General features: G+C 40.8%; 4 protein-coding genes across 11 annotated transcripts; all 4 read left to right on the forward strand.

The window, feature by feature from the left end:
* The first annotated feature begins 34238 nt into the window (after positions 1-34238).
* LOC6497038 (adenylyl cyclase X E) lies at positions 34239-38714 on the forward strand. Of its 4 annotated transcripts, XM_001962833.4 has the most exons (12): positions 34239-34508; positions 34566-34706; positions 34771-34930; positions 35020-35794; positions 35867-35967; positions 36021-36363; positions 36433-36874; positions 37064-37425; positions 37504-37598; positions 37657-37808; positions 37869-38004; positions 38101-38714. In XM_001962833.4, exons 1-12 carry the CDS (start codon positions 34413-34415, stop codon positions 38655-38657), a joined length of 3360 nt encoding a protein of 1119 aa, XP_001962869.1. In that variant the 5' UTR covers positions 34239-34412; the 3' UTR covers positions 38658-38714. The 4 variants fall into 4 exon arrangements, with proteins under 4 accessions (XP_001962869.1, XP_014761503.1, XP_014761504.1 ...); XM_014906017.3 differs by lacking the exons at positions 37504-37598; positions 37657-37808; positions 37869-38004; positions 38101-38714 and having other exon boundaries at positions 37064-37232; positions 37306-37403; XM_014906018.3 differs by lacking the exons at positions 37504-37598; positions 37657-37808; positions 37869-38004; positions 38101-38714 and having other exon boundaries at positions 36949-37067.
* A 292-nt stretch (positions 38715-39006) lies between these two features.
* On the forward strand, positions 39007-43293 carry LOC26515549 (adenylyl cyclase X E). The gene is made up of 12 exons (XM_014906959.3): positions 39007-39248; positions 39298-39438; positions 39494-39653; positions 39730-40492; positions 40551-40651; positions 40751-41096; positions 41241-41685; positions 41747-42108; positions 42160-42254; positions 42317-42468; positions 42527-42647; positions 42711-43293. The coding sequence occupies exons 1-12, from the start codon at positions 39132-39134 to the stop codon at positions 43235-43237; spliced, it is 3330 nt and encodes a 1109-aa protein (XP_014762445.1). The 5' UTR covers positions 39007-39131; the 3' UTR covers positions 43238-43293.
* A 179-nt stretch (positions 43294-43472) lies between these two features.
* LOC6497039 (adenylyl cyclase X E) lies at positions 43473-47700 on the forward strand. 3 transcript variants are annotated; one of them, XM_001962832.4, is made up of 12 exons: positions 43475-43669; positions 43731-43871; positions 43928-44087; positions 44139-44910; positions 44973-45073; positions 45150-45492; positions 45556-46006; positions 46069-46430; positions 46496-46590; positions 46685-46836; positions 46918-47041; positions 47107-47700. In XM_001962832.4, the coding sequence occupies exons 1-12, from the start codon at positions 43559-43561 to the stop codon at positions 47640-47642; spliced, it is 3348 nt and encodes a 1115-aa protein (XP_001962868.2). In that variant the 5' UTR covers positions 43475-43558; the 3' UTR covers positions 47643-47700. The 3 variants fall into 3 exon arrangements, 2 of the variants coding, with proteins under 2 accessions (XP_001962868.2, XP_032311153.1); XR_006507392.1 differs by lacking the exons at positions 46918-47041; positions 47107-47700 and having other exon boundaries at positions 43473-43669; positions 46069-46254; positions 46311-46430; positions 46685-46703; XM_032455262.2 differs by lacking the exons at positions 43475-43669; positions 43731-43871; positions 43928-44087 and having other exon boundaries at positions 44850-44905.
* Positions 47701-47705: 5 nt separating this feature from the next.
* LOC6497040 (adenylyl cyclase X E) lies at positions 47706-54152 on the forward strand. Of its 3 annotated transcripts, none has more exons than XM_032455261.2 (12): positions 47706-47929; positions 47992-48132; positions 48186-48345; positions 48413-49178; positions 49331-49431; positions 49482-49836; positions 49982-50441; positions 52612-52973; positions 53025-53119; positions 53182-53333; positions 53397-53511; positions 53565-54152. In XM_032455261.2, exons 1-12 carry the CDS (start codon positions 47864-47866, stop codon positions 54137-54139), a joined length of 3348 nt encoding a protein of 1115 aa, XP_032311152.1. In that variant the 5' UTR covers positions 47706-47863; the 3' UTR covers positions 54140-54152. The 3 variants fall into 3 exon arrangements, with proteins under 3 accessions (XP_032311152.1, XP_001962867.2, XP_044572037.1); XM_001962831.4 differs by having other exon boundaries at positions 47741-47929; positions 53382-53511; XM_044716102.1 differs by lacking the exons at positions 47706-47929; positions 47992-48132; positions 48186-48345 and having other exon boundaries at positions 49111-49178; positions 49312-49431; positions 53382-53511.
* Positions 54153-66282: the final 12130 nt, after the last annotated feature.

The raw sequence follows: 66282 nt of genomic DNA on the forward strand, positions 1-66282 counted from the left end.
TGGGCTTGTCCTTCTGGTGACAGCACATTCCCCGTCATCCACACACCCCAGAGGTCCCCTATTCGTTGTCGAGCCAAAAAGGCGAAAAATAAATAAAATAGAATGCTAAAAATTCAATTTGCAAAACGTTATCCATGGGATTTACATAAAGCAGTCATTTTGAAGTTATACGCAGCCCCGAAACTTTTCCTCTTCTCGGGCCTCCTTCACACTCTGCTCCATTTTAGAGGATTCCTTATATATCTGAGTATTTATATGGTATTTTTGTAAGCGAATACACAGGAATAAGGATGGGTGGACATATTTCCACACAAATTCACAAATGTATACTTTATTTAAAAATATTAAAAACTTCTAAAAAGAAGACTTTGAATTATTTTATTTCTCAAAAAACTACTTTATTTTTATGCTTTTATTGGTAATTGTTTTCTGTGTAATTTTGCGCGTTTGGAGGGCAAATTTTTGTAGAGAGTGTTACCCTCTTTGGGGGTAAAGCCGCTGCCATGTCAATAACTTGGCTTGTATTAGTCATTTGAGCGCTTTCCCAATTTTACTCATCCAGCTTTCCAGCATCTCGCCGCCCCCCTCCGTAAGTCCTACGTAATTCGAATTTTTTACAGCGAATAGACGATTGAGCTTGGGTTGCAAATGGAAAACCATCAAATTTATTGAAATCACTTGCTTCTGCTTCTGAGACTCTGGCCGGTCTTAAATGTTCTGGCTGGCGTCTGGGGCCATATCAGTCGCATCCTTTGCTATTGTAAACATCAAATCACAGACAGTAAAACCTCAATACACAAACAAACCCACGCACACACAGGAAACACGTTTCAGCTCCAGGACACCGCACACACGCACACTCGCATATAAACATAAACGTAAACATAACATAAACAGAAAAGAGGCGCTGAGCGAGGGTCCTTTCTGGTCATGCGGGTAGTTCACTTCATCCCATATCCTTCAACGGCCCTCCCCCCCAAATCGCACCCGCCCGATACTCAGATTATTTCATTCGTCAATCCCCCGCCAGCGGTTGTCGATGCGCTGTAAATTCTCTTCAATTTTCTAAAAAGTTTTCGCCGAAATTGACTTCGGTTGTTATCCGAGAGAGCAAAGCGGAAAAGAAATAGAAAAAAGTTTCGAGTACAATAAATTACAAGTGGAACGGAGGACTTTTCAGTTTAAAAATCGAATTTATGCTACCCTTTTGATTTATAAACGAAAAACATATAATGATTAGGTAACTATTCAAAAGGCATAAGATAAAATAGTAAAATAAGTAGTACCATGAACAAATTTAAATAGATAATTTAACTCTTAGCTGAAGATGCTGGACAAGTCCATAAATGTTCATCAAAGAATAATAATAAACTCATGAGTAGCTAATAATAGGCTAATATTTGAATATTTTTAAAAATGTGGTCTTAAATTTTTAGAAATAAGCTGTGACTATGAGGTCCACTCTACTTGAAAGAGCAGAAAACCTCCAACAACTGTTCAAACGCTCCATCTTCAGTCGCCATCTTCGCTTCCCCGACTATTTTCCGTGTGCCATTTAGCAAATGTTGTCGGCCAAAGTATCTGACAGGACATCAGGACAGGACTTCCGAGGCATGTGGGTAGGAAATCAATAAACTTGGCCAGCGGTTGGCTGAAATCTTCAATACAAATATTTTACAATGTTTACAATGTTTGCAGTCGGGTTGACGCCTCCTTGGGATCTCCTTCACCTGGCGCTTGCCTTTATCTTGCAATAAAAATTCAATCACACACTTTCCACTGCCGGGGAGTACAAAAGCAATGATAGTTATGTAGATACAGGCGATCCCCAGCCGAGGGTCCCGGCGCAGTGCTTAAATATTCACATATCGCAAATTCAATTGAACGCAACACAGGACCCAGGACATGGCCCGACGCAGTGTGCCAAGGATAAAACGGTGTTGACAACAACTATGGGAATTCCAGCACACCGACGCATAAGTACGGGGCGAGGTGCGGTGTCGTCCCAGGCAGTCGTAGCTACATCTACGAGGAGCGTAACTTTTTATATGTTAAAAAGGATTTGCGGTTAAGCCAAATGGACAATGCCAAGGATCCACATACACACGGACACACACATATACTAATGCACACAATCCTACAAACTGCGAAAAGTCTGGCAACTGGTTGCATTCCCGTCTCGGAGGTCCTGGCAGATAGCATCTGCACATATCCCCGGGACTTTGTGCCGGACGGGAGGGCTGTTCGAGTTGAGCCTCAAATTGTTTGTGCCTCTAATAGGGATCAACATTGGTCAGCCTCTTGAGACATCCTTTCCACAAGCCAGGTACTCGCACTCGCCAGCCACTCCCCCAGTTTATCCTTGTTATCCACCTTGGGTTTTCCCCTACGCATGCCACTGAACGTTTTGCGGCAAAAACGAGTATGTTATTTTTGCTCCACGAGGAAAACCAATTTCTGGGAAACGAAATGATCTACCTTGGGAAGACATAAAATATTTATGTATAAAATTTCATGCCAATTTACTACTTTATTTTATAAAATTGTCTTGCCTTGCAAGTGAGGTACCTCCTCAGTGTATCTTAAAGTCGAACGTCCTTGTTAATTTTCTAAATTATCATTTCAGACAGGAGGTTGTGCCTTCTCTAGAGCCGGCTAATGGAAAAAAGTTATTACGCATACGCCGTGCATTGTAATTATTTTATAATAGTAAAATAATCGCATCAAAGTGAATTAAATTAAAAGTTTCCTGGCGATGCGTAAATCAAACCGGAAGGGAAAATAATGTGGGGATACGGGGATAGGTGGTAAGTGCGTAAGCTGCACATGCTGAAATTCACTTACGGATTCGCCTGCGAGGCTCGTAAAAAGCTGAAATCAAATGGAAAACTTTTTCGTCGGTAAAAAATTTGCTGCGAACGTGCCGTAGGAAAAAGTCGAAGTACGCCAGAGAAGTAGACACTAGTACGACGGCCAAAGTGATTTTAACGCAATGCAAATGCCAGAAATTCTTTGGGGCGGGAACGCGAAGGAAAGGGTGGTAAATTAATGGCGCTTAATTTCATGTTTACAAGACGAATGTGCCGAGGAGCAGATCGAAATCCAGGGAGATTCCCAGACACACACGTGCTAGTGCAGACAAGTCCTTCTTCCTTCCGGCGGAGTCCTCAAAGGCTCCAGGCTCGTGACTGATGCCCGTATGCAAATTTTCTGGTTACAGCCATCACAGGCAGGGATTTGCCGACGCCGATGAACAAGTGTGCGACACAGATCCGATTAAAAGTTGCCATGACAGCGCCGTCACATCCCATCGCACCGCGTCGCTTCACATCAGCCATCAGCAAATCCCATATGCTTCGCTCATTTGGGGCACTTCTGTTTTAATAAGTTTTGTATTGCTACTACTATACTTCGCTAAGAAACTGCATCAACCAACCAATATTTTAAATTTAATTATCATAGGAAACCCTTATACAATACTCCCACTTCTGTGCCTTCTTTGAACTCATTTACATAGAATTAAATTGTTCAAATCAGCTTTCAACCCAATCAAGAACACTTTCTTGCGCAACCCCCACACATTTTACTTCAACTTTTGCACCCTTAACCCCACCACTTGTTCTTTTTCTGAAACTTTGCAAGCAGCCATTAAAATAAGTGCAATAATTATATCACTAATGTGCACTTACAATTGTTGACTTTTCTTCTTAATAGCGCGACTACACCCCTCTGACATCACGTCCCGAGGGCAAGCAACTTCGATATGTTGTCCCAAGTTACCAGGGGGCTGGAAGGTGCACCTTTGAGATTCCGTTCGGACGGCGCGCCGGAAGGTGAAATGCGTTATTTGAAAATTTATCGACGCTCTGGGAGTGTTATTATGGTAAAATCAATAACAAATATTGACTGGGCCGAATGTTGAGGTCAGGGCTGGTCTGAAGGGCGACAGGGACAGCCAGTCACTCCTCCACTCCTCTGTGTCAGCGGAAACTCTAAACAATATTATCGCGATGCTTGATGAAAGGCACGTGACATTTAAATTTTTTATGTAGCTGCTAGACATATGGAGTGGGATTCAGTGGTGCGCCGATTGAGTGGCCCTGGGTGGTTGGGTGGCCTCGATGGATAGGTAGCTTTGGTACGAGGGAAAAACAAATCAGAAGCGAAATGCCCTCGATACGCAGAAATTTATATAGAAAAGTCATTGAAGCGACTTCAATGAAGATGGCAATGATGATGATGACGATGAAGCTGATGATGATGGTGGTGGTAGTGGTGGTGCTGGCATGGGAGGGGAGGTGCTGGCCGAATTGGGGCGTGGCGCGACCATGACTGATGGCAAAAGCTACAGTTAGGATAGACAAATACAATGGGGGTTTGGGGCTGGCTGTGTAGATAGCGTATAACAAGCTCAATCAAAGATAAAAAGCAAAAAGAGAAAAGAAACATCAAATCAGCACACACACACACACATACACATAAAGAGCGGGGGTGAAGGACGCACTACGATTGGATTTGTATTGATATAAATTGCTGGAGCGTCTAACGCGAATTACAGCAGCGAGAACAGGGCTCTCGATTCGGAAAAGGGCGACATCGACGGCAAATAGAAACAAGGACGCCGACCAGGACCAGACCAGAGTTCGAGGACATCAACAATTATGGCCAGCGAAATGAAAATAAAGAAATAATCAAATCAAGAAGCATATTGATTGATTATGCACCATAAATAATGAATAAGTATGAGCTGGAACCGAAGCAACATAAATAAGAAGCTGTTAAGTACCGTCACACCAAAAAAAGGAGTATGTTCTCTGGGTCGAGGCGTTTACATTTTTTCTTTGCTCAAAGGCCTGTCAGGGAGCATCTGTATCTTAAATACCTTGAAACAGAAATAGTAATTTATTTGACATTACGTATACGCCATGTGTCTCAAGTCAAATGAGTGGAAACGGAGTCGGAGTTGCTTTAACGTCATGATTAATTGTCTTATTTCAAAAGGATCTGCTTAGGGTTGGGGATGCAGGAGCAACTTCCGTCTTATTTATTTTAAACAAAATAAATGTGTATGAAAAGCAGTGCCAAACAAAGTCTTCACAATTAATCCAATATTTTCAAGCTTACTCGGAAATGTATGGAGTATATACACATCAAGTAAAACACTTATACAGTTTGGCTGTTAGTTACTGAATAAATTCAACAATAAGCCCAAGAAAATTTAATTGTATATCTTAATAGGCTGTATCTTGAACAATTTCTATCAGATTCTTGAGTGAAATACCTTAAACGATTTGGAGATAGATTATCCATCATTCTGCATCAAAAACTAAAAACAAAATTTTTTGTAGATTTTGTGTTAAATTTTGTGGGGGGTCCCTGCAAAAATCTGAAAAGTGTTTGCAAGGACATTATGGCCCACAGTGATGGCTGTATCTTGACCAATTCCCATCAGATTCTTGAGCGGAATACCTCAGACGGTTCGTAGATGGATTCTCCGTCATTCTGCATCAAAATCGAGAAACAAAATATTTTTTAGATTTTATGTTAAATTTTGTGGGGGGTCCCCAGCAAAAATCTGAAAAGCGCTTGGAAGGACATTATGGCCCACAGTGATGGCTGTATCTTGACCAATTCCCATCAGATTCTTAAGCGGAATACCTCAAACGGTTCGTAGATGGATTCTCCATCATTCTGTATCAAAATCTAGGAACAAAATATTTTTAAGATTTTTTGTTAAATTTGGTGGGGGGTCCCTGAAAAAATCTGAAAAGTGCTTGCAAGGACATTATGGCCCACAGCGATGGCTGTATCTTCAACAATTTCTATCAGATTCTTAAGCGCAATACCTTAAACGATTTGGAGATGGATTCTCCATCATTCTGCATCAAAATCTAGAAACAAAATATTTTTTAGATTTTATTTTAAATTTTGTGGGGGGTCCCCAGCAAAAATCTGAAAAGCGCTTGGAAGGACATTATGGCCCACAGTGATGGCTGTATCTTGACCAATTCCCATCAGATTCTTGAGCGGAATACCTCAGACGGTTCGTAGATGGATTCTCCATCATTCTGTATCAAAATCTAGGAACAAAATTTTTTTTAGATTTTATGTTAAATTTTGTGGGGGGTCCCCAGCAAAAATCTGAAAAGTGATTGCAAGGACATTATGGTCCACAGCGATGGCTGTATCTTCTGTATCTGAGCGGAATTCCTTAAATGATTCGTAGATGTATTCTCCATTATTCTGCATCAAAATCTGGAAACAAAATATTTTTTAGATTTTTTGTTAAGTTTTGTGGGGGGTCCCCTGCAAAAATCTGAAAAGTGCTTGCAAGGACATTATGGCCCACAGCGATGGCTGTATCTTGACCAATTTCCCTCAGATTCTTGAGCGGAATACCTCAGACGGTTCGTAGATGGATTCTCCATCATTCTGTATCAAAATCTAGGAACAAAATTTTTTTTAGATTTTATGTTAAATTTTGTGGGGGGTCCCCAGCAAAAATCTGAAAAGTGATTGCAAGGACATTATGGTCCACAGCGATGGCTGTATCTTCTGTATCTGAGCGGAATTCCTTAAATGATTCGTAGATGTATTCTCCATTATTCTGCATCAAAATCTGGAAACAAAATATTTTTTAGATTTTTTGTTAAGTTTTGTGGGGGGTCCCCTGCAAAAATCTGAAAAGTGCTTGCAAGGACATTATGGCCCACAGCGATGGCTGTATCTTGACCAATTTCCCTCAGATTCTTGAGCGGAATACCTTAAACGATTCGTAGATGGATTCTCCATCATTCTGCATCAAAATCTAGATACAAAATATTTTTTAGATTTTTTGTTAAATTTTGTGGGGGGTCCCACAAAAAAAATCTGAAAAGTGATTGCAAGGACATTATGGCCCAGAGCGATGGCTGTATCTTGAACAATTTCAGATTCTTGAGTGGAGTACCTTGACCGATTATTAGACGATTTGATTTATAGTATTTGAGGATATATCTTCAACTTCTCTTAAATTGTAAAAAATGCATGCGAAAGTTAAATGTTATATATTTTGTTGTCCTTCTTTTATGTTTATTTAAAATTGTATCATTTATAGGTGGAAAGATAAATATTTCAGTTGAAAACTTTTGCTTTGTATCTGATTTTGTACCATGTAATCCAAAATATTAGTTATTTGTGTACATAGGTGATGAGCCCCAAAGCGAGGATTATGTATTTATAAGCTTTCTTCTATACTGTGCACTGTGGATCCTGTCTAATGAAAATGAAAACGGCGTAAAAAATAAAGCTGGACTGAAACATGAAATTCGCTAAAAGTTTCCAGTCCGAAATTTGATGTTTTTTCCTTTTGTTGTTCTTGTTTTTTTTCCATTGGATCGTTTATGGATGGTGTACTCGACTGGCGAGTGTTTGTGTGTGTGTTTGGAATGCGGCAAATTGCTCTGGCCAGGCGAACGTGAAAACAACTGAAATAGTGGTGAAAGGAGAAAAGTGGAAGAAGCACCGGGAGCGAACAGCGTTGTTCCCAGCGGACTGCAAGTTGGGTTTGTTGAAAATTAAATACCAATTTCTGGTACATGGCGATGGCTCTTTGTTGTTCCAGCCACTGTACCTCTCCCGACTGGTTGCAACATTTCAAATAACATTTCAACTTTTCAGCACTCGCCATCGTCAGCAGACAAAATTCTGCTTCGCTTGCCCCAGCGTCGCTCTCTCCATGCCCTGGACCTTCATCCTTCGGCAGCAGCATTTATTTATTTGTATTTGTGCGCGCAGCTCAATTACGTTTAACGCTTTTGACGTTTCACAACATGGCCAACATACATACGCACTCCTGCCGGCCCACACTCGCCCATATTCAGGGAGCGGGTTCGGTTGAGTCGCTGATTGCGGCGGACAGGACAGAGCAGGGACTCTACGTCTCCCCCAGCACCACCTTTGCCACTCCTTTTCCATTCTTCGCTGCCTCCCCACTGCCCCTTATTTTCGGCGCAAACCTTTTTGGAAATTGTTGAAATTTTTCAACCTTGTTTCGTATGTTCAATACACTTTCCAATAAATGTCCAATATTTTACACATACTTAAACTATAATAAAGTAATTACATTTTTTATTTGCGATTTAACCTTAAACTTAAGTAACAGAGTTTACTCTTTAAATTTTTAAAGCTTGTAATAAATTATAATATAAAGATCCCAACATATATGCTCCCAACTATGCCGGTGTTTATTTTAGTCATTTGTGTAACACTTCAATAAAGTCTAAATAATATAATATATGATATTTATCAGTAAACCCAGAATTACAGTAACTATCCGATATGGCAAAGGATTGGCCAGGGCTAGGAATTTCTCTCAGTGTGTCTGGTTGCGCTTAATTGGTTCTGTCAGCAGCAGTCACGGTGGCAGGACCAGCAGGGGCAGATTAAAAAAGTTCTCCTAAAATAACATTAGCAGCATGCCGAATGCGAGGAAAATGGTCAGGGGATGAATGGACGACCAGAGAAGGTATTGAGGGGTAAAAGGGAAGAAGTAGCCATCGGACAGGGCCAGAAAAGAGTGGAATTTAAAGCATGTGGCCTGGATGGAAGATCTGAGCAAACAATTTGCTTAGTTATTGATATGAACAGCACAAGAAATGGAGGAAGCGAGATGACCGGAAGAAGGAGAAGAGACGACGCTGCGGCACTTCATTTCCGGGCTTCCGTTTTTCTAATAATGAGAGTTTGCCGTAATCTCGCGAAATGTACAATCCGATTGTGGCACTAGGTCCTGGCAAGCAAGGGTCCTGGACCAGCAGAAACTGGCACGTGAACAATGTGAGTATTTCGATTGGAAAAGTTGGGCAAGGAGACCGGGACGGAAACGAATGCCGAGACGGAGACGGAAGAGCAGCTCCTGGTCCTTCTGTCCTGTAAGTGTGCTCATTCGTATCAAAAAGAGTCACGTACAAATGGCAGCTACGGCAGCCAGAGCATCCGCTTTACAGTTTTGCACTCAATTGCTTATGAAATTAATAGGATATGTCAGTGGTTAGTATTGACCGGAAGTAATACAATTGATAAGGATTATGGATTGCCAACTGTGTGGTGGTGCTACTGTTCGGGCATGTGCGTGCCCGGATTTCTTAATATCCTTCCAACTCTCGCCCTGTCACTCATCATCGGTTTGGCTAACGGGGCGTATGAGTGTTATTGACGTGTGTGTCCGGACCTGTGCCGTTCTGTGGTTATTGGCTTAGCCACAAATTAGCATATATAATGCAGCTGGCAAGCTGCTGACCTCAGGACCTCACTCTACCTTCATTGCCCACAACCCACTCCGTCACTCGCCCATCTCTGCCATCGACACACGCTATTGTTTGGCTCGGCGTATGTGTGTGCAATTATTAATTCAGAATTTTCATTAGGCTCGTAGCTCGGCACGTTTATTGTGGGTCCCATAGCGGAGGATGTTGTTTTTATTTAAATAATTTAATTGCTTTTCGATTTGTTTACAAGTGGAAAATGCAAATTTGCTGCCTATGCCGCGGGCGGTAAATTGACTGCAATTTAAGTCTCGCGTTAATCCGTTTCCCAACGACCAGTGGCTACTATATGCTACTACAACTGAACAGTATTCTTAAATTTGACTTTTAATAATTACATAATAAGGATATATAGCTTTATAAAATCTTTAAATTGTTTTTACTCAAGGAATATAATACTTTTCTTATTTAAAAATATATCTGACCGTGAACTACTTCATCAATTACATCTGTTAATAGAACATTTGAATAAATAAGTGTGCTGTGTCCTGTTTACCTAAAGCAAACGTGTGTGCGCATAATTAAATTAACAATTTTGTCTATAAGTATGAATGGACAGCAGTCATATAGCTTTAATAAATAAATAATAATTGTTGCTTCTGAATTTGCGTGCAGTTCCGACAAACCATTTGATTGGGGAGCATCGATTTTTCGCCTCCCTCGAATGCGGTTATCTCTGGTCCAACAATATTTACATTGGCAATTTCCAGAGCCAGCCAGATTTCTGCTGGCTGCTTATATAACCACATTAGGCCAAAGGCAACCGGAGTGCTCTGAGAGCAAAGTCAAAAGCTGTGCGGCCAATTCAATTTGTTTGTCTCACTATCAGAAGAGCATCCGCTGGCGCCATCGTTTCCTTTTTCCCCTCCACCTCTACTGGCTACATCCTCGACTATTCCCAAGTTGCATTTGCAGCTTCTGCTCTTCATATTGCTAGTGCTGGTGCTGCTGCTGCTCTTCCTGCTGCCGGCTGCTTGCTGGAGGTGCTCTGGATGCCGGAAATTATTATTGGTTTGTTAGTGCGAGTTGCTGATCCAAAGATCCCAATGGTAAACCCTCGACGGCGCAATGATGAAGCTAACCAAAAAAGTTTTCTTCTCGCCGTCTCTCTCGTGGAAGCTAGTCATCTTCCGCACTCTCAAGGACCTGGATATTTTACGAGTTTAAATGAAGTACATTCATATAAATTCAAGAAAATATATATACTCCGAAGATATTGTATGGATAAATGAAATACTAACTTCAATTCACAAGAAAGATTAAAGAAATTTAAATATTTTTAAAAGATTAAGTTCCTTCAAGGGGTATTGGTAGTTCTTCCATTCTACTGCATTAAAATACATATAAAATTTTATACATGCCTCCGCCATGGCAGAGTTAACTTTTACCATTCCAACGCATTGCCCAACCATTGTCTCCGGCTCCAAAGGAAAAACTTTGCTCATGAACTTAATGCCAGAGGTGAGGGATGGTTCAGAGCGGCTCAAGGAAACGGGGGCAGCGAATGCATAATGCGTGCCAGATCCCCAAAGGGATGATAAGGATAGCACGAACACATCCTGATGACTTTGGGCATTATTCTTAAATCCGATCCAATTAAAATGTAGCCAAGTTGCATATGCAATGCAATTTAATTAACGTCGCTGGGAGATTTTTGTTTACTGCCCTTTTGCCACTGATCCACTCGTGCCTTTCGGAATTATGCTTCAGCTCCTTGCTCCTGCTCCTGCTCCCGCTACCGCTACCGCTCCTCTCTTCCGGTCAGCTTCGAAAAGCATATAAATATCCACTCAGACAGCCGTGTGTGTGTGCATACATCCGGTTGTGCATGGCCAGCATATCCTTCATATCCTCCAGTTCATTATGCAACAATTATGCAGAGCAAAGCATGCGTTTAATCTTTTACCCAACACACGTACGTATTACGTAGTCATCTATCTCCGTCTCCGTTGCACTCGCTGCCATCGCTCCCACCCCCACCCTCATGGCATTTTCTGTGCGATTTAATACGCATTTAAATGCAAATTTATATTCGAAATTATCTACGTGAAGAAATCTTCAGGTTTTAATAACATTTACGCGATTCGCCAACAATCGTTCAGCCATATTATTTTTACCGGCTTTTGTAATTTTCGGAGTCAGAGCTTCTCCTTTAATTGAAGAGTGAAGCTCTTGAGTTAAGGATGTGTCAAGGTTAAATTAAATCTTAATTAAAGAAAAAGATATACATTATTATTTATTTTCCTTGAAGTCGCTAAAAATGGTGACGCAAGGCAATTAAATTTACAGAAAAAGTCACCATAATTAAACGGAAAATAATGCCTTTGTCATAAACTCTTCCTCTAAACGGAGATGCAATAAAATTCATTACCCTGAACATAATTAAAATTGATAGACAACGGAGGCGGTCAGTTTATTAGTTTACAAAGCGTTAATTGCATTCGTCGACCCAGTTACACCCACTTTGCATTTGACGGCCTTATTTTCCCCAGCCTCCTTGCCCGCCCTTTCTTGGCCCAGAGAGAGTGAATCGCCCATCACGTCCCAAGGAAGAAGTAGAACAACAAAGACGTGAAGGAGATGAGACGGCCATAAATCGAAATCAAATCAAATGCCTGGCAATGTGGACTATAAAATACTTGGCAAGAGTTTTACTCTTGTTGTGACTCAGTTTCCCCCCTGGCCACACCCACATGACCAATGGTTTTGGTTCCCTACTGGTCGCCCTACAGACGCCTTTTATGAAATCGTCCAGAACTTTATTTGTTTTCAATGGCAATATTTTTGTAAGAATAAAATGTCTTTTTTTTCCCACTCTATGTGTTAGTAGAGTATGTTTCCTATTTTGGATAGATGGTTGTCTTTTCAACTTGGATTTATAAAACAGCCTAAAATATAAATATATAATCTATAAAAATATGAGTAGTTCATTAAAATAAGAAAGTATTATATTCCTATTACAAATTTAAATAATTCCTTCAATAACCCATTTATTACGAGGTAAAATACTAAATACAAACCATGTAATATAAAATAGTTGTAAGGAAGAGTACTATACGAGCCGGCCAAAAGTCCTTTAAATCATGTTTTTTTTGGCTGTTTTTTGCGTAATTCTGGGCAACTTAGAAAAATATTTCTGTGATACATTCCACTAAACTTGTCCGTCGTTGGACGTTATCCCTCACAGTGCTCCACTCCATCCTAAAAGTGAATCGCTTTTTATTAGTTGAGGCAGCTTGCGTTGAATTGATTTGTTGTTATCGCATTGTTTGTGGGCTGTGGCCAAGTAGCTAGACGAATAGATTCGGATACGGATAGCTAAAGTGGACGAAAGGATCTGGCCTGTTGTCGTCTCGTTTAGGGATGTGTCATGTGGCAATCAAAATTGAAAATAAAAGGCAACAGCTGCGTTGTCAACAAAATAAATCAGCGAAAGCAATTTCATTATTTGGCAGTAAACGCGATAAACTGTTTCGGCCAGCACTCGAAGCAGATGGTCGACTTCTTGTATATAGTTGTGGGTCGAAATTGTTGAAATTATTTTCGTTGCTAAATTATTTCCTCAACAGTTGTGCATACATGCACATTAGAGTAGGTATGAGGATGAGTGCGTATAAAATTAGCAGCTTCCTCTCGACTTATTTTATTAATTGAGCTGCAGAAAGTTTAACATCCTCTTTCACAACCTTACCCTTGACACCTTATTGCACTTGAAAAAAATTTTGGATGATAGATACTTTACACATTTTTAGTTTAATGATTAAATAGCGACCAAGATAAAAAATTTATTACAAAAACCCTCGATAAAACCATAAAGATAATAAACGAGGGGAAGCGGAATAGAAACCCTGCTTTTCTTTCCGTGTTTTGATTCCTGTTTCCGCATCCTGCATCTCCTGCGGCAAGGTGGCACCAGCAACAGGAAACTGAGTTCGCCAAATCAGGGAATCGGAGTCAGGAGCGCCGTTGAAGTCATGGCAACAACGTATGGAAATCCCCATGTGCGTGTGCACACAAAAGTTGCTCTGGGAATTGCTCGAGGAGAGTTCGTCGGTTGGTTGAATGCGGCCTAGGCGGCGGCAGTGGGTAATGGGAAGGTGGACGGGGTAACCCAACCACAGGAGCTGAGATTGGGGGACTCGGAGGCGAGTGCTACGAATAAAATTTCATTAAATACACCAACAACAGACAAGTGCACGCAATTATGGTGAGATAGTTAAGTTTTTGATTGTGGGAATCACGCATGAGTTCGCACACTCGCACCGACACACACATTTCTTAAGGTTTTCCCTCTCTCTTAAAAACTATTTCATTTTTATTTTTTTTTTTGTGGTAAAAACAATTTTCAACTCAAGTCGTGACGCAAAATTTTCGTACATTTTGTGCGAGAATTTCAGTTTTAACAATTGCCCCAATTTATGTCGGAAAAGTTTCCCATCTCGAATGTACAACTTCTGGCCCTGAAAAGGGAAAGGGAAGTGGGAGGTGGGGAAGTCAACTACGCGTGTAATAAATTTCAATGCGTTGTCGTTTAATTAATGATAACAAATTGGGGCGCAGGAGCAGAAACAGGAGCAGCCGACGACGCCAATGAATGCTCTGCCCCCAACAACTCTAACCAGTAACGACACACATCCAGACAAAGAACTTCACACTCGAATATAGAGACAGACATACATTTGGCGTTAATTCAATTTAACAAATATTGACATATGCTAATTCATACAAATGTTTGCCAGACCCTGCTTCGCCGTTCTAGTCGGGTCTGATGTCGGGGATAATTGATTATAAAAACTGGCAACTGAGCCACATTAAAGCCCAATTATTTGCAGAAGACTTTCGTCACGGTTGGATTAAAAGGAAGAAGGTTCATCGTTTATGGAAGAATTAGTATTGGTGGCGGGGCAGGAAAAGCTGTAATCTGAATTGGCATATTAATCGTGGAGCTTATGTGGCATTACAAGGAATATATATTTGTGAATATATTTCTTATGGTGCGGTTTCTTTTTTCTATATTTTCACATAAATTTCATAAAGAATTTTTCTTTAACAAAACTATGAAGACTAAGAGAATATTTATAATGCTTTTTCAAACGTTTTTAAGTATCAAGATTAAGATTTAAAGTATTTCAAAACTCACAAGAAAACTTTAACTGACTGTGAGTAACCTTCATTTTTAGCCCTTCCAGTGCTGTTTCCATTTCCATTAAGTTTTGTCCAGAAGTATCGAACAATAGCACCGCAATCAATGGGCCATACAGTGCGGACTTATCCTATAGTCGGACCTCGGGCTTTATGCCTCTAAACCAGAGTCCACCGCCCCATCATTGACGGCATCTGAAGTTGATGGCCAACACATAATGGCAGACTAATGACAATAATCGCCCTGCCCGAAGAGGGGCTTGTAGCGCTGAGCGCGGGGCAAAGAGCCATAAGCAGTTGGAAAATTTATGGCTAAGGGCAATGGCAAATGGCCATGTGAATGGGCCCAGCCAGCCTGGTTAAGTCTGCGAAAAGGTCTAGTGGCAGCAAAAGCACAGCAGGACATTCGATTTATAAATGATCCATACGCTCGCTCTGCTTATATGAAAAATATGTTAAATTAATGCCTCATAAAGCAAAATGTGTGCCAAACAAGGTGTCTTCATATTTTTAGTAGATGGTCTGGAACTAAAATACCCACATGCTATATTTTGAAGGACATTTCACGCTTCGAATCAGGTTGGTCTATGTGCTGTGGTGGCTAAATTAACTTATACCGCGGGCTTGGTCATTGGGTTTTAACTTGGCACTTCACAAGGTCGCAACTGGCGGAGCACTCTCTGGCAGACAGCGCAGTCGCTTTATTAAATTTAAAATCAACTTTGGTTGCGGTCGTGTCATGAGAGCGCTGCACCCTATTCATTCCCATGTGCAATCCCCCGTCCTTACATATCCCTGGGCTATGACCTCGTCTGGTTGGTTGTGCACACCCTGGTACACTCTCGCATCGCACATCGCACATGCACGGGCGTGGCCCTGGAGGCATGCACAGCCATTATTGCTCCATTAAATTTGTAAGTCAAGCATTTTAATATTTGGGCCAAACAATGCAAACGAGAGGCAAACCAAACCCGGTCCAAATAAGAAACGAAAAACAGAGAAAGCAAGGCAAATACGTTGCCCCACCACGTTGCACACGCGATCCCTGGAGGAGTCCTTCTAGCAGTCGCGGCAGAACTAGTAGGGACATGTTCGCATTTTTATAATAACAACAGCAGTCGCTGTGGCTCCAGAAGCAACAGAAGCAACACGGCGAAAACGAACACAATACTCAAAAAATCAAACAATAAATATTTATAAAACAATTCGGAATTTCACTTAAAAGCCATATGCCACCAAAAGTAGTCTTACCTGAAACTCCTAAATAGTAGTAGCAGTTTCTCACAGTGTGGAGGAGCACAGCAGCTGAAAAGCAGAGCAGTGGAGTAACTGAAATACAGAGGAAGCCGAAAGGAGCAACGACGACAAAGATATGCAATTTCGCATATGTACTTATATCCTAGCGACATGAAAAGGATCAATTGTGGCAAAACGAATTGCATACGAATGCGATGGCAGTGCCGCGTGCTACCGACTGGGGAATAGTAGTATCCCCCCGGGGTCGGGGTGCCGAAGGGTGGTGAAGGGTGGCGAACGACATTCTGCTCTCGAAAGCAAAACGACAAAGTAATCCCGGATTTGCATTTTATCGGAATGCGGCGACGGCAAATGGAGGGCAACGATATTCTTCTTGTTGGAGCTGCTTCTGCTTTCACAGAAGAGCAGCTTCTACGTTAAACATCCTTAAGAGTATGATAGTTTATAAAAAAATTCATTTAAAAACTAGCAACTAGCTATACATTTTTTTTATTTATAGTATTTTATAAAGATTATTCCAAAACTTTCCTAACGAAACACGATTATAAAAATATGATATATAAATATTGAATGTGATTTCAATCCTAGAAATAAAATATATTTTCCAAAAGGGTGTCATTATCCTTAAACCTAAATATGCTTAAACATATATCCTCCCATCTCACTCGCTCTCACTCTGGCCCAGATGCCATCCCTTTCCGGCAGTAAGTCAGTCATTTGCATGCGTCGCATATTTGTCGTTACAACAGCCAACTGTTTGTTATGCAATTGTAGTCGGGGAGTTTGTAGAATCGTCATCTCCGGCTCGGAGTCTTTATGCTCTTGGATGGATGTGTGATGTATGTATCCTGGCTGCAGCATCTATTTGTACTATGGTACGCTTGTAGAGGATATTATAATTTGTCCCCAAGTCCAGTAGCGAAGAGCCATATCCAGCCCGAAAAAGTATGCTATGCTTTCTTCGACTCTCTTTCCACGAAAAATAGGGTAACTCTAAAAACTAAAAAGATAATTCATTAAGTTTCGAAAACAATAAGTTATATATCTTTTCTAGTTATTATTTCAACATCCAAAAGAAAAGAATGTATTGGAAATTCCCTTTGCCAGTCGCCTATGAAGATCAGAGAATGGGAAATCCTGAATTTCCTCTTCCTAGTCACACTCACTCTAGGCAGCAAAGTGGAAAAAACAGCTGGAAGCGGAAAATACACAACACAGCGACCAGAAACCAGAAAAAAGTGTTGACATTTGTAATCAAATTTTTCGGCTGTAAATGCTGTTATCATCGGAGGAGAAGAAAAGCCCAAAAAGAGGTAACAGCTTGCCGGGCGGAAATTGCGGGGTGGTGTATTACGGGAAAAGCGTTGGATGCCATATGAGTTATATTTTTGACACGACCATACCCGACACACACTCGCACACACACGCCGAGAGAAGTTATAGAAAATGTGCGATTTGCCAACTACGTGACGCTTTTGTTGGATCTTTTCTTTGGGCAACAGTTGCCAGTTGAACTCAAATGGATAGAACCTTTACCCCCCCAGTATATACCCCAATACCCGTAACCCTCGCACACTTACACACACACATACAGCTTCGCAGTTAGACATCGCACACACACATTGCAAATGGCAGTTACTTTTGTTGTTGGCATTCCAAGTTGTGCCCACATTTTTTAACGTTTTGGCGAGAAAACGCATTAAAATTTGTTGCACGTCGCATAAATGCTGTGCGAGTGTGTGAGAGGGCTAAACGAGCTAAAAGAAGAGGGGTGCGCTGCGGCGCCAGGGCAAGGTGAGGGGATAGAGTTGGGTTAGCTGGCGAGAAAAGTTTACTACGCTTCTGCACTGCAGGCAAATAAATTTGCGGATACCGAAACCGAAAACAGCACATAAAATCACAGCCAAGCGAGAGATTTTGAGAAAGGTGAACGAGAAGCAGAAGAGAGGATAGCGAGACGAAGAAGTCGGATATCCTTGACTCGACATTGCCAGGATAATGCGACGAGGTCAGGGGATACAACTCATCTCAAGCTTTATCACCTCAAGATTCGTGTCAATAAGTTGAAAAACAAAAATAAAAACATTATATTATACTTCCTTTCTAAATTTTATTCAACAGTTAGTTAAAGTTTGTACAAACTAAAAAAAATCAATAGTTTCTTAATAATTATGTTTGTCCATCTAGATTCTGCACAATTTTGAATGCATTTTGAGCCTACAATTATCTCTTCCTATTCATCAGTAGTTTGGGTATCAAACCACAGTTTTCAATCTCCAACGCTTTTATCAGCCGAATGGAACGTTCTTCATTTCCGCATTATTGGTAACAGTCCATCATTAACCACAAGTTTGGCAGCAACCCCAAGTTTCCCTAAAAGGGGCAACTACACGGTGGCAACCGCACAATGCGTTTGCCATATCTTCCAAGTAAGTTATGGGCGACCAATCAACAATTTAGCATGCCAAATGTGCAATCTCGGACCACTAATTGCAACGCATTCATCAGACCCAAGTAGACAGACATTTAGCACACAAAATGATAGAGAGTCCCTCTATGGGCCGGCCACCGCTGCCATCTCGCCCCCTATCGCCACCCCTTCAACGCCAGCTGGCAATTGGTTTATTAGGCCCGAAGGATTCTCTGCTCGATTTGTGCTCTGCTGTTTTGTACTCCCGGCAAATGAAAGAAAATTGTAAATTGCTTTTAATTAAAAGGCACAAACATAAACACCTGCTGCCTGTCCTGGCCACACACAGACACAGAACATATGCATATATAAGCACACACTCACGCACACACGCACACTGTAGGCTCTCTGCAGGCGGAAATGAAATCGCAGCTAAGCTACGGCCAACAACAATTTCACAATTCCCATTCAAACGCAGCCAGCTGTTGGTGTCCTTTTGTCTATTGGCTGTGGGTGAGGACATTAATAAGCCCGACCGTCGGGGAAAATCGGGGAAAATATACCAACACGCATACCCACACATACACACACACACAGACACATGGGAAGGAACAAGGACAAGGAAATATGGCGGCATGTGTTGCGCGTTTGTTTATAAATCGCCACACCACACGGAAAAATGGAGGAGGGAATAGTGGTAAATGTAACTCATACGCCACGTGGTCCCGTGCTTTTTATCTTCTATTCCCACTTTACAATTAACCAGCTAACCTGATATAAGACAGAAGCATTATAAGATTTAAAAGGATAATTGCCTTCCAATGGTCCTACTGGTTCCTACGTTAAATTAAATAGTAAAATTTAGGCTTTAAGATTAATCTTATGACAATCAAAAGCTCAAGTCTTCCCATTATCCTGCTGCAGTATGTACAAAGTATCCATGAAATCCAGTCGGAATTTGTTCATTAGAGGCCACAAAAAGGCCCCATCCTGCCGTCCGATCGGCCCACTCAATTTGGGATGGAAATGCACGCAGCCCCACCCGACTTGTTGGTCGGGCCTTGCATTTGCATGCAACACTTTGTGAGGCGGGGCCAAAAGGATACGAGACCAGCCGGCTTGATTGTTTTCCTGCGGTTGCAAAACTGCAAAACTGTGAACATTTTCTGGGGAAACAGAAATTGAAAATACATCTTGCGGTGTCTGCGAGAGTCTGCAAACAGGGTCTGGAACTGAACCTAGGCGGGCCATAAATAATGCGGCATTATTTTCAAATAAACTCTACGAAAACAGGTCTCGACCCCTTTTTTGCCTTTTGCTAGGAAATTTTAGGGCTCTGCCGCCAAATGATTTTCACACATGAGAGACGTGAAAAACTGGCCATAAATCTTAGGTGGCTCTCAGTTTTCTTTCCCCTTTGGCACTTTTATTATTTCTTTCCTCTGTTTTTCGAAGGTGTTTCTATTTTTCGGGGGCTTGGTATCGTTTCGGTCTCTTTTTGGTTTTTTGTCGCCGCTTTCATTGATTCTGCAGTGCAGCAAATGAAACAAACGAATGCCACAACGCCGGGGCTGGCAGGGAGCTCCTCCGGTGGCATTGTCGTTTAGCCTTTTCTACATTTGCAAGTGAAATGTTTTGCGGCTTGTCAGGCCCAAAGAGGCCGAGGTGCAGCGCCAGCGGAGGGAGCCACTAACCAACCAATATGCAATTGTTGCCGGCAACGCCAAAACAGATGCCAATATACAGTTGGCCCCAGAAAGTAGGCGGGTAAAAGAAGGCCAACACTGCAAACAAAAAGGAAGGACTCTGTGTGTGGGAGGCAATGCCGAAATGAGCAATGACTGTATTGGCATATTCAATTTCGATGATACATTCGGCATACAGGCCAGGACATTTGGATCTCGGAAAACACTCGAAAGTCTGAGTTCCTAATAAAAATAGCTACAATATACAGTGAATAAAATTGACTAGAAAATCTACATTTAATAGAGGTCTCTGTGCTTTTGTAAAATTACAAACAGAATGCCTCCAACTTATTCCGCACATATCTCCCATCTAAAATGTATAATTCACCTTAGATCTCAATTACATTCCCCTGATTCACTTGAGATGGCATCCATTGTGGCCCAGATTTATAGCAAGTTAATATGCCCATTCCTAGCATTTCAGGGGCCAAGGAGGACCTCGAAAGATGAAGGGCATAAAAAGTTCCCGCTACTCGGAGCTGGCGCACGGCAAATTATTAGTTGAGCATGTGCCAAAAAAATATTGCAGAAGACGACGGCTGCCACTAGGCAGTGTTAGGCCCCTGCCTCCCGCCTTTTGGCCCAATGTCGCTTATGGCATTCCGCTTTTCTATATATATTTCTTAGTATGTGTGCAGGGCACCATACATACCTATAGATAGAGAGAGACTTGGCACTAGGTCGCAAAAATTTATGGCCGTTGTCTGTCGCGGACAAAGAACATCTTTGAATGTTGTATAACTTAAGTGCCAGTGCAAATTTTCTGCCACTTCATGGTCCACACATACCAACACCCACACATTGGGATGCACATGAAAATGCACTTTTCTTGGGGCACATGTGTGTGTGTTAATTTTTGATGCCATTTCCGCATTTATTTTCGGGACGGAATTCTTAACTTTATGAAAAGGCATTTGGCGCAGCCTACAATGCATCTTGAAATCCCCCTTGGCAGTTTGAATTGGAAATGAGCCTTGGAGCATTGAGCTTCAGGATAAGGCTAATTGAATCGGGATTAGATAAGCCCATTTCCGCTCTTAGTTGGGAAAGCCACGTTGATTGATTTATGGCAATTGTATAATTTATTTTTATAGTATTTTATTGTGACCTCGAGGTCACACATAGTTAAACTTTATTGATGCACATTAGCAGCAGAATATCTCAAAGACTGCCAGCTTGACTTTAGTTTTATCTACAGGCAATAGAATAATTAAATTAACTCAACTCATCCCCAATGAAAATAATTTTGAGCTTGTCTAAGCCCTAAATCAAAGAGGAATTTCAAACATATCCCTGGCTTGTCAATCATTATTTTCGAGCAACCTTCCCCACATCTCCGTACCGGCTATTTCGACAACCTCGGCAGCAGTCGGGTGCTCCTTGCGGAATTTTCCGTATTTTAGGGAGTAAATACGTTAATTAAGCCAAGCACTTAGCCACAGCAAACGAGTTGGATTGCGGACGGAGGAAATGGAAGCCCCATGAGGGTGGACTCTGTGGTCTCTCAATTTGCCAGGCAGTTAAGTGCGCCAACAACAACCATCCCAACAAAAACACCAGGAGGCAATGCAACACCAGGCAAGAACCATAAACAAAATGCAATAATGCTCGACATGACACCGAAAACCCGCAGAAGTCCGAGCGGACAGCAGGAATAAGCGGACAGGCGGCCAGACGGACAGACAGACACATGGACAGCCGCAGAGGAGAGGACAATTGGTACAACGATTATGGTCGGGACTATACATACGCATATACGAACATCCTTGTACGCTTAAACGTATACATAGGTGTGTGTCCTTATGTGTTTATGTATTGAATGGCCGATGGACATAAGCACCCTGATATTGGCTTAATTAAGCAGCAATAATTGCGCATAAATATAATGCATGGGAGCGCCATTCCGAATCGGGAGTTTGTAGTGTTTGCGGTCAGAACAATTGAAATGAGTTCGTGAAAGGTTGAACTAGCTTAGTGTCACGAATCTTTAAAATTAGTTCTAATTTAATTAAAAAGACTATGTTTCACAATCAATAAATATTTGAATAATAGATGGATATTCTTTTTTTAACATTTAAAATACTCCTGATCTTTTTTAAAAACCTCACGCTTTCATCTCTGATCCAAATCAATCCGAGTCAACAAGTCCAGATTTTCCTGCGGATTGAAATGCTCCGGAATGCATTAATTATTCACCCAACTCACCACTTCAACACAATCTTTAAAGCCGATTTTAAGGCAATTACAAAAAACGATTCCATACATTATTTCCAGCATTATTAAAATTATTATTGTTTTTATTGTTATAGGCAGTCTCGAACATATGTCGGACCATTTGTAGCAACATGAAAATTACACAAATCGTTTAATTTTTTGTGAAATTATTTTATTTTTGTTCTCTTTTTGCATTTTTGGTTCAGTGCGACTCTGCCCACCGAGAGTCATAAATTTTATTGTTCCCAACGACTCTGACATTTTTACCTGTGACATTTTCATTGTTGTTTCTGTTTCTGTTTTTATTTTTATTATATTTTTTTTTGTTTATTTGTCTGTCGTAATTGCGGCGAGACAAAACAAGCCAACAAAAATATACGAAAAGAGAAGCACTTTGGTCGCGCCTGAACAATGCAGAGCCATAAAAATTTAATGAAAATTAAAATGAAAATAATTTGTTTGCTTAATTTAATTTTATGGCGCCCCAAAGACTGCGGCGGAGTGGAATTGTGCGTGGAGGAGCCGCTGAGGCGGAAACCGCGACTGATAGATGCCCTGACAGTGAATCAATTGGGCCTAAAACTATGCAACACATCATAAATCATGAACATAAATTACAAAGCCCCGAGGCCGAGCAGTAAACATTCAAAGCTCCTTGAGGACAACAGCACCAGGAGCGACCAACATGAAAATGGAAAAACAATTCGCAAAAAAACGGCAGCGGCAGCGACGTCGAAGAACCAGCACCCACACAAACACTCACAAAACATGCCCCTAAATGGGAAAGAAAAGATAACAATAACAATAACGGTAACGGTAACAATAAAAGCAATGTTAACAATAACATTACTTCAAATTTAATTTAAATTATTGCCTCCACCTCCGGTGGGGCAAACAATTGCCGCGATGAGTATCTAGCTCAGATAACCTCTAATGTCGCGTGTATTAGCAATCCTACACATTGGAAGAAATATTGGAAACATCTCACAAACGAATCTCACAGTTTGTTGTTTTAATTTTAAAACGATGAGGAATATTTTTATATTTAATCCTTTAGTTATCTGTTTATCATGTACCTTTGTTATGATGTAATATTACTTTTTTTAAGTGTAGAACATCGAGCCATTTATCCAGAGCATCTATAACAACAAGGTGAGCATGTGGGTCCAAAATGAGAAGCTTAGGTTAACAATAGCGCCTGTAAAACGACCAACAATAGGCCACGTTGTCCGGATCGCTTTCAGATAAGCAGGCCAGTCCTAGCCCAGGATACCACCGCCATCTAATATGCCCTCAAAGTAGCGCCATTGTCGACAAAGAGGATTGCGACCAACAATTAGATGAGCCGGAAATGAAATAAGGTACAAGTTTCTATCTGGTCTGTTCATCCCAGAAAATTGAAAACATTTTTATTACAATTAACAGTATAGACGTTAGTGACTTTGAATCATGCCCTAGTCTAAGCCATTTAAGTTTAGGCATTAAAAGGCCCACATCAAATAAATTCTAATTCCAGACATTTTCTTCTTGGCCAATGGCTACATAACTAGAAAATAGAAACGTGTATCATATGTATATGTCCATCAATCAATCCGATTTTAAATCCGAATTCGTCCCTCACCATAATTGTTTTGCAGGTGATTTGATCGAACTCATTAAAATCAAATAACCAGGCAGCAGAAAATTAAATTGCCAAATCGCACGCCCCCACGCAGACACAATACCATATTCGGGACGGAATCACTAATTACAAAAACATAGCACCACCCGCATTGGCAGGCGCAATAAAAATATCACCAACAACAGCCACTGGGACCTGGCATGGTCAGGAGCCATACAAAACATTCATAAACTTGATTTCCAGCTGCATTTTCCATTTCCAACCGGATATGCATTAGCAATTCAAATTCAATGCCCGCCATTAAACTCATTAACTGCACACAGATGCCCGGAGGGAGCGGAGCTGAATAGAAGAGCACACAACAGGATGCTGCAGGACATCACTTCGGGGAGATTCCGATAGCCCGATAGCCCATCTAAAACAACATATACTCCTGTGGGGCTCCTGCCTGCACCGAACACCCACCTTTAATGACCATCGATCGACAAATTGAAGAACTGTCTTCATTAGGGACCAGGCTGGGAGTAGTAGGAGCTCCGAGAACTGGTTAAGTGTTTGCATTCGCTTTTGATTTCTTATTATTTTGCCCAGGACTTCTTTGTCCTGAGCCGAAAGGCTTCCGCTTAGGTAATTTGAATAAACATCCCAAGGGAGTGAAGAGACAAAGGCGAACAAGGTGAGCATTAATATTTAAGGCGACTTCAACACCCTGGGATTCCAGACTAAATAATTTTATTTTATTATTTGTAAAAAGTTTTTAGAAAATATAGAAACATCAGAATAGTATTTCGATTTAAAATAGCTATTATGTTATTTTAATCTCTTGTGTTTAAAAGTCAATAAAATCCTTTTTGAATCAATTTTAAAAAATATTTCACAAAACCAATATGTGTAGATTTATTTTAATATTTATTTAGCCAAAATTTATTTTATTGTACGATGACTTAATTTAAAGACTAACTAGTACAGAACACAAATTGTTTAGGAAAGTTTAAAGCAAGAGCTAGTCACACTAAATAATTAGTAATTGACTAATATGGCCGTTAACTTTGGCTAACACAATGTTTAGTCTTGGCAGAAACTATGAAATGGCATGCCAGGGTATGACTAAGACCTTAAAGCATAAAGTAGAGAGAAAAACCGGAGGCTTGGGTCGTTTGCATAGAAAAGCCATTTGCACGCCGTTGACTTCAACGGCGACGGGGCCGGAATAGTTGACTAGCTGCCAGTAGAGCCAGTAGAGCTGGGGCAGGGGAATCGCGGCGAGATGGCGAGTTCTCCTGGTCCTAGGTGGCAAAGGATAATTGACTTTCAAATCAGTTTGCTATAAATTTTTATCGGCACTTCTGATGCTGTTGCTGGCAGCTTTCAGTACCCACTCTCCTCGATAGGGCCGATGTGGAGGATTTCCTCGCGGCGACAAGGACTTGGGCATCGGCGTAGCATCGACAACGGCTGCAATCAATTGCCAAAGTCAACGGTGGCAAGACTGTGATAATTGCCAGGTCCGAGGAGGGCAGGCTATAGAGCCTGAGGTGCTGGTGGAGTGGTCCCGTGGTGCAGGGCGGCGACAAAAACGCCACTAATGAGTTTTATTGAGTACCAGTGAATGGGTGACCCGAAGGCCCCTGACTCACTGAAGTCAGCGACACTCCTCTGGCTAAAAATGGAATTTGATGACGCACGGAAGCAGTTAATCAAATCTGCGAACGGACCTCCAAAGGGTGACTGTAATTGCATTTACCTTCCCACACATGCCCCCCATCTCCGGCCCAAGAGGGTTCCGGCCAAAAATAGGAAAGCACTGCAACTGGAAGTGGGCTAAGGGAATAAGCACGAGAAATAAATTTGGCATAAGCACCTAAATTATGTGCTGCCAATTAGCAGGCCACAAAATCTGCACGCAATTCTTCTCTAGTCCTTTGGAGAAATCACAAAAGGAAATGAAAATGTGACCAAAAATACACGCGGCATAAAAAACAGAAAATACGGAATTGGAAAATCAAAGCAAAAACATCACACAGAGAAGTTGGGTTCGGTTGCAGGAGCTTAGGCTCTTTTTTCCTAGGCACCCCCATATATGACATAATGGGCACAACAAGAGGAAGGAAAAGCAGGAAATTGTGTTGGAGTGATTAGGATTTGAATAGTCGACCAGGAACAGAACTATGAACATAAGGGCTTAAAAAAATTAATTTAAGTCAGATTAGAAAACCATAATTATTAATTATAATGGGTGCGATAAAAACTTTAGTAAATATTAACATTTGTTTGTTAATATAGTAACAGTATGTATCTTAAATTTCATACATATCGGGGGTACAGATAAGAAAATATTTAATATTTATTTTCTCTCCTCCAAGAGACTCTTAACTTGTTCCTTTCAACGCAGCAATAAAACTTTTCCTGGATCTGAAAATATCTAAAGGGTATGTAAAAGGATAAAATGTATATGAAAATAATTTCGTCACGACATAAGTGGCATCATTAGAAGAAGTATGTCGGCAGCCACCCACGGGCAGCGTTGACTTCCACGGCAGCACCACCAGCACCACCCATTAGCCCCATGCCCCACCCCCATTTCCCACATCCGTCTCAAGTGCCTGACGCAAAAAAGTCAAACACCAAAATTGCCAAGCACCAACAACGCCATAGGGAGGCAAGAAAATGGTATATATATTCTTATACGGCGGCAAGTGCCGGGGACCAAGTGAAGGCCAGATTGTCAGATTGGGGGCGTGTTCCTGGCCCCAGAGGGCGACAAAAGGAGTACGAAAGGGCGGAGAGGGGCGACCGGACCACTGCGAATGAGTGCGAAGAAAACATGGTAATTTTTCATAAAAACCGCCAAATGCGCACACAACCCGAAACGCGCCGAAAGCAGGCGAAAAATAAAAGAAAATGTATTATTTTTTTCCTTATCCGCTCCGCTCCACTTTTGCCATTTTCCCCATTTTTTTTTCTGCTGTCCTGCGCGGTTTTTGTGGCGGCTGGAATTTGACTCAAAGACATGGGCGCTGCCTGAGCAGGGGGCGTGGCATGTCATGTTTATGCGACGTCTTTAGCCATTTAGGCATGCGAAATGCGTTTTGCCCCGAAATCCTTTCTACGTGAAACCCCAGGCCCAAGGATAAGACAGGAGCCGAGCTTGGGAATGGAAAAATCAGTGGCATGGGGAATAGGAAAGAGAAATGGGTGGCAAGTTTCGTTTATTTTTGTTTTTGTTGGAGGGACGACGGCCGGAAGTGGCAAACGGCGGCTACGGAAATGTCAACAAAACAGCAAAACGCTTTCCCACCCACAGCCGCATAAATCCCTGCTCCATCCCTCGGCCACTCGTAATCATTCCCTGGTGAAATATTATCAAATTGCGGCAATTGATTTAACTGCCGGCGGGCTTACGTGACGGAGAAGGACTAGGAATGAGCCGAATCGCGATTCAAGTTGCGGCAGTAAGCCATCAAAGTCGGCATCTCAAGTTTCGGATGGATAGTTTGCATTTTGGTTGGGGAGCATAAGCTGAATAGAATTGAGGGATTGCCTGCCAAGGGGTGAAAAATTTCATACCCTCAATAGGAAGCCCAATCTGGTCTGAGGCAGTCACAAATTTTCCAATTCAATTAAAGCTTCCCTTTGGCAAATTTGCAATTAAATAATAACAAAGTATTAAATAATAACAGTGGCATGACTCATTTCCTTTATGCCACTCAACACACCAATAAAATAATCAAATTTCTTCTCTAATTCCTTATTAAGTCTTTCACGTCGCCCACAATGCAATCCAAATGACAATTAATTGAAATATTTAATTATTTAATTACTACCTAAGACGCTGTAGGTAAAGGGCTAAAATATTGTTGAGCCTTCCATCCACTTCTGAGAATTTTCAGTTACTCTGGGAATTCTACGCCTCCAAGACGACAGCATTCAGTCTGCCTTGATTTATTTCCGTTGTGTAATTGAAACGCGTTGCCAGGACTCCGATTAAAATGTTGGGGCGTAATTGCTGCTTTTCTCAAAAATAGATCATAAATAATCGTTGCTTGCCTAAAGGATAGACACCCGGCCGGAGAAGGAGCCGCAACCAGTGTAAGGGGTATCTTGCATAAATTACTTAAATGTTTATTTTCCCTTGGACCCCGAGCCCTCAGCCCTATCTTGGCCTCACTCCCTTTGGCAACAGCCTCAGTAGCGGCAACGCGTCGTATGCGCAATTTTATTAAATTACATTCGTGTTTTGGCAAATTAATTACGAAATTATGTTGTCGTCTGGCGCCTAACGAGCTCTATCTTCAGCCCGCATCCCCTCCCCTGCTAGTTAATACATACATATGTATTCATCTAGCTGGCTGGAGGATTGTGGCAACGGGGAGTGGTGGCAGTACAATCGTTTCCTTGACAAAGCCTTTCGCCGCTGCTCGTCCTTGTGCCGAGTACGCCATGCATTTCACTTATCTTTGACTGTCAGAGTATCCCAGTCTCCCAACCCATTTCGCCCTGCTGATGGGCCATAGTTCATGCATATTAAAAGTAATTTCAGCTCATTTTTGGCATATTTCGTTGTCTACCATCTAGATTCTAGAAGGACACTGCGGCCCAAACAGATTACTCAGCATTTAAATGGACCTTGTCGTCTCGTTGCTTGGTTTGGCTTTGGTTTGGTTTGGTTTTGATTCCCATCCCGGCGCACAAATATTAAACGAAATCTGCGTCGCAATAAATTTGACTTTATGTTCATGCCTCGCTTACCAAATTGTGTTTACAAATCATACAAATCTCCACCGACCGCAGTCATGTTCCCCCTTTTTTTTTTTTGCTTATCTAATTAAAGCCCAACAAGGTCAAAGCTCAAACATTACTCATACGCCGCATTAGCCAGCTTTGCCCACATCATTGTCAAAATAAATTACAATAATTTGTTAAATCGCTGCCAGAGACGTTGGTATTTTTACCAAATTGAAAAATTGAGAAAGGCACACAGGTTGCCAGGGGAAGGTGGCCAAATGGAAATCAAATCAAATTGCGAGCAGCGCTTTAAGTTAAAAATCACATTTGCATATTTTCTGCATAACAATCAGAGAAGCAATGGCTTGTGACGTCATCGAAATTGGTGTGCGTCGACACCATCACACACACATGTGATGCCAAATGATACACAGAGAAAAATTTGGTTGGTATATGAAAAAAAGAGTCATAATTTTTTAACTGTTGGGGAGCATGTTGCTTCTGAATATGAGTCTAATGAGAACAAACAACCAACTTACATTTTCTATTAACTAAAAATGTAAGTCTTAAATTAATAAAAATATTAGTCATTATAATAATTATTAATCAAAATGTAAAGTTTAAGATTACAAGACTTAAGTTTAGATTTAAATAAATATTTAAAGTATTATTGTATCTTTTGTGATGTATTGTACCTGAGATGTCCCTGGGACGTCTTTCCGACTTTGCCAAATTGCTGGCAACCTGCAGCGACAGCACACATGAAGGAAAATTAAGGCAACACCCCGTCACCACCCCCTTTCCCATCAAGGTCCTGAAAACTCCGTTCAATCTACCCCATCCAACACCTAGCTCACCCTCTGCCATGAGAAGCGGATGTGTACGCTTCATTTATGCATTCATCAATCAGCTAACCAAGTGTAAATTTTGCATTTCCTTACGCGGTGAAATAAAACAGAGAATTTGAATTTGGCTTGCTCCCCCATCGCCTCCCGGCACTCTGGCCATTGAAGTCCTGTCGAAAATCCCAGTGCACCGCACCCTCGCAAAAGCTTTTGTCTTTTGGGCTTTTACCTCGCATCGAGTGGAGTGCTCCCTCGTTCGCCCTTCATTTATTTTATTCTGAAATATATAAATCGCACCTAAAAAGTATGCTACACTAAACTTTGATTCATGGCGTAAACTTTCCGTGTGCGCTGGAAAATTTCGCTTCTCCTTACGCACACACACACACACCCACCCACACACTTCTTTGCAGCTGTTGCCCACAACGTTTCGGTTCAACGCTTTTTACGTGCTCAGCTGCCACGCCCTCCACCTCCAGCCTTGAATTTAGCAAGAAGGCGAGTAGAAGCAGTAGCCGAAAAAACAAAAAATCAGCTCCGAAAAACGTAAAAAAATGAAGAGTCTAGGAAAGCCAGCGCCGAAAATTTTTGCAATTTTCCCTTGCGCCCATTTAGCACTCGGCCATGATACGCAGTTTTCTCTTTTATTTGCTGTGAAAATAATAGAATCATAAACTGAAACGAACCGGGAAGGCGGAGGACCCACTCGCATACCCAGACACGTGGTCCGCTTTGAAGTGTTTGATGAAATTTTCAACACTTAATGATAGCACTCGCAATCACTGGGGCAAGGGTCGTTCGGCCAGGCGAACTGAACGGGGAGATGGTAACGAAAAAAGGCAGCTCGCAGTCTCATACCGCAGACAACGAGCCGAAGAGCCGACACAGCACATCATAAACGTCAACGGCAATGACCATGCACCACACAATTGTGTTAACCAAATGATGCTGCCGACCCCCCAACCATCCAACCATCGGGATGCTGGTGCAGCCTCAGTTTCAGTTTCAGCCGGTCCGGCAACTACATAAATAGCAGCCGGACAGCAACGAGTGGGGAAAGTGGAAAGGCTGTAGTCCACCGACCGGGCCAATAAAACCAACGACCCACTCCAAAATAGGCGGCACGGAAAAGCGCGAAAATAAAACAGCTGCCAACTTACCATCTGGCATGGGCAAAAAGTGCAGGGGCCTTTAAAACAGAATTTTTATATACCCTGGGGTCCGAAATGTCATAAGGGATTTTTTATTCGCGCATTTGGAATATTTACTTTTTCAGGACTACCGCCATGATTTAACTTCCTACCTTCCGGAGAGAATGACAGTTTTTCATTCGTTGTGAATTATTTTTGTATTTCCACATGGGATGCTCTTAGACCCATTAGCGAAAACAATTAAAAACTCTCAATAAATAAAACTAAATTAAAAATTTAATGTTAAAGTTATTCTAAGCTTCCGCAGCCCATTTAGTTGTAAATTCTAAATACAAAACACAACCATAACAACTAAACTGTAAGTGGATAGCCCTGAGTTTGTCTTGGAATTTCAAACTTTCATCCAAACGAATTTTGAATTTCCTACTTACTCCCTGTGGAATTTGCATTCATTACCGACTGGCAATTACCATATAAGGCACTTCACGCATTATCACATCATTATTATGGCCGAAAATTTTCCGGGTTCCCCAACCAATACTGTCTGCCAATTTTCCCATATTTCCCAGCTCTAACCGAGATCCTGGCAGCCTGCTGTTGTCACTGGTGGTCAGCAGCTGCTGCTGCTGCTGCTATTTTCCACATTTTCCTGTCCGATGGCGGCAGCTGGTATTTCTTTATAGCCGAGAGTTATGCTGTTGGTGTTATTCACAATTTAAAGCCTCGCGAATGCTTAAAGCGTTGCATCGACACGCCAAAACGGAATGCCAATTGGCAAATAAATTACGAAACTTACGCCCAACCCCAGGAAGGAGTGCGGTACAAAAAAAGAAATCGCCGTCGACATCGGCTCACTAAGGGTCTTGCCAAACAGTTTTCCTGCTGCGAATGGCTGCTGAGTGTTGGCCCATTTGGACACAATCAACGGCAACATTAACAATATCGCCTTCAAAGTGCCGACTCAAACCCAAGCCCAAATTGGTGCCCAGCCCGGCCCCAAGACCCGAAAACCCCACTCAGCCCTGGTGCCCGCCGAAAGCAAAAACAGCCCGAAGCAGCCCGTCCGGGCAATGACACAGCAAACACGCAGGTCCCCCCAATGACAATCCCCCCGAAAACTTTGTCAGGTAAAGCAGGTGGCCTTTACACTATAGAGATGGCAGCGTGATATAAGAACAGGTGAGGAAGCTCCACGCAGCATCAAAGGATAATAGATAATGAACAGCTATTGGATTATGGGAATCGAAATATTCTTCTATTTGTAATATTGAAGAGTCTTTTTTTAGGAATTATAGTTCATCAAAGTCCCCATCACTATTTTGACAGCAAATGCAAAGAGTTTCGTGAGTCTGGCTTGTTGCGTGTCCACTTTCACTTAGTTTCCAGGGGAATTCTTGTGTGTGTGTGTGTTCGGGGGGTTGCCTGGGTTAGTGTGTACCGAGAAATTGCGGTTTGTTTGCCAGGTAATTACATTTTGGCTTTCCTCTGTATGGTTTCACCCCATCCACCCCACCCCATCCGCCCCAAACGCGCCCCTTCGACCCCTCCGCTTTGCGATCTTCTGTGTGTGGGCATGTCAGCGTGATAATTATGCGACTATAATCGCACTTTTACATGCCAGTACCGGTATGAGGGAAGGCAGCTGGAAAGTGCAAAGAAGTGGCGGGTAGTGGCGATGGAGGTGGAAAAGGGCAAAAGGAGCCTCGACTCGGAACTTCGAACTTGGCTGAAACACTTGAACCTTTAACGAAATATGTCGTCAAGCGGCAAAAGTCGGCAGTGCCAGCTAATTAACTGGTCGCCAGGTACAGACTAACATTTTCACCCGAGAAGGACCAGCAACCTGCCGGGAGCCAGGAGCCGTGGAGCTCCCAGACCCGCCGCACACTCTCATGCAATATTTAAGCCAAGCTGGCCGGCCGAGCTTAAACAAAAGCGAAAGGCATGTTTAATCATAAGAGCAAAAACAACACGGAATGGCCCCTGCTTTCAGTTCTTCATGTTCCATGTTGCCAAAGGCTGAAGGCTCAATCGGCAGGCAGACGTAGAGGAATCCGCCAAGGAATGACGTCAACGTGGCTTGAATGAAAAAGGGTTAAGCTAATATTGAAGTAAATGAAACCCCTAAAAAGGGATCTGAAATAAAATTGCCAAAAACAAATGCAATAAGACAGATGCTTACAAGCATTAATTGTAATTTTTTAACTTTTGAAAAAGAAATATAAATTTAAAATAGTTTTTGAAAAAGTAGTAACAATTTGAACCAATTTCGTAAGATGAGTTGCTCTTCAGAGTTAACACCAACCTTTATAATTAACCTGGATAAAAAATTTAATAATACTTTTCGACTCTATTATTTTGACAGCATGTGTATGTGTTGGAAAGCCGAGAAAAGCAAACGGAAACGAAGTGCATACAGTTAACTACTCTTTTGGCCATGTCGCGTCGAGTGGGCGGGGCACACAGACGCGCCAGCCGATGCGGTATGAGAGCCAGGGCCAAAGCCAAAGCCAGAACCTGGACGGCAGCAGCTACCAATTAATGTCCTTGTTAAGCAGTGGCCTGAAAAATTGGCTTAAAAAATATGTAACCTTATGCCAGAGCGATCTACAAACTGGCAGCATTAAAACAAATATAAATGCGTTTATATGGAGTTATAAAAATGTATATAAATTAAAGAAGGTGTTTAGTTTTAAAAAGATTACCATCCAAAGGACTTTCCTACTACTACTAATAAAATAAAAATAATTCATTAAAATATTTATTTCAAATTTTAAACAAGATCATACAATGTATATCTGTACTATTTATTAGGAGTACTAAGGATTAAGCCTGGTTTACTTCCTATTTTTAGAATAAAACTCTCAACCAGTTTCCCGGATAATGTCGCAGTATAAACTGCCACTGCAAATGTGTGGAGAGGTTTTGTTTATTCGACTTGGTGAGCGTGTTTGTCGACCGAAAAGCAAAAGCGGCCGAGGGGGCAGTTCTTGCCACTAGAATGGCCACAATTTCGAGCTGGCTCGTGTGTCGCTGGGCTTTAAGTGAAATAAAGTTCGCTCAGCTCTCTTTTTTTATTCACTGGCGGCTATTATTTAATTTGCCCAGCCGAGGGGAAATGGGGGAGAGAGGCTTTGACATGGAGGCTCTCGGAATTTAAGAGTTCGACTTCCAGCCTTCAGCGCGCTATTCCTGGCGATTCTGCATTTCAGCATTTCATTACGGGCCACCTCATGCGATGACATGGATCCGAGTTGGGCCAAAGCGGTTGCCGGGCACGCAAACTTTGGCCAACACGCCTGGATACCAACGCTGTAGGCAATCTGTACGGGGCCAAATATCGAATCCAAAAATGCAACATTTTTGCCGATATCCGTATTGCTGCAACGATTCTAAAGCCTACGAGGACGCTGCCAATGTAGCGGCCGTCATGGCAAAAATTTCGCCCGTTACATGACAACAAAAGAGACCCTCTAGCCGGAAAGAAACCGCAGCCGGATGAGGCAAGTGGCAGTTAGGGGTTCGACCTGCCTTCTAATCTGGACGCATAAATTCCAATCATTTCGCAAATGGAATGTGAAAGCCAAGCCAATAAAACCGCAAAACACAACACAGCATAACGACAGTGCTAAGGAGCTGTGCTTCGGAATAATTGGAATTTTGGCGTCCTGAATTTGCTTCAAGCCTCATCCATGGTTCACTTATTTGCATTAAAGTCTGCAGTAGATTATTGCAGAGAGGTTTGACACATTGGCACTTTATGAAGTGAAATATAAATCTACTTAGTATACTTTAAATGTCAAAAATATTCAAAATACGTCATAAAATATTTCGAAATATTTAAAAACATGCCAAACTATGCCTCTCAAGCTTACTAAGCCGGCTTGAAAAGTACTATTATTTTATCCAGGAAGGTATCATTCGCACCTTCACATCCCAAGATCACATCTTAATAAAAACGAAAAAGAAATCAAGAAAAAAGGAAGCTAGCTAAAAAATGCACCAGAGCCGGCGAACCTATGTACCGCGAAAGGGAAAACCTTGCCATCTGTATTACACTACTGAGCGCCAATGGGAGCCAGACTATCTAAAGGTATGTCCATATTCATCCACTCTCTGAAAGCTAAAATGATTTGAAAACTATTTGCAGGGAAGATGTTTGGAGCTGGGCTTAGAGGAGCAATTTCTCCGGTACCAGATTCGATTGATGGTCAGCTACCTGGGTGTTTTCTTCGCGCTGCACATCGGTTTGTCCGTGGCCCACATCCTCGTGGCGATATATCTTACAAATGTTAGCAACACCAAGACCGGTTAATTTCTTGAAAGTATTGGCTAATATTTGGTTTCCTCCTTAGAGCCAAACTCATGTTCTTGTGGACGTGCTCTTTTGTTCCATTTCCACAACTATTTTACTTTTAGTTTTGAGTATTAATTTCTTCGTGGGTTTTGTGACGAGACACCATTGGATTATGCCTTTGAGCTCAACCTTGGCCACAGTTGTTGCTGTCGTTTCAGGTAAGATGCAATAGTTTTTGTTTTAAATAAGCATTCAAATTATAATTATTTATTATATATTATTTAATTCTTTTATAATTATATAACAGACATTGGACTGGTTGTTTATTCAGAAGCTGTAAATAAGTGGGAATTGGATATTCTCCATTATACCTACTACCTGTGCATGGTCTACATGTTTCTGCCGATAACCTCGCATACGGTGGCACTCATACTAGGCACGGCGGTCAGCATAACCTATATAGGCTACTACGTTTTCTGCCTGCCCTTTACCGATCCCGGGCAGAACATTTTGAATTATTCTTATGTAATGGTGGACTTTCTCCATTACATCTGCTTTAATGTAATGGGAATATACTTCCGCATGATGAATGACATGCTTACGCGTTCCTCCTTCTTGGACCGTCACCAGTATGTTATGGAGGAAATCTGGCTTCGGAACGCCCGTCCTCAGGAGTCGCGGCTGCTGAACGCCATTCTGCCTCCCCACATAGCAAAGAACATTCAAGTCAGCATCAGAGATAGAATACAGCTGACCGAGAAAGGACTGAGCTACGACCGCCTTCGTGAGAGGTCTGCGATAGGGATGGCTATTCAGGTTTATCCCGATGTTAGTATCTTGTATGCGGATGTAGTCAACTACACGTACCTGACCACCACATTGACGGTGGAAAGGTTGGTCCAGGTGCTGCATGATCTCTATGCCAGATTTGACGTTGCGGCCGCGCACTTCAACGTGCAGCGTATCAAGTTCCTGGGTGATTGTTACTACTGCGTGGCGGGTCTGAAGGCGCCAAATCCCGACCACGCCCAGACTGCGGTGTCCTTGGGCATTGCAATGATTGCCAACATCATGGAGGTGCGGTAAGGATCTATCAAGAAACCATTTCATTTTTGGGTTTTATAAAAATTTAAAATATTTTTAAAAATCTTCAGGGAAGAATGGGAATTGGATATTGATATGCGCATAGGAGTCCATTCGGGAGATATAATTGCAGGTGTTATTGGGGAGGCCAAGCTCCAGTTCGACATTTGGGGTAAGGCATATTCTTTCAACCTCGAAACTATGTACCTTTTTTTTCATATTTAGGTCCTGCTGTGGAAATTGCCAGTCATTTGGAGTCCACTGGCGAATCGGGCTACGTACATGTCAGTAATGCCACAATGCGAAAGCTGAAATTTCAAGGAATTAAAGTAAAAGCAGGAACGGCAAAAGCCCAACAAGATCCACTGCTACAAAAGCACTCAATGAAGACATACCTACTTACTGGGATCCCGCCAAGAGAATCTGTCAGGCGCACCATTGACTACGCTAGTCCCCATGTATTCGATCCCAATGCGTATCACGAGCCCGTCCACTACATGTCCTATGTGGACCATACGGCGGAACAAATAGAGGATGAGATTCAAAAAATTCCAATCGTAGGCGTTGAGTGAGTAAATTAGAAAATTAAATTGTTTTTTCTACCAATGGTGCGGATTAATCATTTTTTTTATCGTAGACCCATATGTTGGAGGAGACGTAAAAATAAAAAAGACCACATGAAGGGGAATATTGGTATGGTTTTCGCTGCCTTTAACGATTCGCACCTGGAGGGAAACTATCTACGTCGACCGGACTACATTATTAAGTACACAGTGTTGTTAGTTTGGATTATGGGCTGCTGCCTGATTTACATTCAACTTGCCACCAACGAATCGAATTGCATACTATGCATTGTGATTGACATTATTGTTTTTTTGTTTTTGACCGCTGTACTAGCCATTTGTTGGTATAAGAAATTCTGCTATTGGAAACACAAAGGCGATGAGAACTATCTTTATTCCCGATGCAGCTGCATAATCTTCGGGTTTTTTGAAAAGACCCAGCAGAGCCTAAGGAGGCGCATTGTGCTCTACTTGCTGGTAGTACTTTCATTATTAATGGTGACTTCCCTAATAATGGTTAGTACATTATGGCACTGGCCTTCTTTTTCTTATTCCTTTTTTATTGTTAACTAGTTTCTCATTGATTTTAGTCTCCTATTCTAGTCTACTATAATCTTTGGCAATCATGTCTTCAATTGAAATAGAATAACGTTCTCCGAACTTAAGTCAAAATATTTGTGTTGTTTACGTTTTATTTTTTTGTAGCTGAATTGCGATTATGATCTATTCAAAATTAGCTTAATAGAGGCAAGGCTGTACAGGTACCCCATGGATCCTGAAATTTGCTTTCAACCTTGGACCTTCACCAACATGATGTCCTTGCTCATTGGAATGAGCTATACGTTTGCCCGGATCCCGTTTGCGATGAAAATGGGTATTACTTTATTGGAAGGAGGCTACTTTCTGGTGGTGGTATTCCTTCAATATTTATTTATCTTCCATCACAGTAAGACCAATGTAGCGAATTTGCCCTCGGAAATAGCCCATTGTAAGCGAATCGCAGTGATACTAATAACTTTTTATCTTAAGGAGCGTCGGGTCGAGTTCAACGCCAAGACCAACTTTAAGTGAGTGGGCCAACAACTAACAACTAATGGACCAATATTTCATTATTTTTTCATTTTGCACCTCAAAAATCTTCTCAGAATCAACATGGAAATGAAAAAAAAGCAGGACGCTGCTGACTTAACCAATGCTTCGATCAAAATTCTACTCAATAATATTCTTCCTGCTCATGTCGGTAAGTTTCTATTCTTTTTTTTTTAATTAATTCCAGAAATAACTTTTTCTATTCGCAGTGGAAGTGTATCTCACCAATATAGCCAATCACGAACTCTATTACGAAAATTATCATATGGTCTCAGTTATGTTCGCTATGTTAATCAATTTTCAAATGGATTTAAAGGGCCTCAGAATATTGAATGATGTTATTACAGAGTTTGATAGATTGGTAAGATAATCAATGGAGATTCATAGCCAAAGATTTTATTCCAAAATTAAACATTCTCAGTTGAACGTTTACAAGGAATACTACGTAGTTGAAAAGATTAAAATTGTTGGAGCAACTTATATGGCCGCCTGTGGATTGGATTACACCCAAGCAGCCAAAATCGGAAGAAGCGCGAAAACCGCACTTCATGAAGAAGGTGCGTGAAAAGGCCTTACTCCCTTTTATTTGGATATTCCTTTTATGGAGGCACTTGCTTAAGGAACCGATTAAGTTCAACTTTATCCTCTTTTAGCTGAACGAGCATCCCGTTTCCGACAATCGGTCATGCTTTCTGGCAGCATCGAATGTAGCGAGATCACCGAGCAGGAAGAGGTAGTCTTTGTGATGGCCAGCTTTGCCTTGGACCTGATGAGGACCCTTTTTATGTGCAACCAGGCCTATCAGAGGAATCGCTTCGAAAGCGGAACCTGGACGATGGGCGAGATCTCCATCGGAATCTCCAGCGGCGAGCTGATGGCCGGAGTAGTCGGTGCCTCCCAGCCCCATTACGATATCTGGGGAAGCCCAGTGAATATGGCTTCCCGGATGCAGTCGACTGGCTTAGCCGGTCACATCCACCTAACGGAAGAATCTGCCCGGATTCTGAACGAATATGGCATCAGCAGCACCTATCGCGGAATGACCTTCGTGAAGGGTGTTGGCGAAATTCCTACATACTTTTTGGACATCGATGAGAAACTTGATTTTGTGCTCCTGGAGGAGGATGATGTGTTTGAACGTCAATCGAGAAAGTCGTTACGGTCGGCCGTAAGCCATCACATACGTTATAATCCCGACGCAAAACGATAGCTTCCAATATATTTTATAACTTTATTTGTACATGGTTAAATATATTTTTAAGTAATACAAGGTTCTTAAATATTTTTAAGACATTTTCAAAGGGAAAGAGACACAATCGCTCAACGCATTGTTTTAAATTCTTGAAACACTTTTCATTAAAATTGTATGATCGGCGTATACCTTGTAGAAGTACGAAAGCTCTTTATATTCCTGTATGAATGCGTGGATCTCAGAGATATTAGCTTAATAGTAATAATAAGCTTACATGAAGCTTCAGACTGTGAATAAAAGAGTTCCAATCTCTCATATAGTCAAAACCCTTCCCTTTTTCCAATTCATGATGAGCTTAGTAGACAATGCCTTTTTAGAGTTTCGGCATAGTTCAGTTTCATTTCATTAACATATGTTTCTATACACTGATCCATTGATACACTGATACACTGAACATAGGCTAAGTTTAGCAGACACACAAAATTCTTCAATATGATTAATATAAAAATAAACAAACCGAAGTACAGGAGCACATATTTGCCGCGGAAGAATAGACCTTGCAAGCTTTACTACGAACGGGAGCGGTATTGGGAATACGATTATCTCAAAGTAAGGTAGCCAAAAAAACAAAACCTCTTACGATAACCTTTGCTTTCAGAACAAATGCAAGGAGATGAGATTGGAAAAATCATATCGTCTCTACCAAGTTCGCTTGATGCTGAGTTATTTGGGGGTATTCTTTATAGTGCACACTTTCATCACACTCCTCGTTTGCCTTGTAATCTTTACTCTTCCAGTGGTAAGATGGCAAGATACCTTGTTAAAGGATGACGACTACATATAAACTTTCACAGCATCCTCCGTACGTTAATATGGAAATCGCGTTCCAAGTAGTTTCGGCGTCTCTTGTCATAGCGTGTCTGAGTGTTAATTTCATAGAGCACATTGTGGTGCATCATTGTTGGTATATGGCAGCCTCATCGGTTGTAGCAACATTAATAGCAACTTTTAGTGGTAAGTTACACTACCCTAAGATTATTATGTTAATTACAATATCAATATTAATAAATATTCATTTAATATTCCGTAGATTTAGGGCAGTGCCTTATTTTTAAGGAATTCTACGGATGGAACCTATACAACTCATACGACACTTACATACTCTGCATGATCTACATGTTCCTGCCAATAATTTCAATAAAAATTTGCCTTATATTGGGCGCTATAGTAAGTTCCCTGTATATCGGGCATTACTACTACAACCTGGGAGTAAGTTTAGAGACAGAAAATTTCAATAGGACTGTCGATGTTACACACTTCTTTTGCTTTAACCTGCTGGGCGTATTCTATCGGATGATGAACGATATACTGGTGCGCTCCTCCTTCCTCGACCGCCAGCAGTACATGATAGAAGAGTTTTGGCTGCGAAATGCTCGGAAACAGGAGGCAGCCCTTCTAAACACAATTTTTCCGCCGCAGATAGCCAAGTCTATATATCGCTCCATCAAGGAGAGAATCATTAACGCGAACCTATTAAATGAAAAGCAACAAGCCCGCATCCAGCACTCAACTATAATGGCGATCCAGATGCACCCTGATGTCAGTATCCTTTACGCAGATGTGGTCAACTACACCCATCTGACAACCACACTTCCGGTGCAAGAGCTGGTGAACGTGCTGCACGATCTCTACGGTAGATTTGATATGGCGGCCAATATCTTCAATGTTATGAGGATCAAGTTCTTGGGTGACTGCTATTATTGTGTAGCAGGTCTACAACAGCCGGACCCTCAGCACGCGAAATTGGCCGTGTCCTTGGGTATTTCAATGATAGCCAATATCAAAGAAGTACGGTAAGTAAAGAGCACATCAATAAAAATCCTATATTACAAATGTTAAATGTACTTACAGCGAGGAACGAAACCTTGACATCGATATGCGAATAGGCGTCCACTCCGGCAATCTATTCGCCGGAGTTATAGGTCAGGCTAAGCTGCAGTTTGATATATGGGGTAAGCATATTAAATATTTTATTTCCATAAATTTCCCACCTCTCTCAAGATTATAAAAAAAATATTATATAAATACACATTTAATTCGACTGTCTTTAGGAGTCGACGTGAATATAGCCAATCATTTGGAAGCTACCGGCGAGCCGGGTTACGTCCATGTCAGTAGCATTACATTGGGCAACTTGGACTTAAGTGAATATATCGTCCGTCCGGGAACTGCCAAAGCCCAACAGGATCCCGTGCTTCAAAGAGTTCCTATGAGAACATATCTTCTTACCGGTGCGCCCGAAAGGGACTCCGTCCGACGCTCCCAATCTATTGCGTTCATAGGATTCAAATTAAGAGCTCGTAGTGGTCAACTTGAAAAAGACGATATCCCAAAAGACCTAAAGTTGTCGGAGACATTATCTGAAGATTTTCAAAAGATGCACACCGCCGGTCTCGAGTAAGTATTTTTTGTACTCTTTCAGAGGGTTCTATAGGCATGTCTATCTGTCTGTTTGGCTAGGCAAACTTTGTTTTAAAGTCAAAATGTAATAAATGTAAATATATTCATTAAGAACGTTTTATTTTGGTTTTTTTTTTTTAGATTTAGATGCTGTCGCCGTAATCGTAAGAAAGATACAGTTTCCAATAATGGCGTCAAATGGTGCTGTTGGGCCCTTCCGGCTTTCCAGGATCGTCGTCTTGAATTTAACTACACTTACAGGACGGACTACGTTCTCAAGTACTCCATTTGCATATCCTATATAATTGGAGTAGTCTTGGTCTATAACCAGGCTACAGCTAACCGGACTATTTGCATTGCGTGCATCTATGTTGACATCATATTGTTTCTATTTATGACCGGAATGCTTTGCATTGCTTGGTATAAAAAATTTTGCTTTTGGAAGTACCACGAGGAAAAGGTGTATAGCAAATTGAGCTGCTTGATTTTCACTATCTGGGAGAAGGTCCAGCACAGTGCAACAAAACGAATCGCGGTTTACATATTTATATTGGGCATATTTTTTACATATTTGTCCCTATCAGTGGTTAGATACTTGCCATTTAATTATAGTTTATATTTATTTATATTGATCATACTGTATTCAGGTGAATTGTGACCTGTATAGGTATCAGGTATTTTTCATAGAGAACACTCTGTTCAACTACGAAAGGGATCAAGACATGTGCTTTCGACCCTGGGTGTTCACAAACCTGATGGCTCTAATCATTGGATTGACCTTTACATTCGCCCACATTCCATTCGGACTGAAGACCACAATCGCGATACTGGAAGTCTTTGCCTACATGATAATACTATATTTTGAGTACTCCTTTATATTCCATCACAGCAAAACAACGTATGCATTTCTTCCCTCGGAATTCGCACATGCCATGCGCATAATATTCGCCTTTATAAGTTTTTATATCAAGGAACGAGAAGTCGAGTTTAACGCTAAGACAAACTTCAAGTATAATATTAGAAAGAAAATATTCATTTCTTAACCTTAGTAATTTTACAGATTAAACAATGACTTACGAAGAAAGCAACAAGATGCCGACGTAACCAACCTATCTATAGTGACTCTTCTCAAAAATATTCTTCCATCGCATGTCGGTAAGTGAATTGTAAGTGATATCTCATCTGTGCATAGTGAGTTGAGTCTTCACCATCTGCAGTCGAACTCTACCTGACACACTTGGAGAAGCACGAACTCTACCATGAAAACTACGCAATGGTTTCGGTGATGTTCGCCTCGTTAATTAACTTTAAAGTAAATTTAAAATCCTTACGATTACTGAACGACCTAATATCAGAGTTTGACAAACTGGTATGCCAAATGTGTATAGTTTATCCTATTTAAATCAAATGTTTATTTTGGATTGCAGTTGAACGTTTATAAGGAATACTACGTGGTTGAGAAGATCAAGGTGGTTGGCTGCACTTACATGGCTGCCTGTGGACTAGATTTTAATATTGCCTCGTTAGGGAGTAAAGCAAAAATGAACAGTATGATTATAGTATATTATATTAAATATTAAACATTAGTATTGACCTTACACTTTTTTCAAGTTCGTCCACCCAGCGAATCGAATGAAAACAGCATGTTTGGAGGAGACAACCTCGAGCAGGTTGTCTTGGTCATGGTTTACTTTGCAGTGGACCTGATGCGAACCCTTTCCGAGTGCAATAAAGCCTACGCTGCGAGCCCATTTGATGGCCACATGAGCAACAACGGGATCTGTATCGGAATCTCGAGTGGAGAAGTGATGGCTGGAATCGTAGGCGCCTCCCAACCGCACTACGACATCTGGGGAAATCCCGTCAACATGGCTTCCCGAATGCAGTCCACTGGTTTAATTGGAAAAATCCAGGTTACCGAAGAATCCGCCATTATACTGCGTGATTTTGGGATCAGTTGTACATTTCGTGGCATGACCTATGTGAAGGGAGTTAACGAAATTCCCACTTATTTCGTAGATATAGACTCCGATTTGAACTTTGTTCGTGAAATGGATTTCAACCCTCGAAGAAGAATGACGCTCTTCAATATAGAGACTGATAGCGATGCGGACAGCAATTTACGGGAGTCAGTGTAATCTTTATACTTTTGCCAAAATATATACGTATTTCGACAATAAATTTTTTAAATTGGCTCATTGGCTTGTTCTTTTTACGGCTAGATAATAATTACTGTAATAATAACGTTCTTATTTAAGAGCGTTTATAATACAAGCTTTATATTCTCCACAAACTCTCGCTTCTATATTTCCTTTGGAAACATGAATCTGTAATTCTCAGGGTCAGGACCAAAGTAACCTTAGACCCTAATGTCATGCCAGTATTGTCATCATCCCTCGCATACGATTCCCTACAATACAATTCTACATATCTAAAACATAATTCTAGCTAGCCAAACTATGAATCAATCTACGAGGGGAAGTAGCTGGATTTGGTCAAAGAAAAAGCGGCGTAAGTCATGTAAGCTACGCTTCAATAGTGAGAGGCTGTGGGAACCGAACTATCTGAAGGTATCTGAAGTAACCACCCCTCTAGGCCCTGCTCCACTGCTAAACAGACCCTTTTTTGCAGGCGAAATGTAAGGAGTTGGGACTGGAAGAGGAATACTTAAGGTACCAGATCCGTCTCATGATCAGTTACTTGCGCGTTTTCTTCGTTTTAAATACAATAGTAACTGCCACTCATTGCTTCGTGATTATATTTTTTACTAATGTTAGTAATTAATATTAATATCTTTAATTGCACTCTAATTTTCATTTGGTTTTCAGCACAAAACTTTACTTTATATCGATTTACCATTTTACATAGTGCCCAATATTGCTATGCTTCTTTGTTTAAGTATCAATTTATTTGAGAACTTCGTCCATCGGCATAGATGGGTTTTGGCAGCGAGTTCGATTTTAGCTACAATTATTTCGGTATCGTCAGGTAAGCCCATATAATAAAGATAATATCATCTATTTATTAATTCACTTCTAGATATTGCTCAGTGCGTTGTCCATACAAAATGGAGCTTGAACAACACTTTCGATACATATAATCTGTGCATGATTTACATGTTCCTGCCAATAACTTCATTCATGTTGGCCGCGTCCTTGGCGACGTCGGTGAGCGTGGTTTACATAATGTATTTCCTATGCAGCCTAGCAACTCGGCGCATGTACAGCGCACAAAGGGAAAGAGAATTCGCCCAGGCTATGGTAGACGTCTTCCACTACCTTTGCTTCAATATGCTGGGAATGTTCTTCCGCATGATGAACGATACGCTCGTACGCTGCTCCTTTCTTGACCGCCACCAGTTCATGATGGAGGAGCTCTGGCTTCGGAACGCCCGCCGGCAGGAGTCGATGCTGCTGAACTCTATTCTGCCGCCACAGATAGCCAAGTCGCTTCAGAAGTCCATCAAGGAACGGATCAAAGCAACCGAACACGGTTCTATAATTAACCGAGCCCAGATGCACTTCTCGAGCCCCTTGGCTATCCAGATACACCCCGACGTCAGTATCTTGTACGCGGATGTAGTGAACTACACCTATCTTACAACGACACTGAGAGTGGAAAAACTAGTGACGATTCTCCATGACCTCTATGGCAGATTCGACATGGCGGCCTCAATTTTTAAGGTGCAGCGCATAAAGTTCCTGGGTGACTGCTACTATTGTGTGGCAGGTCTACATGAACCGGATCCTGATCATGCCATCTGTGCCGTCTCTCTGGGCATATCCATGATTGCGAATATCCAGGAAGTGAAGTATTATACTACTATATAAAACAAGAAAAAGCTACTAAGTATATTAATATTTCGACCCACAGGAAGCAACGGAACTTAAACATTGATATGAGAATTGGGGTCCACTCGGGAAATCTATTTGCAGGGGTTTTAGGTGTTGCAAAGTTGCAGCTTGACATTTGGGGTCAGTCAAACCTATTCCTAAAAGATAATTAGTAATTATTTATTCTGAATGATTAAAAAATCTCTGGTATTTTAAGGACCCGACGTGGAAATTGCCAATCACCTGGAGTCTACCGGCGAACCAGGCTATGTACATGTCAGTAGCAGGACTTTGGCCAGCTTAAACTTGGACGATTATACAGTTATACCGGGCACTATCAAAGCCCAAGAAGATCCTGTGCTCCAGAAACATCCCATGAGTACATACCTCATTACCGGAGCGGCACAACGAGACTCGTACCAGCAGTCCAGGGATCCACATCCAGCTTCTATGCTAGACATCCAATCCCGGCCAAAGCAGCATAGCAGAAGCTCAAAGCAATTGTCAACCACTGAAGAGTTGCAGATGGAGTTTCGCAATATGCCGGTTGGAGGGTTCGAGTGAGTATATACAGATATATACAATGTAAGACAGATCATAAAAACATTACCGTTTATATTTAGCTGCAGCTACTGCTTGCCCAGCAAGCCAGGCCAAAATAAAAAGAAGCAAACAAAGAATGATCTTGGGATGTTTTGTGCCGCTTTCAAGGATTCCAGAGTTGAATGGGATTTTCTACGTAGACCCGACTATATGCTTAAATACTCCATATTGATGGCCTGGTTTATTGGAAACTGTTTGGTATTCATTCAGCTCGTGACTAACCGAAGAAACTGTCCCCCATGCATTTTGGTTGATATCTTAGCTTTCTTTTATTTAACCGCACTTCTTTGCATTTCTTGGTATAAAAAGTACTGCCACTGGATGTATAGAAATGATGAAACAAGGCTGTATGGCCCCTTTAGCTGCTTGGTTTTCCGTTTGTTTGAGGGGATTCAGCAAAGTATGTCAAGACGCCTTTTACTTTACTTGTCTATATTAGGCACATACTTTTTGGTAGTATTTTTGATTGTGGTAAGTATTTTTAGATTGGGAAAACAAAATACATTTTTGCAGCATTTTAAAATTGTTTTTAGATAAATTGTGAAGCTGATTTATTCCAGTTGAGCTTCATTGAAGCAAAACTATATAGGTATGAAGTGAGTAGGGATGTTTGCTTCCATCCCTGGGCCTTCACCAACATGATGGCTCTGATTCTTGGAACGAGCTACATGTTCAGCAGGATTTCTTTTTCGTTGAAAACGATAATAAGTCTGGTGGAGGTCATTGTGTATTTTATATTTATATTCCTTCAGTTCACATATGTATTCCACCATAGTGTGACTACGACTCCCTATTTGATAGCGGAAGTCGCCCATGCGACGCGAATAATAGTCACATTTGTGACGTTCTATTTAAAAGAGAGGCAGGTGGAGTTCAACACAAAGACGAATTTTAAGTAAGTAGGCTTAATGCAAATTAAGAAGCTGCTGAAGTAGATTTTTGCTAATATAATATCATTAGACTTAATATAGACCTTCAAAATAAGCAACATGCAGCCGATATAACCAACCAGTCGATTATCATTCTACTCAACAACATTCTTCCCACCCACGTGGGTAAGTCAATAACTAATCGCAACATTTTTTTTCATTCCTAAATAAATTTGAATTTTTATTCTAACATGTGACAATAACTAAAATTGATTTACAGTCGAAGTGTATCTGTCGAATGTAGCCAAGCACCAACTCTATTATGAAAACTACTCAATGGTCTCGGTCATGTTCGCCTCGTTAATCAATTTTCAAATGGATTTGCCTGGTCTACGGATATTAAATAACATAGTCACCGAGTTCGATAAATTGGTTAGCTGAAAGTCTCAAACGTTACTAATACTAATACTAAATAATAATGCTAAAAATAAAATAACTTCCTTTTAATCGCAGCTTAGCGTCTACAAAGAATACTTTGTGGTTGAAAAAATCAAGATCGTTGGATGCACTTACATGGCTGCTTGTGGATTAGATTTCAACCTGGTCGAAAATAGCTCTAGGGGCCTAGGAGAAATATGTTAGTTTTTTACATTTATTTTAATTAATAAACAATTTAATTCCAATGTTAAATTTTCTTTGTAGCTGAACGATTGTCACGCCCGCCAACGCTTTCAGGTTCTATACGAAGCGACGCAAGCCACGACGAGGTTGTGCTAGTTATGGCGACCTTCGCCCTGGACCTTATGCGAACCCTTTCAGTGTGCAATATGGCCTATTCGGAAATACCTACTGAACGTGGCTTTTCCCACGGAAATATCTGTATCGGCATCTCCAGTGGGGAGATAATGGCCGGAGTGGTGGGCGCCTCTCAGCCGCACTACGACATATGGGGCCACCCAGTGAACTTGGCTTCCCGAATGCAGTCGACTGGCTTGGCCGGTCACATCCAAGTGACCGAAGAATCGGCAAAAATTTTGTCTGGGTACGGCATTAGCAGTACTTTTCGAGACTTGACCTATGTTAAGGGAGTTGGCAAAATTCCGACGTATTTTGTGGATATCGACACGGGCTTTCAGTTTATTTTCATTCCTGGCCCTCCATCGGAAAGGCGTGGTACAACTCTAGATACATTCTTTCTTGAGAGGAAATCCACAGAGGAAGAGGAATATTTCCAATAGGTCTATTCATTTACATTTATTTCACATAAACCTTCCTAAACAAATACATATATATTTTCTACTATGCAGTCTGATCATTTTTTGGTGTCAAACAAGTTTCTAACAATATTATGTACTTTTTAATCAAAGTAGTATTTTCCGTATCCTTATTGACGGCAAAAAAATCTCAATAATTCAAGAGTCGAAATTGTAAGCTGCCTCGATTTCAAGGAGAATATAAAATGCCACCTAAACGATGTCTCCTCAATTACTCGAAGGAGAGGATGTGGGAACCCGGCTACCTTAAAGTGAGAAGTTTAGAGTGAGCGCTTGTTATAAGGCAAAAATTCATAAAAATTACCATCGGCAGGCCAAATGCAAGGAGCTGGGCTTGGAGGATGAATTCCAATTGTATCAGATCCGACTGTGGAAAAGCTATCTGAGCGTTTTTTATTTGCTTCACATTTTAGTTTCTATAAGCCATGTCACCCTTCTGCTAACGACTTGCGAAGTAAGTAGATGAATTGAAGATTAGTGCACCTTGTTTTAAAAAAATAACAATAGCACGTTGAACTAATATACTTCGACGTGGGACTTTTCATTGCAAGTGCTGTGCTTCTTTTATCTATTCTAAGCATTAATTTTTATGATACTTTTATTGCGAATCACACATGGGTGATGTTCGTCAGCTCAACGCTCGCCGCACTGACTTTGGTTTTGACAGGCAAGTCTCTAAAATATGCTGTCCGTACCAAGAAATGATTTAAAACAAAACTTTCACCGCTTCGTAGACTTATTTCAGACATTTTACCATAAAAAGTATACCAACTGGACCCTTGTATCATTCTACGATACGTATATTATCTTTATGATATACATGTTCTTGCCAATTCACTTTATTTTCGGTGCAGTGTGTCTTGGCCTCTTGGTTTCTGCCATCTACATCATTTATTTTCTGATCTTTGTGCGCATAAGGTTCGTCCAGCTCTTTTCCGATATGGTCCGTTTCAGTGGAATGTGGGTTGATATAGTCCACTATATGAGCCTTAACATGGTCGGTGTCTTTTTCCGTATGATGAACGACATTGTGGTACGATCGTCCTTCCTAGACCGCCATCAGTACATCAAAGAAGAGCTTTGGCTGCGGAATGCTCGGCACCAAGAGAAACTTCTGCTGGACAGCATCCTGCCGCCGGAAATATCAGAGCAGTTGCAAAGGGTAATCCAAAACAGGATTAGCCAGGCCGGGGCGCGGAGTTTTAGCGTTTTGGACCGCAGCATGACCATCCAGGTGCACCCGGATGTCAGCATCCTGTACGCAGATGTAGTGAACTACACTCATCTAACCACAACGCTAACCGTGGAGCAGCTGGTGACCATCCTGCATGATCTTTACTGGCGATTCGACATGGCAGCCGCCCGTTATCGAGTGCAGCGGATCAAGTTTCTTGGGGATTGTTACTATTGCGTGGCTGGTTTGGTTGAACCGGATCCGGATCATGCTGACAACTGTGTGGGCCTGGGTCTGTGCATGATCTCCGAGATCCAAGACGTACGGTAGGTTTCAAGAGGGTAACTTAACCGTGCGGATCCGTTGTATCAAATGGTTCTGAAAACAAATTGCTCTTTTTTTTAAATCTTCCATATACCTTTATTTTGTTTTAAGAAAATAGTATTAAATAAAAATCAGTTTTCCCTTTCCAATACAGGTATATTCATCAACTGGACATCAATATGCGCATTGGAGTACATTCGGGTAATCTCTTTGCTGGCGTCATCGGTCAAACCAAGCTGCAATACGATGTTTGGGGTAAGCTATTGGATCTCAGACAGACTCCATTTATTAACACTCTCCTGCAGGATTGGATGTGACTATTGCCAACGTGTTGGAGTCTACGGGGGTGCCAGGATTCGTTCATATTAGTAACGTTACTCTAAGCAATTTGGACTCGCCTGAATATGTCGTTATTGCTGGTCCCGAAAAGGCCGTTAACCATCCCCTTTTGCAGAAATACAAAATAAAAACTTACATAGTTGAATCTGGTCCTTCAAGTAGAGAAAGTAGTATATCAAACGATCTTAACAATGCTTTATCTGTGATAAGTATAAACTCGAGACCATTTCTTCACACCAAAAACGAAGACGAAAGCCTTCAAGCTGTTTTCAACGCAGAGCTTCATGAGGAATTCCGAAAGATGCCTGTCAGTCCATATAAGTGAGTTTTTTCTATTAATTACTTTTTTTTCGTCGTGTCTAATCACGACGTGTTTAGATCTAATCTGATTATTAGTCTCATCTAATAATTATTATAATCAGTTTAACATTTCAATTTTTAATTATGTTTATTTTCTGATCTTCAGCATAAAAGAATTTTATAACAACCATCGGAAAAAAGGTCAAAAAAATACACATACTAAGTTATACAACCAAGTTACTTTTTTTCTAACTTTTCGGGATTTGGATTTGGAGAAAGCCTATTTGTCACGAACAGATTTCATGTTCAAGTACAATATTCTTCTGGTGTGGATAGTTGGGCTTTGCTTGCTAATGATCCAACTTGCGGACACCAATGGTGTGTGTGCGATCTGCATATGCCTGGATTTCTTTGTTATGTTAAGTATGTTCTTATTTACCTTTATTTCGTGGTATAAGAAAATTTGCTGGTGGAGAAAAGGAAAACGCAACCCGAGATACATTTATGATCGATTTAGCTGCTTTTTATTCTATATTTACGAGAGTATCCAAGGCAGTCTGCTCATCCGCGTATTCATATATCTTTTTGTGACTTCTTCGAACTGCGTTGTGGTTGGAATAATATTGGTAAGTCACGCAGAAAATAACTGAAAAATCTTTTAAAAATAACCCAAATTTTTACCCGGTACTCTTGATTATAACTTTTGCAAAACTACTATTTTTTTTCAAACTGTGCGCTGTAGAGGTAACATCTCAATCTCTATAACATCATAACATAACATTATTGATCAGAATTAAATCCCAAGTCGCTAAAAGCATGTCCGTCTGTCCGTCAATCCCTTTGTCTGTATCCAAAACAAATGTCCCCAAAAGATCGCTAATACCCTCGGGAGGGCACCAGCGATGGCTGTATCTTGACCAATTCCCATCAGATTCTTGAGCGGAATACTTCAAACGGTTCGTAGATGGATTCTCCGTCATTCTGCATCAAAATCTAGGAACAAAATATTTTTTAGATTTTTTGTTAAATTTTGTAGGGGGTCCCCTGCAAAAATCTGAAAAGTGCTTGGAAGGACATTATGGCCCACAGCGATGGCTGTATCTTGACCAATTCCCATCAGATTCTTGAGCGGAATACCTTAAACGATTCGCAGGTGGATTCTCCATCATTCTGTATCAAAATCTAGGAACAAAATATTTTTTATATTTTTTGTTAAATTTTGTGGGGGATCCCCTGCAAAAATCTGAAAAGTACTTGGAAGGACATTATGGCCCACAGCGATGGCTGTATCTTGACCAATTCCCATCAGATTCTTGAGCGGAATGCCTTAAACGATTCGTAGATGGATTCTCCGTCATTCTGCATCAAAATCTAGGAACAAAATATTTTTTATATTTTTTGTTAAATTTTGTGGGGGATCCCCTGCAAAAATCTGAAAAGTACTTGGAAGGACATTATGGCCCACAGCGATGGCTGTATCTTGACCAATTCCCATCAGATTCTTGAGCAGAATACCTTAAACGATTCGTAAATGGATTCTCCGTCATTCTGCATCAAAATCTAGGAACAAAATATTTTTTAGATTTTTTGTTAAATTTTGTGGGGGGTCCCCTGCAAAAATCTGAAAAGTATTTGGAAGGACATTATGGCTCACAGCGATGGCTGTATCTTGACCAATTCCAATCAGATTCTTGAGCGGAATACCCTAAACGATTCGCAGATGCATTCTCCGTCATTCTGCATCAAAATCTAGGAACAAAATATTTTTTAGATTTTTTGTTAAATTTTGTGGGGATCCCCTGCAAAAATCTGAAAAGTGCTTGGAAGGACATTATGGCCCACAGCGATGGCTGTATCTTGACCAATTCCCATCAGATTCTTGAGCGGAATGCCTTAAACGATTCGTAGATGGATTCTCCGTCATTCTGCATCAAAATCTAGGAACAAAATATTTTTTAGATTTTTTGTTAAATTTTGTGGGGGATCCCCTGCAAAAATCTGAAAAGTACTTGGAAGGACATTATGGCCCACAGCGATGGCTGTATCTTGACCAATTCCCATCAGATTCTTGAGCGGAATACCTTAAACGATTCGTAGATGCATTCTCCGTCATTCTGCATCAAAATCTAGGAACAAAATATTTTTTAGATTTTTTGTTAAATTTTGTGGGGATCCCCTGCAAAAATCTGAAAAGTACTTGGAAGGACATTATGGCCCACAGCGATGGCTGTATCTTGACCAATTCCCATCAGATTCTTAAGCGGAATGCCTTAAACGATTCGTAGATGGATTCTCCGTCATTCTGCATCAAAATCTAGGAACAAAATATTTTTTTTGATTTTTTGTTAAATTTTGTGGGGGGTCCCCTGCAAAAATCTTAAAAGCGCTTGGAAGGACATTATGGCCCCCAGCGATGGCTGTATCGTGATCAATTCCCCATAGGAACATAATTTTGTTTAGATTTTTTGTTAAATTTTGTGCACAAAATCTGAAAAGTGCTCTTAAGAACATTATGAAAATACCCCCAAGAAAATTCTGAGCCTGGATAGACAAGATGGACCACAACATGAATCTTGAATATGTCTTTTATAGTTTACAGCTGTCAGAGAACTGAACGATTAGATATGGCAGAACCGTTGTGAATTTTAAGATTAAACTAGGGACTTTTTTCAACATTTGTGTCAGGTGGATTTTAATATACTGCAATGTATATAAACTTCGGCTTCACCCGAAGTTAGATATTCTCTGTTGTTTTATATATCTATTGAATCTGTCATATATTTATATTTTTTTTAGTTTAATTGTGATCGTAACGATTTTATTCTGCACAAAATTGAAAGCAAGCTTTTTCATTACGAAGATTTCGGTACGATGTGCTTTCAGCCTTGGCCCTTAACCAATATTTGCGCTGTTATGATCAGCATGGCAATTACGTTCACGCGTATTCCGTTCATGGTCAGGACGTTGGTTGTCATTGCACAGACACTCACATACATTTTATTGATATTCTTATACTATAGCTACAACTACCACAACAGTGTCAGCTCAAACCCTTCTCTGTCCGCAGAGTACGCTCATTGTCTGTTAATTTTAATAGTTGCGGTTACTTCCTATCTGAAGGAGCGTCAAATTGAGTTTGCCAACAAGGTGAACTTCAGGTGAGTTGTCGGTCCCTTAAATTTGAATATAGGCTTAATAAAATTGTTTAGCTGGCAAAAAGAGCTTGAAAATAAAGAGCGTGATGCCCATTTAACAAATCAATCGATAATAATTCTGCTCAACAATATTTTACCTAGTCATGTTGGTAAGTTTTTATCGAAACTAGTAAGTGCAAGTGGCTTTTAGAAAACACTAATTTTTCCATAGTGGAAGTGTATCTTAATTCATTAGCTAAACATGAGCTATACTATGAAAATTATCAAATGGTATCAGTGATGTTCGCCATGTTAATGAATTTTCAAATGGACCTAGAAAACCTACGAATTCTGAACGAAATTATTACGGAGTTCGACATATTGGTAAGCCAATTTGTATAAAAAAAATGTTTATTCTCTAACTCGCAACAGTTACTATACTATAAGGAATATTTTGTGGTAGAAAAAATAAAGGTTGTGGGCTGCACCTACATGGCAGCTTGTGGGTTGGACGTGAGCTTTGCCGGTACCATTAGCAATCCTGTAAACCGGAATTCGGAAGGCAAGTGACAATCAAAAACTAATGAGCAAAAGCCAAATTAAACTATTTATTAGGCTTAAGAGCATCAATTGACAAATCTCAAAAAGATCTGGAGGAGGTGGTCTTCGTCCTAACTAGCTATGCTCTTGACATGATGAGGACTTTGGAGCGCTTCAAAACTACTTACAAGTCCCTCGCGGTCTTGCGAGGCCAATCTCTTGGTGGGACGATCAGCATCGGAATATCGAGCGGAGAGGTGATGGCTGGAATCGTAGGCGCTTCCCAACCGCACTACGATATTTGGGGCGACGCCGTCAACATGGCATCCAGAATGCAGTCCACAGGCATAGCGGATAAGATACAAGTGACTGAAGAGACGGCTATAATCCTTGAAGAATTCGGCGTTCAATGCAACTATAGGGGCCTAGTCTACGTTAAGGGTCGTGGCGAAATTCCAACCTATTTGGTGGACATCAGCAAGGAATATGATTTTACTGTTAAACAATCGGTACGAAAGCCAAGTTATGAGCAGCGCAGTACGATTTTATCGTATTTTCCCTACGAGGCTATCGATATAACAAAAGAGTTAGGGGACCGCCAGATTAGCTTTAGTGCAATGCCAAATCAAAATGACCACACAAATATATAAAAATAAAAAATAAAATTATTTTAGTTTACTAACTTTTGTATTATTGTAACTTTATAATTAAATTCTCATTTATCACTCTGACATGAACTGTTCAATGCCTCGTAATTACCAAAAACAATATTTAAACTTTTTCTAATTAACGGATCTTTGACTTTACCTCACGTTTGATTCCGAGTGCCTCAGTAAAGTTATACTCATGGGTTTACCATTTTCGCAAATGCAATTAAAAGCCCTTTTCAATCGGAAAGTATGGTAGGGCTGACAGACATAAAACCTGATCGATGATGCCAATCGTTGTTTGCTGTAATTGGTAGGTCCTTTTAAGCAAAACAACAAAATCTGGAAAATATACGGTAGACAAACGAACATTTTCGATGAAAGCCCCCCTGGCCCTTATTTTTATTCAGTTGTGTTACTTTATACCGACACTTTTTGCCTTTCCTTTGATATGCAAAATGTACAAGTCCAAATGCATTTCGTCAAAATAAAAACAAAACATTACAAAGTCTGTCTTTCTGAAGGTGGAAGCTTATATACCCTTGCATATATTGTTGACTAATACTCTCTATTTCTTGACCACCATCTTAACCATATTAAATTTCATTTTTTTGAAACAAAATGGACTTTTAGAAGTAGAATGTGCCCATCGAAATATGTATGTGATATTTACTATATAGTATATAAGGTAATATATGAAGCCTTAAATTAGGTAAGCAGTTAAATATGTTTTTTCTATATAAATTCATCTAAATACAGATGATATTTAGAATTCAGTAAATCTAGAGTATTCAAAACTTATTATTTTGAATACTCATCTCCATGGACCATTAATTGCAGTACGTGTGCATCAGACTGAGCGAATCATATTGCAGTCGTCATTATTTAACAGGCGGAGGATATTTTTTTCCTACTATTTGAGAATGTAATTATAAATAAAAAACTACTAAAGGGAAGATCAAAGTTGAATTTAACGTTTGTTTCAAATGAGTAAATTACGAACACATTTTAAAGGAGGAGTTTTGATGTAAGCTTTCCAAACATCCATTAGTCTTAATTAAATCTTTAGATAATTGAAAGTAATTCTAATTCTATTTTCAATTGATTTTGTTCTGTTTGCGTACAAATCAGATAGACCAAACAGGACTGCAGTGTTACTGCAAATAAATCCCAATTCCATTACTCAGTTGCTTTCTAACGAGCTGTGCAACAATACAAAAAATGTTTCCATGACAAAAAGTTAAAGCCCGCAAAATAAAAAAAGAAAGGAAAATGCTGTCGAAATCGAGTTTCCTTCTCAGGCTATTTGGCATTCCCTGAATCCAAAGTAACAACATTGACTCAAGTCCGTCCTGAAATGCGAAAAAAACGAATTCCAGAGCTTTCCAAGCTAACTAATCTTTTTTTACGGATTTCTTTTCCCTTTCCGTGAATATGGTCCAGTCTGGGGATGTGCGTGTGTGTGTAGTTTTCTGCCAATCCGAGCGACCAAAACGAAAATGTCATCATCAGCACAGGAGCCCTGTTGGGATGGGAGTAGGGGAAAAACTATGCCCTTCCCATCGCCATTATGTAGGTGTATCTGCGTGTGTATGTATGGAAACAGTGCCACTCAACGTAACTTTTTATGTGCAACATAGCAGAATGATTGTGTTCCGTTCCAGAAATATCAGCACAACAAGCATGGCCACAGCAAGACCAAGAGCAAGAACAAAATCTTAAGCCGTTTCGCATAAAATTTCACACACCATTTTAGCCAAGTGCCACATTACCTGCACACAAGATGGGACTCGACTCGCCTCAACTTAACTCCACTCAGCTCACTTCCCTGCCTCGGGAGATCCTGAAGTCCTGTACACCGGGTCGGGGAGAAAAATAAAATGTTGGAAAAATGCTGGAGAACACGAAACCGAACATAAAAAAAATACCTTTTGACACATGCAAGCAAAAGCGAATGGGGGCGTGGCGCCAGCCAAAAGTGTTGGCCAGCTGGTAAATGGGGGCTGTAGGTGGTGGTGGAAACTGGGTAGTGGAAGGCTTAAAATCAACGGCCAAGGACTAAAATGGCGCCAGTCAACGAGCTGAAAAGGAAACGAAAAATCTTGAAAATTGCATTTTAAGAAGAAGTTCGTGTGGCTATAACGGAAAATCTATAAGAACATACAAACACACAAGCAAATGTACAAAACATTTATATAAACACATATACACATATGTATCCACCACAGATGTAGCAGAAAGCGACTGAATGCAGACTATGGAAAAAGGATACAGGCAAGCTCAATCTGGCGCTGACTTGGGGCCACAATAGCCATTCGGTTATCCAGTTGGTCAGCAAAAGCATCCTGGACCAATCCAATACAATTTTAACGATAATGTGGCCAAAAAGCAAGCGATGTCGAAATTGATATGGCCCCCGAAATGGTGAATGCCACAGAAAAGAAATAAAAAAAGCTCAGGAACTGATGAGTAAAAACAAAATCATCACGTATGGGCTGCATAAACAATGAATCTAAAAAAGTAAAAAAAAAGTAATAAGTCGTCGCGGCAGGACTTACGTAGATCGATTTATTTTTGAGATTCAAACTCAACATCTATCAAAAGCTACAAATAGCTCCATGGCCAAAAATGTATTATGCTATCCTGGCTTTATTTTAAAATTGCCATAACAATTTCCACGTCTACTCAAGTCGAGCTCCTTTGGGGGAAATCTAATCCAGGAACGCGGGAACCTTCGGCAACAACTACAAGATTGTGACAACAAATTGCAAACAAACAAGCTACAAACAAGTGAATCACCTTTAACGCTTCCTTATGCACTTTTCGGGTGTTTTTTCCCCCATGCCCAGCCCCAGCACCTGCCCCGACACCTGCCACAGCTCTGCCTCCTTCTATATATAGAGCTTGGAAAGGTGAAAGACAGTTCGGGCGGGGCAGGCTCTGTCATAACTTCCAGAGCCGGCAGGCAGCAAACAGCCTACCTAAAATGACAAAAACTGCACACAGAGAAGCAGCAGCAGACAGGTTGAACAGCCAAAGACCAAGACATGCATGTCAAAGGACAACGGAATCTTTTGGTACGGATTTCATGCTCACTGCAAGATATATGATAGGAAAGGATATCACTTTTTTAAGTTTATTTAAAACCTAAATGCAGTTAATCCTAATCATAAATAAAATCGAAGAAAGTTTTTATTTCAATCAAAAACAAATGATTCAATTCTGTTAAATTAAATATTTTTGGATTATTCTTTGTATTACTCTTAATTTCCAATATTAATTATAGTCCTTCACTTATCTCATACATTTTTTCCAGTGTACCCAAGAGGCGTTTCCGTTTGGGTACGTTGCTTAACACTCAAAAGCGGAAGTAAGCGTCGTTGGCTGCGGTTGAGGATGAGTGGAGCGGAGCGAAGTGGTGCAAACTGAAGTAAAATAAGAGGTGAGGGAAGGGTTGGGGGCGGGCAGGAAGCAGGCAGAAGTTTGTTTTCTTGCGGCCTCGTGACTGGCACTTCTGTCTGGTGGATCTGCTGCCACCATTTCTGTTCTGTTGCCGTTGCTGTTTCTGCTGCAGTGACAGAAAAAACCAAGAAGAGACAACAACAAGCACGAAACACGAAGCTGGCAACCGGCAGCAGACAGAAGGCAGCCGGCAGCAGGTAGCAAAATACAGGTGTGCTGTAGCACTAACTGTAGCAAAAATATCTCTTTAAAGTTTGCGAGTGAGTCCTGTCGTCTGTGTTAGTTTTTGACATGAAATTGCATTACATTTCACACGGAGAACCAAGCTGCCGGGTGTTGGGTGCAATGAGTTGGCTAGACTCCTGAACATTGTCTTATTTTTATGCCAACTGTCGTTTGGTTTCTCTGTGAAGTGTACAAATTAGTTGGCCTTGTCACTGGCAAGCTGCAACATCAGCAACAGCAACATAACTGCAACAGGAACAACAACTTATTCCCGTCTGGCATCCTTAAGCTACTTTTCATCGATCCGCCCGGCAATTACGTGCAGCGTTCTCTCTACGGAAACAATTTATCAGACTGGGCAAACGACCCAAGCCGGGTTGCTTCACTCTGGACTCCGGAGGAAGTGAAAAAAATTGAGAGAAGAAACACGAAAACAAGCCAGCCGCAGTCCGGAATGTATGCCCAAAGTGCATGATAAAGTAAATTTTATTTAACGGCAGCAGCAAACAAACAAAGTGGGCAAAATTCATGAGAAATGATAAGGGAATAACGAAACACCCTTTTTTTCAGCAAGACAATATATTTTAAAGATTTTAACTATTTCTGAATTATTTTATAAATATTTGGCACTCAAGATTTAATTAAAAATCAAGATATTTAAATATAAAACTATGTCCTTATTGGGCTTTCAAAACATTAAGTTTCCTTGTTTGCAAGGTGGGAATAAAAATACTATTTTTAAAGCAAGTTATTTTAAAAACTTTATAAACCTTTAACTCGTTCAACAACCTATAAAACCTGAGCCTTGAACCGAGCCATAAAAATACTAAACAGAAGTGAAAAACATTTCCCGCGGCCAATGAACTGCAGCGAGAACGCCCACGCGGATTCCGTCTTGGCGGCCGAAAGGATCCCTAAATAGAAACCCATCCTTATTCGGTCGCCCATTCGGTTGCTGCCAAATCGTCACATCATTACTTATAGTCTATAGTCCGGCAAAACATAGTGTTTTGTGTCGAGTTTAGCCCAAAAATAGACGGAATTCGGCCAAATTGAAAACGTTTCGTCTAAAGTGCACGGTCGAGATACCAGTCCTTCTCCCCAGCCCTTCTGGCCATTGACTGACAGGAGCCAGTGCTGAAATTTATTGTGCTAAGCAAACGGGCAATTTACCAAGCTGCAATTGTCGGTAAAAAGACGTTGGAAGGGCCGTGCCAAGCGCTCGAGGGCGAGAGGGTTAAACAGAGCGCACTCTGTCTAATCGTTGCGCTAAATTAACACGTATACGTCACGTGGCCGGCCAAGATTTTTGTCTGCTGTGCAAAGGGTGGGTTGAACTCCGGCTTTTTCTTATACTTGATATACTTACCGAAGATAGTAAAGCTCGTTTAGGAATCAAATAATTCAATTTTTATCAAAGAGATCTATATATTTTTATTTGGATATGTAATAAGCCGATCGCATGTAATTGTTTTATGATTTTTCCGATTCTTTATCTTTGCCAATATGCACGTTTTATGGTCCACAATTTCACCGAGCCAAGTGGTGGTGCCAATATTGTTGTAACTGCTGATAGTTGCCCCTGCTGTTTGTACGACTGTAGTTGCTGAATTTCGCTACTGTGGCGGTTGCCTGGCTTGTTGCAATGTGCAATGCGCCAAATTCGATAGCCATTTGCTCCGCAGCTCGTTTTTGTTCGTTCACCCCCTCAGTGCCCCAGTTCACCAGATTCCCAGGAGGAGTTCTCATTTCAGTTTCATTTTTATTGCATTTCATTCGCTTTTCGCTACTCAGCAGCAACAGAACCAGCACCAGCACCAGCACCAGCAGCAGTGGCTGGCGAATGCAGCTCGCGAAATGCGAAACACATTTTTAGTTTTCTAATCGACGCGCGTTCATCGCATAAAAATAATGCAATAAACGATAATCCAAACGAAGCCAACTGCATTTTTTCGCTCGACTTTTGTTCGGTCCCCGGATAATGGCATGTTTATGGTCTAGGGCCAAGTCAAGGGGATCTGTGCAGGAATGAGGGCTAATATCGGAATGGCCTGCCAATGGCTGGAGGGCGCAAAGGACCTTAAGGAAAAGCACAAAATTTAAATCTGCTTTTGAGAAATGGCACTTGATATTAGGGTTCACGAATTTTATTCAAGCGAATCTTAGATTTCTCTTTCTTCAGAGTCTTTAAATTCTTCAGAATAATGTTTAATGAAATTTTTAATAATGAACAAATTACTTGAAACTTAAGCCAATAAAACAAGCCAGTTTCCAATGACATGAAACTCCATTCAGCTGAATTTATGGGCGAAATTGATAATTGAGAGCCCCATTCCAACTTAAAGTACAGCTCCAGTTGGCACTTTAAATTCATGGCGCATTTAATGAGCTTCTGGGGACAGGCAGAGGCGAAAACAGAGCACCCCAGGTGCACCCACAGCAAAAGCAGCTGAGTCGCATCGGAAGGCAGAGCTTCTGTGAATGATAAACGGCCCGACTGATAGAGCTAAGCAACCTGAATCAGGCGGAGGGGCATTTCTCTTTTTCTCAGTTGGTTTTATTTTATTTTTTATTTGCTTCGTTGTGTTGTTCTGCTACGCAAAATTTAACAACACAATAAAACACATCAAATAAATTTTCGCGGAAATTTTGCTTATCAGCGAGGCGTGGCAGGGGCAGAAGGAGAGGCAGGATAGGGCGGTGTTTTAACCGAAAGATTTAATGGCAACTTGATAAGCAGACAGCCAGGAGTCTCTTTAAACTCGCTCTCGAGCCCATGGTAATAAACTCGCCGAGCCGTGAAGCTGTTTTGAAAATATAAATAGACTCGCCAGGGAACTTGAATTTATTTTGCCATTTCCTAGTCTCCCCCACAGCAAAAAAAAATCTTAAAGTTGGAAAAAAAATACCGCCGCTATGGCAGAGGAGTGCGGAAAACAAAGGATAAAAATAATACCGCGGAATGCATAATTTGAAATGGTTTTTCGGCGTCGAGGCGGCCACATTATGCAACATTCCTTTCAGCAGCACACATACCGACTATGTATAAACCTTTGTAGCCACACTCCCCACTTACCCCCCACCGAATGCTCATTATGATAATAAAAATTCTGAGCGGTGGAGGCAAAAAGGCGTGGCTGTGGTAGATCTGCGTGGGATTTTTCCACGGTCAAAGCCCAGAACAACAATTAAAATGTTATTAAGCAGCCGACAGTGATGAAAAAATAGAAATTATGCAAGGATAGGTATGGGTATAACCAAAGAGGGATTGTGCGAACCACAAAATAGATACAATGAAAGGTCGAAAAGCTGCAAAAAGTTGAAAATAAAACAAGTTGCAAATAATGAGAATGCGGTACAAAAATTCTCGTAAATCTGTGGCCATGGCTGTGTGGACAAAGGCAGCACTACTAATAGATGTGTAGGCTGAATAGATGAATGCATATGCATTAAAAGTCCGAATGTAAACATACACCGTGAATAAAAACTTATTATTTTTTATTAAAAGTATGAATTTTAAAAGCATAACTTCGAAATTTTAATAAAGAAGACGTCAGCTTCAAATTCTTGTTTTACCAAGCTGAGGATATCCTGGAGATACATTTCTACCAAGGTTTAGTAACTGAACATTGTAATTGAAAATTATTTTGTTGCGAAAATGGCATTGAATTACTGGTAGAGGTAATGGAAAACAAGTACAAGTATGTACATTAAAACAATGTTTCCCAATTACAATTGCTGTTGCCTTGTTTTTCTGCTTCAAAAATGTTAATTACGATCGCAGTGCATATGGAAAGAATATCATTTTTGAGCGCTGTAAGAGCAACAAAAACTTCACAAATGTTAATTATTTGTACGGCCAAGGGAACAAAGAGTCCTTGCGAGTGGAAACTAACAGCCACAAACAAACGAGCTCATACACATACAAGAGTGAAATTTGGTCTTGAACAAAACAGAATAATGCACTATGTACTTTTGTAGAAATATCTTTGTTTATCTTAAAAATAAATATTACTATTACTTAAAGGAAAAGAGCCAGAAATTCGTCATTCTCCTGAAGTATGTATAATACAATGTTTGCCAATTTTTTTTTTTAATATTGAAGAAATCCTTAAAACATGCAAGAGGTTTTTCCAAGATAATTGCATATCATATTTTAAACCGCAGAAAAGTTTTAATATACACAAAAACAACTCTTTTTAACTTTTGATATAATTTGATAAAGTTTTTTGAGAACGCTTCAAGTCATAACAGTCGATGAGCTAAAACACTGCCGCCATAACAACAATGGAAAATAACGCCGTAGAACCGGAAACTTTGAACCACTAGTTATGAGCATCGTTAATTAAACTACTTCATATAAATTATAGGAGTAGGAAAAGAAAGGGGCATACCTCAAGCGACTAAATTTGGACGCGCCCCCATTATCTCTCTATACATCTATCTATCTGGCTATTTGTTATCTGGCCGCTTCTGTTTAAGCCTGCTCGGTTAGCACAAGTTTTCCTTTGCCTCCTTTTCTTGGCCTTTGTGCGCTACAACTTGAGCAGCTAAAGAGAAAGCTACAGTATTAGAGTCGGTGGGTGGGATGGAATGGGATGGGGTGGAGAGTTGGCCAAACACTTTTCACGTTGCGCGAAATTTATCATGATTCCATTACATAATTAAATCCGTTTTAATAGAAACTTTGCACGTCTTTTCTAACTGTTGTTGGGCGTTGTGTTGCTATTGCTATTGCTGGTGCTGTTGCTGACAGTGTTGTTGGTGCTCTAGTCTCTGGATGGTAAAGCTGCTGCTTTTGAGTTGTATTTGGTAAAGTTTCCATCGCCAGCGCCAAATTGAAAAACAAAACAGTCCAGAGAAACTGTAAAGTTGGCCCTGTCCCCCTTGATGCTCTGTCGGCGTTGCTGCTATTGCGTAAATGAAATTAAGAAAGTAACCAAAGACTCAGAGCTTCTGCGCCTTCCTTCCTTTCCTTGCACTGGTGTCGGCGCCTTATCTCCTGCTGCCATCTCCTCAACACTGAGGCAAATAGCTGAATACACAATATTTAAGCTCAATAAATCGGGTATATTTAAATATGATATATAATACATTTCCCACTAACCAAAAAACGTAAAAACGTCTTTCCTACCTCATATTACTCATACGCAGTGTTGGCCCTATGGCAAACCTAATGGAAATTTCTTCCTGTGAATTCTTAAATTTTCTTCTCTCGGCTCGTCTTCCGCTGTAGCTTGGTTTTTGTCTTGATAAATTACCCCGTCCTTGGCAGCGATTTCAACGATGTCGGGCGACACAGTAAAGTGATATTTTTATTCAGAGTCCTAGTTACCCCCTGCGCTCCTTTCCAAATTTCTGATTCCATTCTTTCACTTTGCAGCTCCTCGTTCCCTTAATTTCGGGCCATTCTAAATCTTGCCAAATTGTTAACGATGCTAAAGTTGCCATTGAATAAGAGTTAGGGCTTTCCAGGAAATCGACAGCCTTTGGGCCTTCAAACGTCTAGCGAGACCACCAGCCAGCACCCACCGAACTAGTGACGGCAAAGTTTAGTAAATGAAAATAATTCTCAATTGAAAAATTATTTAAGGTAGTTCATTAAGTGGTTATTTCTTAAATATTTGTTGGCAACTCTACCTTGTGATAGAAGAGAATTTTAAAAAGAATTTTTAAAGTATTTCAAACTATTTTTAGTTGGTCCTCCGGTGCGTACTCCGACACACTCAAAGTTAAAGTCGTATGTTCAAATGACTTTAAGAAAACCAGTTTCTAACTGCTTTCAATTGCTTATTCAACAAATTCCCTTTTTTTATAATTAAAATCACATTAAAAACTCACATGCAAACCAAAGAACCATTATCTTCATTGTTGCCAAGGGAACTTTTCCCGTTTTAGCCCCTGTACCACTTTCTATGGTATTTTCCTCATCCCTGCTTGACAACTCACTTAAATCGCCATAAATAAAGCAAGAGAAACACGCTGGAAAAAGGTAGCAAATACACCTGACAAAACAGCAGCGGTGTAGGAGGGCTCCGCCAGAGCCCAAGCGATCCCGCATTATTGATAAGGAAAATCCTTAAAAAGCTTATTCATGCGAACAACAGGCAAACCCGTTCCAAAATCCCCGCAAGGGGCATTAAAATAAAATTAATTTTTCTCCAACTCAAGCAGGCAGAGGCAGTCAGGCAGGCAGGAGTAGCAAAATGAGAAAACGATTGACTATTAAAATGGATAAAGCATAATTTTTTTCGCATTTTGCGGTTAAAAACAGAACTCCGGAATATAAAAGAAGGACCAGTGGCGGAACAATTGTGGGAGGGAGGAGGAGTGCAACCGAGAGCGTCACGTAAATGCAAGAAAAATAGTTTTCAGTCGGAGCTTATCTCAACAAGCCAATAATGTGTGCCTTTTTCAAAATGACAAAAGCACTCAGGAAGAGCTTGGCCGACAAAATGATAGCAGCTGGAAATGGCAGGGGTTTGGCTGTATAAAATGGCCCATAAGGATGCTTCAACTAAGGATGGCTGAAATTTTATTTCACTCGTATTTCTAAGGGCTGGGGCATAAAAGCTTTATTTAATTGTCCAATTATTGGGATGTAGAACTTAAAATATTGGGATAGGTCATCAAGGAATAGCTCTTATAGTGTTTTATTCAGGAGCTATTTGCTCAAACTAACAACTAATAATAACGAGGGACAATTTTCCTTTAGATAAACTTCTTTTACGTGTCCTGGAAATACGACAATATCTTAAGTGATTCGGTTGCCTCTTATGGTTTTAAATGTTTTGAAAACAGCAATAAAACACCGAGTTTCAACAACACACCCCAGAACCACAGGGAGTTCGAGTTGAAGATGCCATGAATAATTTCCTGCTGCTGACCAAAGAGCTCAAGAATATGGAAGGTGGAGCAAGGATATAACGTCAGCTTATACAAAAGACAAAGCAACCGCAGTGGTGAGGAGGCGCTAGAGAGAGGGCAGTACGTATGTTGAGAGGATATGAGTGGACACTAAAAAGTTGTTTCTGACTGCGGTGCGGTTTTGTTGGCTTTTGAGGCTTCCTCCAGCTCTCTCTTATTTTTGGCCCACAAGCAACCTTCAGGACTCTGTCCCTGTCTCGGTCTCCCTCTATCCCAAGTCGCCTGAGATTATGGCTCGCTTAGTGGGCAATTATCGCCTGCAGGGCCCATAATTATTATCATCACCAGGACCAAGTTGCATTTTCATTTCATATTCAAAAGGCATCCTCCAGCTTCACTGTCCCCGCACCTCTTCCTCTGTCGCACCCTCTGCGGGCGGTCTCCCGGGAAGGGGCAGTGGCAGTTGCATGTTATCTGCTGCCACACATGAGCGGCATAAGCAAACCAAGTGAAACTACTCCGAGCACATGCTGAAAACATAAATATACCCGGGATATCCCCAAGGGGCGGATTTTGAGGGACGGACCAGTCGTCAGTCGAGCCTCCTTCTCAGCCTCGTACAATGGACTCCTGTTACGAGTCTTCGTGACTCTGCTGAGCGACTGCCACTAAAAATAATAATAAACGTAAATTTCTCTAATTTACACACACATACACCCAGGCACACATCCTTGAACGCAAAGAACAAAGAAAACTTCCTAGCACAGGCGTAAAAATGATACTGACACAATACCCCAAAGAGACGACCCTTTTGGCAGTACCTCTGTCTACGAACTTTGAATACTTTTCTTGGGTTGTTTTATTTTCATGAAAGTAGAGCAAACTAATATTTATTTTTATATCTTCTATATATTTTAAATTAAATAACGAAAAACAGCATGCCTCTTATTGTATCTTACTATAGGACCAATTCAGCAACGTCTGAAAGAATCATAAAAGTATGCTATATTTTTTTTGGAAAATGGCGAAGGCAGGACCCAAAGAGTACCCAGTTATCATATAGTCGATAATTCATTATTACATTTTTGTAGTTTATTTACTTAATTATAATTATATATACAACTTAAGAGGCCTCTAAGTTGTAACATTAACGAATCCTTTGCTCAAGTCATTATGCTCTTTCTTTAACAAGACCTATTTTTCAACTCCCGACACCCCTTTCCCTGTCAAATAAACAACAAAGTCACTGAAATTTAATTTCCAGGCATCAGCAGGAACAACAAAATAAGAAAGAGTCGCCAGAGTGCGAGCGAGCACTTGGCAACATGTTCTTCCTGCTGCTGTGGGCTACATGACAGAGACAGCTTTTTGCCCCACTATTCTCGTCACTGTCTGTTCCCTTGTCTCTATCTCTTTCGTTGCCTGCAGTAGTCGAAAAGTTGCCTTATCACTTGGGCGCATTTACATAAAAAAACCACAAATAAAAGTTGCCAACTAACGCAACACCAACCAGAAGAAAAGCAGTGTAAGCAGCAGCATCAGAATCGGAATCAGAAGAATGCCCAAAGAAAATAGAATCACAATTGTGTATG

The sequence above is a fragment of the Drosophila ananassae genome, chromosome 3R (genome assembly GCF_017639315.1).
Source record: "Drosophila ananassae strain 14024-0371.13 chromosome 3R, ASM1763931v2, whole genome shotgun sequence".
Taxonomy (NCBI): domain Eukaryota; kingdom Metazoa; phylum Arthropoda; class Insecta; order Diptera; family Drosophilidae; genus Drosophila; species Drosophila ananassae.

Excerpts from the sequence above, each read along its gene's own strand:
- LOC6497038 (XM_001962833.4), top strand. The coding sequence starts at position 34,413 with ATGCACCAGAGCCGGCGAACCTATGTACCGCGAAAGGGAAAACCTTGC. Across the intron at positions 34,931-35,019 it reads AGTTGTTGCTGTCGTTTCAG|ACATTGGACTGGTTGTTTAT; the intron begins GTAAGATGCAAT and ends ATTATATAACAG. Across the intron at positions 38,005-38,100 it reads AACCGCACTTCATGAAGAAG|CTGAACGAGCATCCCGTTTC; the intron begins GTGCGTGAAAAG and ends ATCCTCTTTTAG.
- LOC26515549 (XM_014906959.3), top strand. The coding sequence starts at position 39,132 with ATGATTAATATAAAAATAAACAAACCGAAGTACAGGAGCACATATTTG. Across the intron at positions 39,249-39,297 it reads GGGAATACGATTATCTCAAA|AACAAATGCAAGGAGATGAG; the intron begins GTAAGGTAGCCA and ends CTTTGCTTTCAG. Across the intron at positions 42,648-42,710 it reads GAGTAAAGCAAAAATGAACA|TTCGTCCACCCAGCGAATCG; the intron begins GTATGATTATAG and ends ACTTTTTTCAAG.
- LOC6497039 (XM_001962832.4), top strand. The coding sequence starts at position 43,559 with ATGAATCAATCTACGAGGGGAAGTAGCTGGATTTGGTCAAAGAAAAAG. Across the intron at positions 44,911-44,972 it reads GCGAATATCCAGGAAGTGAA|GAAGCAACGGAACTTAAACA; the intron begins GTATTATACTAC and ends TTCGACCCACAG. Across the intron at positions 47,042-47,106 it reads TAGGGGCCTAGGAGAAATAT|CTGAACGATTGTCACGCCCG; the intron begins GTTAGTTTTTTA and ends TTTTCTTTGTAG.
- LOC6497040 (XM_001962831.4), top strand. The coding sequence starts at position 47,864 with ATGCCACCTAAACGATGTCTCCTCAATTACTCGAAGGAGAGGATGTGG. Across the intron at positions 49,179-49,330 it reads TCCGAGATCCAAGACGTACG|GTATATTCATCAACTGGACA; the intron begins GTAGGTTTCAAG and ends TTTCCAATACAG. Across the intron at positions 49,432-49,481 it reads GCTGCAATACGATGTTTGGG|GATTGGATGTGACTATTGCC; the intron begins GTAAGCTATTGG and ends ACTCTCCTGCAG.